Raw genomic sequence first — 55,328 nt, 5'->3', positions numbered from 1 at the left:
CGGCATTATCTGCCTGTCGTCCTCTCCAGTAGGGGCGGGATTTTTTTTGTGGGCAAGAAGGACGGCTCTCTCCGCCCTTGCAATGGTTATCGTTGGTTGAACCAAATCACTGTTAAAAGCAAGTATCCACTGCCACTGTTGTCCTCCACCTTTGAACCGGTCCATGGTGCCACCATTTTCTCTAAACTAGATCTCAGAAAGGCCTATCACCTACTCCGTATTCGTCAGGGGGATGAGTGGAAGACAGTGTTCAAGACACTCATCGGTCACTTCAAATATCTAGTCATGCCTTTCGGTTTATCGAACGCCCCAGCATTTTTTCAAGCTCTCAACGATGTTCTGAGAGATTTTCTGAATGTTTTCGTTTTTGTGTACTTGGTTGACATTCTCATTTATTCTAAGAACCTTGCAGAACACAGGCAACATGTCTGGCTTGTTCTCCACCGCTTACTGGAAGATAAACTGTTAAAGCGGAGAAATGTGAGTTCCATAAAGCCTCTGTCTCCTTCCTGGGGTTCGTTCTAGAAGGCGGACAGGTAAGGCCCACGGAGGAGCAGATCAGGCGGCTTTGGACTGGCCCATTCCCGAGACGCGAAGGCAACTTCAGAGGTTTCTTGGTTTTGCTAACTTCTATGGCAGATTTATCCACAATTGCAGTCAAACAGCCTTACTGTTAACATCCCTAACGTCATCCAAGATCAACTTCAGTTGGCCCCCAGAAGCAGATGCATTTAAGAAACTCAAGAGTCTTTTTTCCAGAGCGCCTGTGTTAATCCAACCAGATCCCTAGGAAGCAATTTATTGTGGAGGTTGATGCTTCTGATTCTGGGGTGGGTGTGGTGCTGTCTCAGATTTCTGCTTCAAACAACAAGACTCACCCATGTGCCTTTTTCTCCCATAGACTGTCCCCCCAGAGCGAAGCTATGGGGGCAACCGTGAATTGCTGAATTGCTGGCCATAAAGCTGGACTTGGAGGAGTGGCGGCATTGATTGGAGGGGGCGGAACATCCAGTATTAGTTTGGACTGATCACAAGAATTTATCCTACCTCCAATCTGCTAAGAGGCTCAATCCCCGTCATTCCCGCTGGTCACTTTTTTCTCTAGATTCAACCTAGCCATTTCTTTTCGTCCTGGTTCTCGCAACATCAAAGCCGATGCTTTGTCCCGCGTCCACTCTCCAGACGACACTGATAAGGTTCCTGCCTCTATTCTTCCCCCCAGTTGTACTGTACCTGTTCGTTTTGGCCCCCAGTTACGTGGGAGATTGAGAATTTAATTAAACAAGCCTGACAGTCTGAACCTATTCCAGAGTCATGTCCGTCTAACAAAACAGACATGACTTTGACAACCAATCAGAGCCTGGTTTATTCATTGGATTCACACTTCCAAATTTTCTGCACACCCGGGTATAAGCCACACTATTGCCCTTATTAACGGCAGGTTCTGTTGGCCATCCATACACAAGGATGTCAATGAATACATTTTAGCCTGCTCTATCTGTTCAAGGAACAAGCCATCCCATCGACCTCCTTTGGGCTTCCTGTAACCTCTACTTATTCCCAGCCATCCCTGGTCCCACATCTTCATTGATTTCATCACTGGCTTACCTCCTTCCAAAGGTATGACAACCATACTTACCATCATTGATCTTTTTTTCTATTTTTTAAAGGTTTTGTTGGCTCTAGGGGCCTTTATTTGAAAGTAGCTGGACAGGAAATTGGGTAATCAGAGAGGGGGAAGACATGCGGTAAATGTCGCCAGGCTGGGAATCAAACCTGCGACCACCGCCACGAGGACTAAGGCAATATGTGGGTTGTACTTTGCCCCTGCGCCACCACAGCACCCACCATCATTGATCTTTTCTCGAAAGCCTGCCACTTAGTTCCTCTCAGGAGGTTAACCAATGCATTTCAGACTGCCCAGTTGCTTGTGAAACATGTTTTCTGTTTACATGGCATCTCGCAGGAGATCCTGTCTGACCGTGGACCCCAATTCATCTCCCAGGTCTGGAGGGGTTTCTGTTCTGCACTTGATGCTAAAGTCTCTCTATCTTCAGACTAATGGTCAAACAGAGCGCTTGAACCAAGAATTAAAGTCGACCCTCCGCTGCTTCACATCTACTAACCCGTCTGACTGGAGTCAATTCTTACTGTGGGTAGAGTATGCTCCTAACAGTCACCTATCCGCCACCACAGGTTTTTCCCTGTTCGAAGTATCCATAGGTTACCAACCACCACTGCTCTCCTTGGAGGAAAAGGACATTTCGTTGACCTCCGTGCAACATCACATCTGTCATTGCCAAAGGGTTTGGAGAAGTACGGTCCAAGTCCTTAACCACACAGCAGAACAAAACAAGCGCCAAGTAGATCGCAAAAGGATCCCAGCCCCCATCTACACTCCAGGTCAGAAAGTATGGTTATCCTCATGTGACATTCCACTAAAATCCATGTCAAATAAACTGTCTCCCAGGTTTATCGGCCCATTCGAAATCACATCTGTAATCAGGCGGTCTGCAGTTCGTCTTCGCCTCCCCTCCACCATGCGCATCCATCCCACCTTCCACATTTCACAGATTAAGCCCGTACAGACCAGCAATCTGTGCCCTTCTGCCGAGCCCCCTCCTCCTGCCCGAGACGTAGATGGCGATCCGGTCTATTCTGTCCGCCGGATCATGGACTCCCGCTGGCAAGGACGTGGGTGGCAGTACCTCGTCGACTGGGAGGGCTATGGTCCGGAGGATCGTTCCTGGGTTCCCGGCTCATTTATTTTGGACCCGTCCCTTATTAATGATTACCGTGGTTCTCTCCCTTCTAGTTCGTTTCGGCCGCCAGGTGGTGACCATTAAGGATGGTGGGGGGGTACTGTCGGGTTCCGGGATTTTGGGTTTTTTCGTTCTGGGTCCTTTTTCGGCTATTCACCATCCATCCACCAGATAGCGCCAGAGACTGCTTTCCCTGGTGGGGCGTGCCGATCTCCAGCACACCTGTTGGGCATCTCCTCATCATCTTTGGAGCTCAAGAGGAGCTGCCTGCCAGTTTTTTGATGCCTGAGTGTTCGCCAGCAATGGTAGTCAGAGCCCTCCAGCATAAGCTCTTAGTTGTTCTCTTGAGAAACTTCCCGAGTAATTCCTCTCGTTGTTACCCTCCTCTAGGTGCCATCTTCGAGACGTCGAGTTCCTTTGTGAAAGGGTTTTTTTCCCCCTGGTTTTCTGGAACCCATTCCCCTCGTGATGCCATGGAAAGTATCCACTGGTTGCCCGAGTCCCTGTACCTTCCCCTGGAGACGCTGTATGACAGTCTGAATACTCCTCTGCCTCCAGCCCGCTAGAACTTAATTGCCCTGGCGGGCTTCCACCGCAGCCTCGTCAGCGCTTTTCAGATCAGTTTACCCAAACCGGATCTTCAGGAAGCCCGAACCCATTGAGAAACTCCTTTTCACTAAACTGCCTCGACACAACAGTCAAACCCTCCCGGACCTTCACCATCACATCTGCAAGTAAGATCAGTCCATTTATCATTCTCTCACTCCCTTTTTCGACGCCCTCGAACTCACCTTCTCTCTGTTGCCTTCATAGTGTACCACTTTCCCCGAGAGCCGTTTCGCCTAGAGCTGATACAAATCTGCTTATTTCCAGAATATTCAATAAACCCTCTTTCACCGATTATCTGTTTTCCTGTGGTGTTCTGCATGTGAAAAGAGAACTAGAACCCAACATGACAGTCTGTCGATTGCCATGGCAACGGCTCTGCATTTGACGTTAACCTGACAGACTGAGAAAAGAAAAGAATACAACAGGTTAAGCTGTTCTGTTTTTCTACTTTTTTTCTTCTCTGGACGGATTGCATCATTTGTTCATAGAATGTGGCAATATTCAAAGCAATCATCAAATGGATAAAGCAATTCTGTTAAATGTACAAAGTTGGTACATTTTTAAACCATGGTTCCTACAGCGGCAGTTAAAATGTAATTATTGGCCACTGCAAAAGAGAAATTTGCCTAGTCCTCTCTTGTATCTTGGCAAACAGACAGAAACTAAACAGTTCATAGCTTTAGATCCAGATAGAATTTACATTTCACATATCCAAACATCAGCACTTTTGTCAGCTTTAATTTTAGCTATAATTTACAGAAATTGTATTATTTTCTACTCTCCAATTGCTCCAACCAATCCCAAAAAGTCCCACTGAAAATCTTGACAAGAACAGAAATGTGACTTTGAAACTGGTCACTGACATTAGTATGTTATCTGTTTTTCAGTAAAGAAACATGGACAGCTGCAGCGTCCCGGGTGAGACAGAAAAAGATATGTAAAATGAATTAAAACCTGTCTTACTGTATAATTTCACAGTAAATAAATATGTTTGCTATATTAAAAAAATATAATACGTCATCTGCTCTGTGGAATCAGAACCACATAATTGAAAAATGCAAAGTTTGCACTGACAAGGATTCATTTGGCTTACACAGCCAAATGTGTAAGAGAAGATGTGTATTCTGCTTTTTTAATATCTTTGTGATTGCTATGGAATCTAATGTTGCTGATGTTTTTGAGCACTTGATAGCAGTCAATATATAATATTATTTTGATAATTCTTCACAAAAATATTACTAAATTTTGTAACTGCATATTTGCTCAATGTAGGCAAGCATTGAGCAAATATTCAGACCTCCTCATAGACATAGACAGCCTTTATTGTCAGTCAATTGTATTTTTAAAATGTTCATATTAAGCGACATTTCGTTGCAAGGCTCTAATAATAATAGGATATCCTAATTTATTGAATAAGACTGTATGGGATTCACATTTCTTCCAGTCACATATCTATGGGTGGATCAGTGTCCCGTCTAACTCTTCCCCATCATCTGTAGCAACTTGCAACACAAAGTTAAGTTACAGCCTTTCTTATTTAGCAATCCATGGTTCTTTATTTCCCTTTCCTCTGCATGTTGCTCTACATGCTGAGCACTCCTGGTCTCTGTGACCCAGCAGGCTCACTGCATCCTTCCTAATGGGACACACACTCCACACACACACACACACACCATGTGCTCCATTCTCTGATAGGCGGGTTTATGACTCCAGGCTGCCTGTGCGGAGCTACCATTGATATTCTCTGGAGCGCAGAGTTCTCTTTTCTGTTAGAGCAGCAACACGTCTGCTTCTCCTCTCTGCCAAAAGACTTGGAGAAAGGTTGACAGACTTAACTTTAAGTGTGTTGTGCTTCTTGTAGTGGACAATGTTCTTCATATCCCTACGTCCCTCAACTAATTGGAGTCGTACAGATGAGACATTTGGAACCAGTTCTGGTCAGCTTCTGAATCCAGGAGTGAGTCTTGAGGTGAAACTGCTCTGCTTAAGGAAGTGAAGGTGTATCAGGCCAAGATGAGGGTTTGTAACAGGGGGATGATGATGCTTCTGACCACGGCGGGGGCTTTCTGTGCGTTCAGCCTCATGACCATCGCAGTGGGAACGGACTACTGGCTCTACTCCCGCGGGATGTGCCGCTCCAAAAACCTGAACGACAATGAGACCGTCCACAAAAACGAGGAGGTTCTGACCCACTCGGGACTTTGGAGGACCTGTTGCACCGAGGGTAAGATTCAAAGTCACATTTTCATGTAGAAATCTGATTAAATTATCAATTGGCAATGCAAGGTAAACTATAAAAGCATGGCAAAATTGTCTCTATGCACAGCAAATTTGCTAGTTAAACTTGCAGTGTCGGCACATAATGGAGTACAGTGCTGAGACTTGAGTGTTGCTTTCACCATAAGGGGGGGGGGGGTACTTCATAACCCCCCACCCCCACGCCCCCTCCCGACAATACACAAAATATATTGTCTCGTTACTGACCTTATACTGACCTCAACAGTATGGAAAGCAAAGCTTCCTTCTGCTGCAGTGACGGCTGCTCTGTCTGACTTTGTCACAAAGAAATCTGTGACTTTAGCCGAAGAGCTTTCGCCTCTGGCTGCTTTCACGTGCTTTGATGAATTCACGTGCACTTGCAGGTCGTTGGCACCTTTATTTGCCAGACACATTAGTGCCTGCCTTACACGTCAAACACTCCGCCTCATAGGGATCACGACCTTGACGAAAGCACGGGAATCTTTTCTTTAATTCCTCCGTAAACATACACTTTCGTTTAGGCATTTTTGCCGTAGAATCGGCGAACACACATGTTCTATCGCCTGTCACACTTAAGGTTTAACTAGTCTAGCGGCCGGTGTACAAGTCAACTCAGCTATCTTTACTTTTCCCACACACACTCACACACATAATGCAACGTGATTGGATTTGGGGAGAAGGCGTGAATAATTTGCCATACAAAGAAACCTGGAATGGAGTAGTGGAACGGAGTGGCAATGTAATCACAATGCACTGTAAGCTATGTAATGTGTTTTGAGGCAGTTGACCAAAATCCCGGACCATTTTTAAATTCCCCCCCGGACATTTTTTTAGGTCTGAAAAGTAGGATGTTACATTATATGAAGTGTTTGCATGTAGATATTAAAATGCATCATTTTCATACACTAATACCAGCAAAGAAATATGACTATTAAGTAATATGCAGTCAGTCATATAATTCAATATAATGAATAAGGCTAGATGATATGACTTACAAGATTTTCTTTCATACCAGATTTGATTTTAATCGAAATGTTAAAAATGACAGAAACTACTTTTCAAAAAGTGCCTTTATTTCAATCATCTCTTCTTTGAATTGTATAAGGAGCATTATGGCCAGGCTACAAGAATTTTTAATGCAGTCATTGTAACAGCAGAATAAAGATGCAATTTTGTAACAATGTCTTAAAATTACAAGAAGTCGTTTTAATGAGAAATAAAGATTCAGATTGATCTGAGTAACCAGCTCAGTTCATGTGGTTCTGACCCATTTGTCAGTAATCAAGAGGATGTACATTGCCACTTCAATTGACCAAGTAAGTATCAAGGTAAAATTATAAAACAGAGCAAATATAGAAAATGCGGCCGAGGGTGTCTTGATGCCAAGTGCACATATGGACACCCTTATGCTGAACATGGTGTTTGTTATGGACAATCCGTGATGAGCGCAGAAGTCCAACAACATAACACCACTTGAGTTCAGATTGGGGTAGACATTCCTCCCAACCATGCCCCTCCAGGTTCACTGTCATTGCCCGTTGAAGTCCCCCAGCAGTACAAGGGAGTCCCCAGGAGGGGCACTCTCCAGTACCCCCTCCCAGGACTCACAGAAGGGTGGGTAATCTGAACTGTAGTTCGCCCGTAAGCACAAATGGGCGAACGACGGGTCCTGACTGTCGTTTTTGCTTGCGGCCACAGCTCTGATAAGCCGCCTCGACGATGGATTCACGGAACATGGTCCGTGAATCCATTGTCTTCTGTCTATTGCATCCTCTCTCTCTCCCATCAGCTTGTCTAAAACTGTGTCATCAATACCAAGAGTTTCGTTTGTGCTTAATGTAAGGGGCATAAAGCCCCAGACAGCATAGCTCCTAGGATCACTGGGACACTCAAACCCCTCCACCAGCCCAGGCAGAAGTGTTCCCAAAATGCAAATACAATTTAATAAACTGCAATTAAAACTATTTTTTTTAGGTGGGCCAATTAAACTACTTCCCCTCTCCCAGATTAAATCCAACACAGAAGCTGTTAGAGGTGCTGATGTTTTTAGCAGCAAGAGGGGCCCGTAAGTCAAATTCCGTTCCAGGCCTCATACAGCCTTGGACCGGTCCTGAATGATGAGTTAAATCCGCTGCACTGCTCAGAGATGCTCAACAAACAGGAGATTTAATTAAATGCTGCTAATGTGGCTTTAGTAGCTCTAACATTCTGTGTCTGTTGAGTTTTTTTTTAAGGTTTTTGTTGGCTCTAGTGGCCTTTATTTGAAAGTAGTTTTTTTTTTTTGTTTTTTTTTTATATATATATATTTATTAGGTTTTCAGAATATAACATACATGAATCATACATGAGAGTATAAGTAAATATATATGCACATATACACGCAGACTTACATATCCATACATATACAGTATGTAACAAAATCCTGTATGAAAGCAGTATACTCTTATCAATCCAGTAACAAAAATAAAGATGTACAATAACCGAAGAAAGAAAAAAAAAAAAAAAAAACGCAAAAACTTTTAAATAAAAAAATAAAAATAAAGATAAATAAATATTATAACAGCAAATCAGGTTACACTGCATTGAGTACCATCTACAATTAAAGAATGGTAATACCTGTCTGTAAGGGCATAGGTGGCACATTAAGAAGCTGAGCGAGTGCTTGGGTCGACCCTGGATCGGGAAAGATGATCCAAAACTGGCTGCCAGATACTACAAAACCTATCAGAGAAACCCACAACATCATATCGTAGCCTCTCCAAATGAAGAATCTCAGTGAAGTCGCTCAACCACATTTTAAACTGAGGAACCTTGTCAGTTTTCCAGAGTCTCAATATTACTTTTTTGGCTATTACCATTCCATACACCACTGTCGTTTGCATAGAAACGCTGCAGGTCCTCAAAGAAGGAGAATGTCCAAATAATGCAATCTGGGGATCAGGAACCAATGTGCATCCATAAACCTTAGAAAACAAGTTGAAAATCTCACACCAATAATGAAAGAGCTTGGGACATGTCCAGAACAAATGAGAAAGGGAGCCATCCGCGGACTTACATTTATCACAATTTGAAGATGTCGAAGGAAATATTCTGTGCAGTTTAATTTTAGAATAGTGGAGTCTATGGAATACCTTGAACTGGATTAACTGGTGTTATTTGAAAGTAGTTTGACAGGAAACAGGGTAACAATAGAGTGGGAAGACATGCGGCAAATGTCGCCAGGCTGGGAGTCGAACCCGTGACCACAGCACCGCCCTCAATATGTGGGCCCCTGCGTCACCACACCACCCCATATTGACTTTTTTTGAATAACGGCCACAGGAACTGTTTGGTTTGTTCAAGCTTAAAAGGACAAATTTTTCAGATATTTGAGCAGCCGCGAGAACACTGGTTTACTCTGGTTTATTAAGTAGACAAAGCATTTGATACGGTTTGATGTGATGGAAAATAAGACAGAGTCCAGCAATTATAGAGCTCTAAATCTTTGCTTTATTCAGTTCTGTGGACATTGCAGTACAATTCACATCCTAACAGGCATTCCAAACAATAGGAGGGAGCGTCCTCCACTGATTCAAACCACCTGGCTTTTAAAGCATGGCCAGGACTAATTAAGGGGCAAGACAATTACATTTCCAGGTAGAAGAAAAAAAAAAATTTGTTCTAAACAATATTCCTAAACAAATATTTACAGAATTACAACTAACAATTTCACAACATAAACAAAGCAAGCTGGGCCCAAACTATATGCATCTCTCCACCTTCTCAAACAATGGACCTTCCCAGTGTGGTTGATTGAAAACACCAGGTCACTGCTCATGTGCACGCTTCCATGGCAACACATGACCTCAAAGAAAAGAGAGGATGATTAATACAAAATATTAAATAAAGGGGCGTGCTCCGGTGGCGTAGAGGGTAGCGCGCCCCACATTTGGAGGCCTTCAGTCCTCGACGCGGCCGTCGCGGGTTCGATTCCCGGACCCGACGACATTTGCCGCATGTCTTCCCCCCTCTTCTTCCCCCTTTCCTGTCAGCCTACTGTGGTATAAGGGACACTAGAGCTCACAAAAAGGATCCCCTGGTGGGGAAACCCCCCCCCCCAAAAAAAAAAAAAATTAAATAAAGCAAGAATATAGGAAGCACAAAAAACATCACCTGTTAGGGATGGGGAAATCCCTGAACCTGCATGATGAGGTTAGCGCTGATTCATTAACCACGAACGGCCAACCGGGACCATAGATATAAACTTTATCAGAGCAGAGAGAGCCGGGCGCTGGGCAGCGTGCTGGGATGTAAACGCCGTATATAATCCTTAGTTCACAAAGATAAATCATTCTCAATATGCACCTCTGAAAACACCACTACGAGTTATTCCTGTGGTTCACATACTGTTGCACAACCAGAGCAAACGCGGTGGGTTTTAAACGCCTACCTTGAATTCTCCAAAGAAACATAATTCCACACTGGGGGGTTGATGTAAATATCCATACAGGTCAGCCTGTATCCAGTTTCAGTGAAAGGAGCAGCACGCTGAGTCCGCGCTGAGGTTAACATAAGACATCCAGCTGCTGCATCGCGCCCCAACGGTGTTATTGTTCTGGCTTTAAATGCATCAATTATAAACCTATCTTCTATAAACATAACTTTTAGGAACAAATCTGTTCCGCCAGTGACATGCTCAGAGCAACAGAGATGCTGCAATCCGGCAAAAAAAGACGAAAAATTAAGGGATTTTTTTTTTTATTCTTATTTTTCTAAAAACAAAAACAAGCTACGCTTAGCCTGGGAGTGTAGGGGCAGTAAAGCTTGGCGGGCCACCAGGCTTATAATACACTGGGGGAAACCCTGCATAGATTCTTCAGAGGAAAGGTGGTACTAAAAGCCAAGGGCCTGACAGTCCACTCCATTACTCCAAATTTACTCAGGTCTGTCAGGAGCCAGGATGCAGATGAATCATTGGACTACCAACCAGGAACTGACTGAACTGTATATCAGTCATCTGGCCGTCATGCCTTTAGGAAAGGAAAAGCACATGGGAGATGGGCTTTGATAACGTCTTGTGCTGTGTTTTGTCAATTTTGGCAGAGTAGGGCATTTTTGTAGCTGCTGTATATTCTGGCTGCAAAGACAGAATGCTGAAGATCAGTGGTGCTCAGGCCATGGAGCATCTTGTTGTGTTTAACAAGGTAAATGTTGTAGAACTGATATTTTGTTATAGGCTGTACTATAACAAATACATATGCAGTATGTGGTTTCTTGTTGCAGTCATTTGAGGTTGTGATGATCTCGAGTCCAAGGACAGACAATGTCAGTCAGACCTTCTTGCATCTGGAACCAACTTGAGCAGGCCATGCTACACTGTGATGGATAAGAAGCTCATCCCCTGCAAAGTGACCACATTGTTGGCAGTCATTAAACTCTTTAAGCTTCACTTTGTTTTCTGTTTGTTACGATGGTGCTATGACAAACATCTGCAGACAACTGTGGATGGTGTTGATATGGATAGTACAAAAAGTCCAAAAGTGTTGGAGCAAAGAGCAAACTTCATATCTAGTGTATCTGTTGAACTTGAAAGATACTGAAAGTTTATCACTTCTGTTTTGCTCAACAATGTCTAGTCTAATACTGCATAGTATTAGGCTTGCAGTATTAGCCTTATATACTGTCACCTATGTGATAAATGTACAGCTGGCATATTTGTAGATTCTTACACAATGAATCTATAATTCATTGTAGGTTTCAGCATCTTAATTTTTTCATGCAAAAACAAACTAAGATGCTAAAAAAAATGTTTTTCAGGCAAAAAAAATATTTTCAGATTTTGTCAATGAGCTCCCTGTTTCTTTGTGTTTGTTTGTTTGTATATTTGAGAGATTGTGTTTATTTTCTGGTATCAGATGTTGAGGTAACATTTGAGGAACATTTTCACAATTTTTATGTTGATCAAATGCACCTGGTTTCAGTTGTTAGATCTTGTGACTTAAAATATTTTAATATCTTTTATGGTACAGATTCACTCCTCTATGTTGTGCCTGATGACTGTATTGATCAAGTTAAATTTATGTGAGATATTCTGTGGAACTATTAAACATGTGATTGTGAAACAGTTGCACTAATGGATTCAGACTTTACATTTAGTAGCATTAATTTTTCTAAGTTTAACACAATAGTAAAGTGTCCAATCTTTGATTTTAACACTAATTTAGTGTACTTTTAAATCTCTGTTGGTATTAACATTATTTTAATTCAATTTTATTGAACATAATTTTCCATCCAAGTGTACATCAAAACTTGACTCCTGTTTGTATGTGTAAGAGTTGTTACAGAAGAGGCGGAGCATAATTTGGAGATCTGATCACGCATGTGTTGATACCCCAGTGAAGTTAGCTTCAAGTTGGATATTGGCGGGCCACGGTGTAAGCCATGTTTAGCTCAATGTTGATCCAATTTATGAACGCTAATTTTGGCCTGCCGTTCTCTACCGCTCCCTCCTCAAGCGCTCCTAGATTCTCTTAGGGTTCTAGTAAGCCCTAAGTCAGGGCTTACTCTGGTCCTCCAGTCCTCGAGGGCCGCAGTCCTGCAGTTTTTAGATGTGCCACAGGTACAAAACACTGGAATGAAATGGCTTAATGACCTCCACCTTGTGTAGACCAGTTCTCCAGAGCCTTAATTATTCTATTCAGGTGGTGCAGCAGAGGAACATCTAAAAGTTGCAGGACTGCGGCCCTCGAGGACTGGAGTTTGAGACCCCTGCTCTAAGTGAACCTCCGAGCGCTTGAGGATGAAGCGGCGCCATCGCCGGAGTGGAGCCCTAAGTGAACCTCAGTGTGTAATGAAATATCTTACAATATTGTTCCAGCTAAACTCTTTCCATGAAAGGGAACAAGATGTTCACCACTGTTGCCCACATGGGTTAGGGTTAACAGTAACGGCAGCATAGAGAGCCAGAGTGTACCACTGTTGAAGCAAAATCATCTGGCGTGTGCCTCAGGGAAGCCGCTCCTATTTAAGGCCTTCGCTGATTGGTGTTGCTGAGCCCCAGCTGGATCCCATCAGCCTGCCACCCTGTAAATGTAGAGAAAACACTCCCCTGCAGAACCCAATATTAAGACCTTTTTTGTGTGGACCTTTATATCTCTTACACCTGAATTTTCTTTTTTCGGGACAATATAGGCGGTTTCTATTCTATTCTATTTCACTATGTTATATTTTATTATATATAGTAAAATTCTATCCTACTCTATTCTTTTCTTTTATATAGACCAACTCATTATGCTTCATATTTGTGTAGAAGTCTAAAAAGTGTATAAATTATTTTTATTCAACCTCCTTTCGTCCAATTCCCCTACATGAAATCAGTGGCACCAATTGAGTTCAAAGACCTCTAATTTCTAACAAAATCTCCAGTTGTAGAATTTATTGTCAGTGTGATTCCAGGTCTCTTTCCTTTAAGAAAGAGTGAGGAATATCCATCTTTTTACAGTGCAGAGATGTGGACCACTTCAGATAGTTTCTCCAAACCAGGAAACCTACTAGCTTGAATTTGGGGTTCCTGTCTTTACTTTTCCACTACAACCTCCCAATCCCAAAAAATTTGTGTGTGTGTAGAGACACACACATTTTCAGATATAACGGCCATCTTGCATAAAAATGTAGATCTTAGCAACTTAAGAATCAGTTCAATTAGCTCCCCCTATGATAAGAGTTTCTGTTGGCTCAGGCGCTGTGCATGAGAGTATGCATTACAAATGCAGACTTTTTTTTTGTTGTCTTTTCAGGGATATTTCGAGGTGTTTGTAAAGACATTGATCACTTTCCTGATGACGCAGACTATGAGCAGGATGCTGCAGAGTATTTACTAAGTAAGTTACAGATGAGTGTATCTAACAGTGAGCTCTGACAGGTCAAATGGATATGATACAAATGTTCTAAATACTCTCACATTTCTCACTTCAGGGGCAGTTCGAGCCTCCAGCCTCTTCCCAATACTCAGCGTTGGACTTCTTTTTCTTGGGGGTTTGTGTGTAGCTGCCAGTGAGTTCTACAAGTCACGCTACAATGTCATTCTCACAGCTGGTATTCTCTTTGTCTCTGCAGGTCAGACACTAACCCCAGTTTCATGGAAATACAGTTCCTTTTTGTCTAACTAAACTATTTAAAAAGTACAGAAAAAACGGCTAATGAGCTGCTACTGTTTTAGAACCTACCCCTGCTTTAAAGGGGCAGTATAATGTAAAATCAATGGTGCTATGTACTATTCCCTCATCAAAAACATACCTGGAGTGTTGCCTTGATTCCTCCATGTATGTTTGAAAAAGTCCTTTAGTCTCCATGGCAACCATTCAACTGTGCAAGCTGGGTGGACCTAGCACCCCACTCCTTGTTATATGATTGATTGTGTTTGCTTAGCTGAAAAACAGTGAGAAAACTATTACTGTTTAACTTCAAGTTTTAAATAAACTGGCTTTGGGTGCTCGAGTGACTTAATAAATCTGTGTGATTTATTAAGTGACACTCACTGAAATTGAGCAAGTTAATGAGAACTTATTTTTAAGTCAAGAAAACTAATTAAGTTTAGAGTTTGTATGTAACCATAAGTGTTTTTATTGCAGCAAATTTGAATGTGTTTTATTTTGCCAGTAATTTTGAATTCTGATTGAAACTGCATACTTTTAATTTTTGATTTAGTATTTTCTGCCTTGTGCTGTCGTAAACTGTTGGTTTGTTTTCCCTCAAATTAGAGAAACAGTATTTAGAGCAGCTTTTCCACCAGTTAGTACAGTAGCTTTTCACGGAGCAACTAAAAACATCCTGGGGCCAGAATTTGATGGTTTTGGTGATGGTTGGAGCAGTTTTCCTGAGGGGAGCATAAGCAGGAATTAAATGCAGGGACAGGTGATCGGACTGACCCAGGTGTGGAAGTGGTCCAGCCCTGTAGCCTAGCTTGATGTTGGAGTAGACTTTGTCCAGAGTGTTAGCCACACTTTACATGGTGGAATTTGGGGAGCGCTGTCTTTAAGTCTGCATGGTTGAAGTCCCCCGCTATGATGTGTACAGCATCTCGATAAGTGCTCTGCAGATGGCTAACGCTGCCATGCCAAAGTCCAATAGCTGTTTTAGTATTGGCATCCGGTGGTAGTTAAACAGCGGTTACCATGACTACGGTGAACTCTCTGGGGAGGTATTTTGGTCTGCATCAGTCACATACTCCAGGTCTGGGGAGCAATGGCTGATGACAGTCGCTGTGTTAGTACACCAGGTGTTGTTCACCCCCCTCTGCTTTTAATAGAGTCTTTCGTTCTGTCGTGGCGTTCTGCCATCGAGCAGAGTCCGCTATTTCTGGATGCAGCCAGGTCTCCGTGATCAGAAGAATACAGCTGTCCTTCACTGCGCTGTGAGATGCAGCCTGTAGTCTCAGTTCATCCATCTTGTTTGCAAGGTTAGAGAGAAACAGGCTGGGGAGCGGTGGTTTGTGTGGTTGCCTCCGTAGCCTAGCTAGTACGCTGGCCCTGCAGCCCCGCTTCTGCCTTCTCTCTCTATGCCGCCGACGCTTCCTCCCTACTGTGATGGTAATCCACGGCGCGCCGGCGCTCCTCGTTATCTCCCCCGGAATGTTGAAAGTCAGCTGTGTAACATCTTGTTCGTAGCCGGCACCGATCGTCAGGAGATCGTCCCGACTGTATATTTGGTTTGTCCGGCATGACGAGTACAGAACACAAATCAACACGTACACTAACAGCCAGACATAGCACCGACCGAGAGAGCAATACATGCGCCGCCATGACCAGCCCAATCCTGGTTACAGTGTAGTTGCTTAATTTGTTTAAGGCAATTGTTTTACAAGATTTTTCTAAGCATACTGTACTGTGTTCAGGTTAGTATGTTAAGTAAGCCAAATGGAAAACTAATAGTTATACTATTAGTATAACTATTTTATAGGGCAATCGGTTTCCAAAACATTTTTAAGTAAAGTCAACCTGTCAAGTTTTAGAGTTTTCTTCTGCCTCATAGAGCAGTCCTCTCCAATAACTCCCCCACTCAGCTCCTTCAGACTAGCCAGCAGCAAATCTGCAAAAACCTGTTGATAGAGAAGTCATGTCGTGATGACTTCCTGAAGACTGAGTTTCATAAAAACAGGAGTTTTTAAAGAGGCAATGACCCAATTTCAAGGTGTTAAATTAGCAAGTGAAATTTCTTTTAATTTGATATTTATAGATTTTTTTCTATAACAACTGAAGTTAACATATTGATTACACTGTGAAATTACACCATTTTATAGAATTATGAAAAACACATAATTCTGTCCCTTTGAACTTGTCCACATCTGTATTCCTGACCTGTCTGTTGTGTTGGTTGTTCTAATTGATGCGGTTTGGTCACCAATGTTCTCTAACAAACCTTTGAAGACTTCACATATTCTATTTGTGACTTCTTAAGACAATTGGTAGTACTGGTTTTTATTTAGGTGTACCAGTGTGAAGGAGCAGGATCAACCAAAATGTTTGCCACATTTTTCAGGATTTCATTGCCTGAATGTTAAACCCCTTGTTCTGCCTCTATCACCCTGAACAGGTCTCAGTAACATCATTGGCATCATTGTGTACATATCAGCCAACTCTGGGGACCCCAGTCAGAGCGACAACAAGAAGAGCTATTCCTATGGATGGTCGTTTTATTTTGGAGCTCTGTCTTTTGTGCTGGCCGAGATGGTGGGCGTCTTGGCAGTACACGTGTTTATAGAAAAGCACAGGCAGCTTCGCACCAAAGGCCGGCCCTCGCTCTTGAAGCCTCCAATCTCCCGAAACTCTTCATCATACCGCAACCGCCATTACTACAACCACAGCAGACGCTATAGCTACCGCAGCAATCACAGCATAGCAGACTCAACCTGCCACGGTTACCAAACATCACTAGTATGTGACCAAGAACCAAGCATCTCAGCTGAATCTAAAGTCACCATGGTGGCTGGTCTGCCTATGCCAATGACGATGGGCTCAGAGTTTATGCTATATGCCTTAGCTTCACCGCTAAAGAAGAGTAAGATTGACTTGGGGGTGGAGGACTTGACAACTTCAGCCCTTCACAACACAGACATGCTGCCGGGAAACTGTGTGTCCAATCGAAGAACCACTCCTGTCTGAGCAACACAGAGTTGATAATGGACAAAAGACAGACATCTCTGGACGTGAGTAGAGTGCAGACGTTTTTGTTGATCAAATATTTACTTCAGATGCAGACCGGATATTTTTTTCTGTAATTTATAACAGTAAAGCAGTCAACAAGAGCACAGTTTAATATCCATTCATTTTGCAGTAGCTTGTGCTGTTGCTAAGGTACAGTTGATACAGCTGACATCAGAAATGTACAGGCACTGTGTAGGAGAGCACAACCATGTTTCTTACTTTCTGACATTTAACTGGTCAAAAATACTCCTGGTTTTGGTTATTTAGGATTGCCAAATCATTTCTTTTTGCTTAATATTAGAATAATGAGATATTCTTGCTTTCCTTAAATTCAGAAGTTTTGCCATTAAGCTATTTAGAAAAGCCCAGACATAACTTTGTAAATTCTTTTAGGTTAATTCACAACATCTGAGTTAAATGAAGATACAACTCTGAATGTATTTCAAGGACAACACTCACACCCACTGCTTCTTTGTGTTGCACCATGGGAAAAAAATAAAAATCAGCAAAGATATCAGGAAGAAAGCACAAGTGTGGTTCTTCCTTGTGTACAGTGAAAGTACTTAATTCTTTTTTTTCAAACATTTACATGCAAGTGTTATGGATATATGATTCTGTGTTTTCCTCGTCTCTTTTATCTGCATACACACACACTGCTGCAAGCTATCATAAACATAACATATTAGAATGGAGATAGTCACACATAAACAAAAACTTAGGGTGCAGAATGATAAGATTAAACAAGAAGTTTGAGCTACACTTTTCGTCACTTGGAGTCATCCCTAAAGTGAGTTGAGTGGAGCCCAGCGCTGGACAGTGAATGTAACTCTGTATCTGTAACATTTGTATGACATGTAACATTTGATTATTTTCAGCATTAAAGCCTCTTTTATACTTAAACAAATTATTCTTATTATTCCTCAAGACAATTCTGGATTGGTAAACAGACCTGAGTGTTGCAAGGAAGGTATAAGGGTGCAGCAGAACACATGTATAAATACCACTGTAGTTTTCAGTCAGCATTCTGTTCAGGGAAGGGGCAATTTCTGTTGCAGGGAAGGAAAGCAAATCTGTCTGAGTGTATAATTGTCTATATCGACACAAGAACAAGACTAAAAACAGCTTGTAAAAATGCTAAAGCTGGTTAGAAAGTTTTATTGCCCAGAGTGAAACAAATCCTGCACAAACATGGGCTGAAAGGTCACTCAGAGAAGAAGAAACTATTGCCCCAAAAGCAACATACAAAGTGCATTTATTAATGGTATTCATTAATTTTTGGAGACATGTACTTCAGTCTGGTAAAACTTACATTAAAGAGGCAGTATTATGTAAAATAGTTTGTTTTTTAGTTTTACATCATGTTATAAAGTAATTCCCTCATAAAAAAACAAAACATACCTGGAGTGTTGCCTTGGTTCTTTGATGCATGATGCATATTTGAGAAATCCTTTAATTTCCATGGTAACCATTCGGAGTACAGAAACAAGTGGTGCAATCGAGCTCTACCTTTTCAAAGCCTGAAGGGAGTTGCAGTCTCCAAGCTAAACGTCCACCTCACACAGCAGCTCTTCCCTGCAATTTCCCCACTCAGCTCCTTCAGGCTAGTGGCAGCAGCAATAAGCAAACACCCAGTGGAACTGCACATCTGATGAGCTCACCACACGTATTACTTCTCAGCGAAATGCGGGTAAAAACGCTAAATGCTTGATGGTGAAATGTAGTTATAATGATGTTGAAGGCGAATTGTCGGAAAGAGCAGGAACTTTTTAAGGAGACAGAGCCCCGATTTCAAAGCGTTTGCGAAGTCAAATTTTGTTGGACTGGAGGTGCAACTGTGAAACTGTCTATAAGAAGGGACAGAGCAGACTGGACTTCTTGAAGAAGCCAAGAACCTTTAAGTTTTGCAGCAAGATGCTGCAGATCTTCTATAAGATTGTTGTTGAGAGAGTCATCTCTTCATCAATCAGCATCAGAGCCAGGGACCTAAAAAGGCTCAACAGCCTGATAAAGAAGGCTGGTTCTGCTCTGGTTCTGCTCTGGTTCTGCTCTGGTTCTGCTCTGGTTCTGCTCTGGGGACGACTGTGGAACCTCTGGAGATGACGACGCAAAGAAGGATTCTTCATAAAATCAAGAAAGGTATGGACAACTCTGACTATCCTCTTCATGAGACTGTCTTGAGAAAACAGAGTATCTTCAGTCAGAGGCTTCTTCAGATTCAGTGCAGTACAGACCGCTGCAGAAGATCTTTCCTCCCAACAGCCATCGCTATCTTAAATAGCTCTTTGAAGAGTCTAAATTAATGAGTTTCAACAACATTTAATTTCCCTTTGGGATTAATAAGGTATTTTTAAATTTGAATTTGATTTGAATTTTAAGTCATGTTTGATATATACAGCATTACCATTGCTAATTACCCCTGAACTGTTGCATTGCTGTGTCAGTGAGCTACTTTCTGTACTTACTGTGAGTACATTTTATCTACCAAACAAACCAGACTCAATATGATTTCATCTTTTGCATCAACACTCTGCATTACATGCAAAATGTTATTCTAAATGATAATGAGAGTATTCATGATGCCAACAAAGCTAAATGCAATCCAAGGATCCATACATTCAACAGGGACTTAACTGGGCCGTCTTCCTGTCCTCTTTTTTTTGTCATACATGTTCAAAATTGAAACCCCTTTAAATCCTCTAGAGCATAACCTTTCTGTCTCTCACTGTGTCTGCATGTGTATGGGTAAGTGAACTGTGACTTCCATACATGTAATCTAAAAGTCTGCCATTTTGACTGTGCAATTGAGTCCCTGTTTACATAATATAAAGCTTCTGAATAAACAGATTACAGCAAAAATATAGGTAAGGGTTCATGTGTACTATTATTGCTTTTGGGTTGCATCTCAGGAGTCTACACGTGAGAGAGCATATTCAAATACTTTCCCTTATATTATTGACAAGGAAACAAATACACTCACTGGCCACTTTATTAGGTACACCTATCCAACCACTCATTAGCACAAATGTCAAATCACATGGTTACAACTCAATGCATTTAGGCATGTAGACATGATCAAAACCATCTGCAGAGAGCTACAGAGAAAAAGCTCTGGATGATAATGACTATACACTCACCGGCCACTTTATCAGGTACACCTGTCCAACTGCTCATTGATGCAAATGTTGAATCAGCCAATCACATGGCAGTAACTCAATGCATTTAGACATAGCCAAGATGATGTATTGCAGTTCAACTTGAGCATCAGAATGGGAAAGAAAGATGATTAAACCCTCCTATTATGTTCGTTTCTGAGGTACCGCAATAAATGTTCATGGGTCAATTTGACCCGCGGAGTATTTAATCATGCAATAGTGTCAGAAACCAAAAAATTCCTCCAAAACATTTTTGTATCTGATTATTAACTCCAATATTAACCATTTTAATCAATATTTCTGCAATGATGTTTTTTTATTTCTCAGAAATTAAGGATCAATGATGACAACCTACTCATTTGCTCATTTGGACATAAAAAATGGAATTTACATTTTTATGTCCACTGAAAAAAACCTAGACACAAAAAACAATAATTTCCTTGGAAATGATCTATGGTAAATTTTTTTATATTACACTTTTTTTTTTTCAATGGCTGGTCTTTATAATTGAACTTCAGACACACATACTGTTCAGGGTCAAATTGACCCACTGATTAAAATCAAGGTAAATGAGTCATGCAGAGAGTATTTATGTTTTCCTCCACTTCTACTGAGTGTCACTCAGTGTGGGTGGAGTTTGTCCACAGGAACAGAAATGATTCCCCTCAAAAGTTGTATGAACATGGAGCGTGCTGTGGTGGCGCAGGGGGTTAGCACGCCCCACTTTTTGAGGCCTTAGTCCTCGACGCGGATGTCGCGAGTTCGACTCCTGGTCCCAACGACCTTTGCCGCATGTTTTCCTGTCTTCCCCCCTCTCCTCGCCCTCTTTCCTGTCTGCCTACTGTCGCAAAAAATACAAGCCACTAGTGCTGCAAAAACTCTTCAGAGAAAAAAAAAGTTGTATAAACACCTAGTTCCTAGTGAAGTAAAGAGAATAGTGAGAAAGTGGGCTTGTGAGTGTGTGGTGAAACACGGTTCATAGCTACAAGGAAACATATAGAATTGGACATTTTTTAAATCTTTTTTTGCACTTTAACTAGACCGCCGGGTCAAATTGACCCAAACAGTATCTATGTAAAAAGTAGACCCAGGGGGTGTTGCAAATGTGTAAAATGAATACATTTTCAATTTATATGTAGAGTGCATTGTTATGGCCCAAGGCCTTTCCTTTGGGTTGATATCCCTATTTTGGAGCTTCTGATTGGTTCTGATTGGAAGTGGAGGCAGCTGGCCAGTGTCTCCAGAATGACATCACATCCATCCAGCTTAAGATGCACCATGTTTTTCTCACCCCAGTTCATTCCTCTCTGTCTTTCTGCCACCCTCTTCCCTTTCTCCCTCTCCTCCTTACCCAGTTATGATTTTTGTTAAATAAATCCCACTTTAAGTTATCCCATGCGTTGCTTCCCTTTGATTTGTTATGGTACTAGAGCCAGACCATAACAGCACCTATTAAGACAAACAGAAAAAGTTTCATGCAGAAAAAATACTTCCAACTATTTTATTTTATTTTTTTAACTTTAAAACGGGTCAATTTGACCCGGAACATAACAGGAGGGTTAAGACTTTTGAACATGGTATGGTAGTTGGTGCCAGGGTTGCTGGTCTGAGTTTTTCAGAGACTGCTGATCTACTGGGATTTAGAGAATGGTCAGACTGGTTTGAGCTGATAGAACTGCAACAGTAACTCAAATAAACATCGTTACAACCGATGTATGCAAAAGAGCATCTCTAACCGCACAACACGTTGAACCTTGAGGCGGATGGGCTACAGTAGTGATGGTGAGATGAAGCCTCATGAGGCATTGTACCACTTGAGCCAATTGGTTCGAGAAAGGGTTCATTTCTTGAGGCTTCATGTGCACACGACACCACCTACTGGCCAGGTGTACAATCACAGCCCGCTGTATCTTAACACATGTGATGCATTGAATTTTTGTCTATTATGGGTCTTGGGAATAACTTCACAAAAGGTGTACATATGTGTACAATAAAATATTGTTTGAACAATAAAATATTGTTTGAATGTATTCTCTGTGTGTAATTATTCCCAAAATAGTAGTGTCATGTGATATGGCATGTTGTGTAATAATGTTTTTCTGTGACTCTAGAAAAATGGCATGAGCTTAATCAGGCAGAGGACAGTGAAAGTGCTTGTGGAACTAGGGAGGGGGTAGTGAATAGGCTAATGCTTGTGTAACTTGGATGATTTCATTCATTTTTTTTAAGAAACAACAATTTCTCCACAGTTTTAGGTTTCAAACGATTTCTCTTTTTTGACACTACTTCTCCAGCCTTTGAAAAGACACGCTCACATGGCACACATGATGCCGGGTGCATAAATAAATAAGTGCAAGTTTGTACAGATTGGGGTACAGTGACCGATGATTATAGTATAGTATATAGTATAGTAATGAAATACCTTGGCTGGGTGAAGCTCCAGTTTCCTCCCTATTCTCATGCAAGGCACGGTAGTGTCTTAGCATGGATGAGGTGTTATTATTGTACCCCAACTCCTTGGTGCACAATAAACACCTCACCTTTACAGAAAATAAGAAACAGTGAAAAATACAGTTCCTCATAAGCAAACCTAATGCATCTGCAAATGTTCAGTTCACCTTACCTCTCGCTGGCTCCATCCTACTCCTATCCTGTCCTCACGCTCCTAAATCTCCTATCTATCTCTCTCTCTCCTAAACTCTCCAAACACCAAACTAACTGTCTCAAACTAAATAACCACTATCCAAACTCTGCTATCCAAACTATCAAAACTCTATCCACTCTCTCAAATGACCGCAACTCGCCTACAACAACCCACATTTTGAATGGAGCCTGTGGGGTTTATAAAGCTGTCAAACCGCGCGACAAAATCTGAGCCATTTCCCGAAGCAGTCACGTGGTACAGCCGGGCAGCGAGGCTTCGGACGTCATCGTTTTCGGCTCCTCCCCTAAATGAAGCAAGCCTCGATACGCGCTTTACGGAAACGCCCCCTCCATTACTCGACACACGCCTCGAAGCCTCGGCTCATCACGTAACATCACTAGGCTACAGCAGCAGAAGACTGCACCTGGTGCAAGTCCTGTCAGCTAAGAACAGGAAACTGAGGCAACAATTTGCACAGGCTCACCAAAATTAGATAATGTAAGATTGGAAAGATGCTGCCTGGTCTGATGACTCTCGATTTCTGCTGCAACATTCGGATGGTAAGGTCAGAATTTGGCGCCAACGTCATGAAGTCATGGATCCATCCTGCCTTGTATCAACGGTTCAGGCTGGTGTGGAGGATATTTTCCTAGCACACTTTGGGCCCATTAGTCCAATTGAACATTGTGTCAATGCCACAGCCTACCTGAGTATTGTTGCTGACCATGTCCATCCCTTTATGGCTGCAGTGTACCCGTTTTCTGATGGCTACTTCAGTAGGATAGAAGCAGCCATGTCATAAAACGCAAATTATCTCAGACTGGTTTCTTGAACACGACAATGAGTTCACTGTATTCAAATGGCCTCCACAGTCACCAGATCTCAATCCAATAGAACCCCTCTGAATGTGGTGGAATGGGAGATTCACATCATGGCTGTGCAGTCAACAAATCTGCAATAACTGAGTGATGCTATCATATTAATATGAGCCAGACTCTGAGGAATGTTTCCAATGCTTTGTTGAATCTATGCCACAAAGGATTAAGGCAGTTCTGAAGGCAAAAGGGAGTCCGACCCAGTACTAGCAAGGTGTACCTAATAAAGTGGACTGGTGAGTGAGTGTATATGAGCAAAGGAACAAGAAGTTCATTTTCTTTTGTGTGAGCATGCATGAATAAATTATGTTACAGCATAGTTACAGCACACAAAGAGGAACATCTTCAGAGGACATGGTGTACATTTTAGAATCAGGAGACAATGAAATGGCAATGAAATGAGATGCACTGCTAAGACAACAGGAGCAGTAGCTCTGGACTGTCTACACATTGAGTTTGTGTTGCTTTGTGTCAGCGGGAGAAAAACAATACTGAGCCCAAACGTCATTCGAAATCATTTAGAATGTCAGTTTCACAGAGTCATGACAACAGGAGGGCTTGAGTTCTCAAAATCTGTGATATTGCAGGATAATCAGAAAAACTGGACTGCTAACATTTTCCTATATTAGTACAATTATATGTATATATAAAGAATAGCAGAACTGAGATATTGTCTTATCTTGGTTAGTACAAATTTTTAATGGGGGGTTGTTCAATTTTGCACTTTCCTATCCCCCCAAAATATGGAATTCCTAGTTCCCCTCTTTTTTTTTTTTCGACCATTATTTCCCATACGTGCTCCTTTTGCTGTCTTCATATACAAAAATATCCAAACGTCCTGGTAGATTATTCTGTTGTATTTTATTTCATTCGGTCTGATTTTCTTGAGAATGTGTAGGATGTTGTAAAGCTTGCTTTCTTCTTAATTTTCTGGTTTCCTTTTTTTGCTTAGTCGCTCCCAAGGTGTTTTGAGAATTCAAAGAGTTTCCACTTTTTTTGAGGACTTTTTCTCCATTTGAGCTTTATTAATAAACAATAGAAAACAACATATTTATTTGGTTAAATAGAAAATGTGTGACATCATTCACAGAACTAAATTCTGACTTCCGCCACAACAAAATACCGCATACATCCGGTTCCGTCCAGCGCCATTTTGATGAAACAGCGAGGAGACGAGCACCACGGACCAACGAGATGGATTTATGGATTTAAACCGATAAAACATCTGAATTACTTGCATTTTTGTTGGGAATATTACCGTGGAAGTTAACCATTTTATCCCTAATCGTGTAACTGACGGATTTAGAAGATTATCTGGCTGCCGACTGGGGTGTTACCGTTAGCTGTTAGCTTTTGTTAGGCCGTTGGTGTTTCATAATGTGTTGAGTAGCATGTTAGTTAGCATTTATACGCATCTAACGACATCAGAGAGACATTTTAGGGTCTGGTAGTGTCTAAAAATCTTGCGGACTCCTTCGGAGGATTTCTCAGAATTTTTGGGACTTTTTTTTTTTTTTTTACAGGGCCCGGTAGTCTTTAAAAAAAGGAACTGCACCAGAACGACACTAAATAAGACTGTTGCTCTGGAAAGTCAAGGCCCGCTGCTAGCTGCCTGAGCGGCTTGTGGCGCTGTGGGTTTCCACCAAGGACAATTCACCAAGGACTTGGCCTCATTTATATCCGGATAGTAAAATTTACTGTGCTGCATGAGCTCTCTTGGATTTGGTGGCATTACAATGTGTTTTCATGAACTTTGGTCTCGTACGTCGTACATTTTTCTGTGGCACTTACTTGATACGGACTCTGTCGTCCTCTGCGAGCTGAGCCTTAATACATTTTAGCCCTTTCTCTTGTCAAGAGTGTTTCAACAAACTGGAAGAAGGTTTACCAATTAAAGTCTAAACATTTAGCCTCATGTGTTCAGTGTTGACGCTGTTTTTTATATAACAGTTCTGTTTTTTCTCCTTATCTTGTGCTTGATTGAGGTTATAAGTAGACCTGTAAAAATGTCGTGTGTTCACTATAAATTTTCTTCCAAACTGGACTACAACACAGTCACGTTCGATGGACTGCATATTACACTTAGCGAGCTTAAGAAGCAGATTATGGCTCGGGAGCGCCTCAAGGCCACAGACTGCGACCTGCAAATCACCAATGCGCAGACGCGAGAAGGTATTCTATTTGCTGACACATTGCACAATAACTGAAAAAAATGATTATGTAAGATAACGTAAGACGGAAGAAAACTCATCTGTGTTTTATGCTTTAATGTAGTATTGAATAAAAGGCGTTAAGTTGCTTACGGGTTTTCGATGTGTATTTGGCAGTTGATGTTATTATTCTCTGTGCTGTTGTTAAAAGTGGCTTAATATTGGAGAACTAATTTATCTTAATGTTGATGAGGCAGGAGTGGAGAAAGTAGTTGTAAATGCTCTTTATGTTTTGTTTTGTTCCATATCTTCAGTTATTTCAGTTAAGAGCCTTTTGAGGGCCACCTGACTTAATCAGACATTTGGCCAAACTGCTTCCCGCACTTGGATATTATTTCAGTCATAAAGCCCTCCCAGTCTAACAATGTTAACATTTCTTTTAAAGTAAGTGCCAAATGTCAACATTAACTGTCTCAATAACCACTATTCTTATTAGATGCCATTTGTATTTGTTACACAGATAAAAAACATATTAAAACTTAAAATCAATTTGCTGCTTCACCAAAGTGAACCAGTATCTTGTATCAACACGTTATCATTTTTCAGTGTCTACATTCTAGTTGGTTAGCTGTTAAGGGTTCACTGATTGGGTTTTTCTGGCCAGTCAAGGATCTTTTAATTTTGACTGACTATAGATTTTTAGATAGAATTCTTTTTCTGTCTAAAAATTTGCAAAATACAGCAACGTCCCCCTAAGTTTTACTTATGTTATCTACTCCACATTGAAAATTATTCTGTCATTAGTTGTCCAGCTGCCTATTAAGTGCCCCCAAGGTAGATACGAGTTGATGCATGCACAGCACAAAAAATACCAGCAGCTATGGTTCCTTTTTGGGGTTTTTTAACAAGGAAAGAAGTTTTGTATGTAACAACGGCAACTACTCAGGAGCAAAATGACCAGACAGATACAGAGATCTATATTTTCCAACCCCAGTTCTGCACATATAGTTGATGAATATCTTTCTGTCCACAGGATTTAGAGTTTTAATGGTGGCTTTGTGTTTTTTTTTAGAATACACAGATGATGAGGCCCACATCCCAAAACACTCGTCTGTCATCGTCCGCCGCACTCCGATTGGTGGAGTAAAACCTGCTGGCAGGACGTTCATTGTGTGCGTATTTTTGTATTCACTAATAAACGTTTTAGCTTTGAGGAAGATGTTTACTGTAGGCTTCTGATTCATAGCTAACTTTGCTGATGTTTGTTGTGCTTTTGCAGAGATCGTTCTGACACAGCTGTGGTTGGATCTTCTAGACCCGTATGTAAAACAAACCCAGAACAACACTTTGTCCTCCTCCTCACATCTCTCTCTCCCACTCTATCTGGCTTTAGTCACTTCTCTTGAGAACATTATGTCAACAGAAATCCAGTTGAATATTCTGTTCACTTGTTTACTATATATTAATTTTGTTGTTCTTCAGATTATTACCTTGTTATTTAACGTGTTTCTTGGCAAGGGGCTTGTTGAAGTCACCACAGCTGAAATCATTTGTTACTCTGAAAACAATTCCTCAGTTCTATTTTGGAAATAGCAATTTAATGTAAAGGCTGACTAAAGGCGATGGCGTTAAGAACCAAATCAGCCATTTTGTTTATATGCATTGAAATGACTGTTGAATTGTTGCCACATTATAGTTTTCTCAAAAGATTGAATCTTTCCTGTGTTTCACAATGAAGTGGATTTGTAGCTTGCTTTATGACCAATGTTTTAAGGTATTTGTAAGAAAAATTGTGGTATTTTTGTATTGATAATTTATTGTCATTGTTGATTTCTGTGAACTTATTTTATCTGGTTAAGAACCTAAGGAATTAAAGTGTGCCTGAGATCTATTGTTATTAATTTTGATTCCACTTTAAGGACTGAAGTTGTGTAAGTTGAGTAGATCTGTTAGGTTTTTTTTTTGTTCAGGAAGTTTTTTGTGCATAAACATAAATCTGTTCAAATGGTTTCCCATAACTTATCTGTCACTTTTGTCTTGTACAATTTCATCACAAATATATTCATTCCGCCTTGCTTTAAGCACATACCCCCTTTAGACCTTCGAATCCTCAGTTTTACACAGCTGAGCTTTGAGCTTCCAAGATATATTCTTTAAACAGCTAATTTTGAGCTGATTTTCTTGACTTTAAGAAAATCTGGACTTGAGCTTATTTTTACAAGGTGATCCTGATGACGCTCCTTTTGCTAAGATGCTGTAATCTGTTCTCGAACCTGTGATGTTGTGGGACGAATGCCCTGAGAGATTCTGGAGGCCTTCCATGGTTACTGCAGAGAGAGGTGGAAAGGTGTCGTGTGTCCTGTAAGCTGCAGAACCTGTCAATAAAGTTCTTCAGTGGTTCTTTGTCAAAACCACTTGCACCAGATCCCTGTGTATTCGCTCCAAGGCATCCTACAGTTTTTTTAAAAATATTTTTTTATTCTTTTGCTTGTGCCCCCTACTACTCATGTGCCATTTGTTTATGATCAGCTTTTTTAAAAGCAGGACAAACAAACTCAAACTTTTGTCTGTATTTCAGATTTACTTTTAACTCTGAAATAGATTGTTATGATGCTGTCCGTTCTGTACTAGATGAAGCCTGTTTTTAGGGAAAGCTTAAAAGATGCAGTTTTCCGTGATTAGTCTTATTAAAATAAGTTTACATTTTAGTCTCAAAAGCTCATATTTTAAATTAACACCAATTCTTCAATTGTTGAATTGGTTGGGAGGATTAGCCAGATGAAGAAACTCTGTAGACTGGGCCTGGTGTATACATGTGCAGCTTCATGGATATGCCTTTATTCTTTGCATTAAAAAGAGTTTATGTAGCAGAAATGATTCAGCCTCATGATTCATGTGGCATCATAGTAAGAGTAAACCTGATTACGTTTACCAAACCTAATTATGTTGATTGCTTTCTCCTGATAGAAACCCATAAATGATACATATCTGGCTGATTATCACAAGTTTAAAGGAATGCACTTATAAAAAAATTCGGTAAAATTAGCTTTTTCTTCCTTGGTGTTTTTTACTGTAAACCTTCTGATACTTCTAAAGGGAATAGAAGTGCCTGCGCTAGGGACAGATACCAAAAAACACAGATAAACATTTTTGTCAATATGAACTATTTTGGACAGATGTTTGAATCAAATTTTGGAGAAATGTTGAACAATGCCCCTGCACATTATTAATAATCAACGTCCTGATTTGAGCATTTGATTTGCTGCCTAAGTGTTATGACAATATTCTGATGATGTTGTGAAGACTTGTGTGGACTGGACACAGATGTGGTGAATTGTCTGTGCTCTCATCTTCCAATGTGTGTCGGCTAGATAAGTTAACATTTTTAATCTGTATACTATTGATTTTCCTGCAGACGGACTCTTCTCCTTCTTTGACTCTCGCTCAGCTAGCTAAGGTACATTCTCCTTTTTTAATGTTTTTCAAAGATGTTTGTGGTCAGAGTTAAGGAGATGATACAATATTTGCTTTTTGGTTCAATGTTCACATCTTTTCATTATGCACTTTAGACACCAAACCTGGTTGATGCAAATGCTTCAGAGGAGGACAAGATTAAAGCCATGATGACTCAATCAAACCATGATTATGATCCAATAAAGTCAGTAAATGGATGTTTTTCTTTACTAATCAGGCTGTTCTGCTTGTAAATGTTCTATATAAATGTTTTGTGTAGAGATTCACTTAAGTCAATTTCTCTTAGTTACTCCAAGAAAGCCATTGGACCCCCACCGGCTCATTATACCTGCTTTCGGTGTAACAAGACTGGCCACTACATCCGGCATTGCCCTTTGCTAATGGTGGTAAACATTTTAGTTGTGATAATCAGTAGTATTAACTCATTAGCACATGTCTGATTGCTAAGAGTTGCAGTCTTATCATGCTTGTAATGACAGTAGATTATTTATTTTTTTCTTTTGTTAGGTACAAGATAAAAGTGTGGAAGGTCCCAAACCAGTAAGGATCAGTAAGGGGATACCGCAGAGCTTCATGGTGAAAGCTGACCCAGGCGCTAAGGGAGCAATGTTGACCAGCACTGGAGAATATGCTATACCTGCAATAGATGCGTATGTAATTCAGTCATTTTTCTTTGTCCAAGTATTTTGTCCTGTCTCACAACACAAGGCTTTTTAAAATAACAAAAATTCAATCTCGATTGACAGGGAGGCCTATGCTCAAGGAAAAAAGGAACGACCTCCGTTTGTACCCCACGACCAGTCATCATCTGAGGATGATTCAGACCCGATCCCCGATGAACTCCTGTGTCCGATCTGCAATGACCTGATGACTGATGCTGTAGTTATACCCTGCTGCGGAAACAGTTACTGCGACGACTGTGAGTTGATGAGTAGTCAGCAATACAGCTTATACAAGTGACACTAATCATGTAAAATAACCAGTCATTACTCAGTTTAGAGATCCCTTTTTTTTTCTCACCATTAAGTTGTGTGTTTAGTCAGGGTTGAAATGCCTTTACTCTTCACCCCGTCTCTTGTTTAAGTGAATCTGTTTAACCGTAAGGAATCATTCCGGTTTTTATAAAATAAAAACTTGACTGTTTTGAATGAGGTGAAGTGTTAGTGGCGCTTCATTTACAACATGTTCACTTCATTTATTTTTAAATGAACTTTAACCTTTTCCAGACTAACTACATAAGGGCTTTTACTAGTGTTGGTCTTAATCTGCCATGGTGCATTGTAGAAAGGAATCCAGTGTGGGGAAAACCTGTAGAAAGAGATGAGCTCTGAAGTGTCTTACTTTGAGCATCATAAAGAGAAGTTATCATTAGCAACCTGTCCATGCATCCTTAAAAAGTCTTAAAGTTTTGAATGCCTGTACCACGTATTTACTCCTTACAATGTTTTTTTAAGTTCATCAAAAATGTAAGGTAGCCTTAAATACATTAATCACAGGTCTTAAATTTTGTCATGACAGGACTGTTTTATCTTCTATATTTTATGTTTCTTTTTCTTGTGAGACTTTTAACAGTCAAAAGTTGTAGTCTCACTGACATCGTCATTGAAATACCTTTGCTGGCTGGCTTTTTTTTTTTTTTTTTGCATCTGCCATAAGTAAGTGCATATGTAACGCCATGTGCACTTACTGCCAAGAGCCACAAGCACCACAGAAATGTTTTTTTTAGGTTTTTTTTTTTTTTTAGTCTATGCTTGATTTTAATAAAACAGGATTCCCGATCATCCCCTATGTTCATAGTTTTTTGGTCTTAAAATACATTCAAGGTGGCATTGAAAAGTCTTAAGAATTGTACATTTTGCTGAAAACATTGAGATACCCTGTTTACCCTGGTGACCTGCTTATTTCCAGGTATCAGAACTGCTTTGCTAGACTCAGAGGAGCACATCTGTTACAGCTGCAAACAGTCGGATGTTTCGCCAGATAATCTCATTGCCAACAAGTTTCTTCGACAGGTGATTTACTTGCGTGACTTTACTAATGCAGTTTTTGGGTGAGCTTTACTTTTCGAAGTGATTTTTAACATCCTGTTTATTGTAGGCTGTGAACAACTTTAAGAATGAGACTGGCTACACCAAACATGGCCGGAAGCAGGTCCAACATGCAGCTCCTCTTCCTCCTCGTCCTCAGCTGATCAGACCTTTGCCGTCTAGACAGCAAGATCCCCTCCTGGCCAATGCTGCTCATCCTGCTCCAGCAGTATCTCCTAAAGTGGAAGTCCCGCCCCCTGCACCTCGTCCTCTTGCTACTGCTCCTCTGGTCTCTGCTTCTCCTCCTGTTTCCACTGCTGCTCCTGCTCCTCCTGTTTCTACCACTATTGCTGCTCCACTCATTTCCACCACCTCTGATGCTCCATGTGGTCCTGGTGGCTCATCAGCGCCTGTGACTCCAAGTCCTTCTCCTCCTCCTCCTCCTACTGCTGCTCCTGGTGCTGTTGACCATGAGGAGGCGTCACCAGTTGCTGCTCCTGTTGTTGACCTCCATTTACCTGCGGTTTCAAACAGCCAGGGTGAACCACCCCCTCCAGGGTAAGTGTAACTAAGGATGTTTGGTTTTCAGCTTGTGTCCTCAAGAAGCAAAACTTCCTTTCAATTATTTTGTTTTTCTTTAGGGAGTCTGATCCAGAAGCTCCAGTAAAACGAGCTTCTTCGGGAACACCTGAAAGACCTTCACAGGTGGGCATATGTGAAGAAGGTTGAATCTACAATACATATTGTTCATTTTCTGAGCTACTCATCAATTTACTCGGTGCTTGTAGTAAACACAATAACACAGCTTAAGGTTCTGAATAAAAGTTTGTAGGTAAAGATTTATTGCAGGGTTATTGTACTCTGATCTGCAGCAGTCATGCTTTGATATGCTGATGCACATTTTTTTGTAGGAACTACAAAAAAAAAAAAACTACTATAATCTTTCGATATTGGACTTGTAATTAACATCAATTTGTCCTTCAGAAGTTTTATGAAACATCCACAAACTGGAGACTTGTTGCAGATTACTCCTTTCAAACACTAAAACTCTAGCAATAAATGACCAAAATCTAAGCAAATGAGTGAAATAAACTACACGGTGACTATATGCTCACTATAGAACATAGTTTCATTTTTAAAGAGCTTTTAACACTTTATTTTCTTGCTTAATATAAAGAGCACATTGTTAGTGGAAATGGTTTCTTTTAGGCTTTTCTGCTGTAAAAATTAGGGATGCACAAATAAATTGGCCGATGTTTATTGTGAAGCAGATTTTATCCATCGATCTTACCTACTTCAGCAAAGGTCTAAAAATCAGCCACTGTCCTCTCTTGGTCTGCTGTGAGAGAGGTTTGACTGACAAACCTGCATGTTTGCAGACATGATCTGGTCATGTCTGCAAACATGCCTTGAAATGTTTTTCTTATTGTGCAGCCCTACTTCAAATGTACATTTAGGATAAAGCATTTAGATTTACATGTAAGTCGAAACTCAACTGAAAATAACAATCTGTAAGCTGTGAAATGTCTTAAATGTTTTCCACAGAGCTACAGTTTACCTGTTATTGGCCACCTACCCCTTTCAAGACCAAGCCATCCATCAGGTTAGAAGTATTTTATTTATTACCATCTTTTTAAATATTTTAAGAAGATTTTTTTTATCTAAACCAAATCTATGCTCTCTTAGGTCACCAACCACGATCCAACCAGTCTCACCGAGGAGGAAACAGACACTGGTAAGACCTCTTCACCAGTCCGCTCTAGTCTCTTCCATTTGTATAGGAAGATTCCCTCATCCTTTTTTTGTTTTTTCAGGTACAGAAGCAGAGGAGAGCATCCCTCCTCTCATGTACAGAGCGCTCCTGCTCTTGCCCCCGCACCGCAAGTCTACCCAGCTGCCCTATACCAACCGGCACCGCAGACCTACATTCCCCAGTACAGCGCAGGGCCAGGTCTCATTCCCCCTCCTGCTATTAGTTTCCAGCCTCAGCCTGTTTATGCCCCTGGACCACCTGGCCTTAACCCCCCCTGGGTCGCTCCTGGTGCCCAGCCCCCTCTCATGCCATTGCCTCCATCCCTACCTCAACCCCCTCTCTCGAAAGAAGACTTCTACAGACAAAGGCACCATCGACAGGACAAGTACGTGTTTGGTTTTTGCTTGGCTGCTTAGTAATTGTTGTTTAAACTCCAGAGCTTAGTAGAAGATCGACATGAATGAAAGCAGTAGAAGCTAAAATGGGATGATGACTGTTTCTGTTCCTGCCATTAACAGAGTTACGTCTAAGTTGGATGAGTTCACTAAAGATTTCCATGAAGAACTCATGAAATACAGAAATGCATCAAAGAGACGAAGACGGTCATATTCCAGGTAAACTTTGTGGAAAAAACAGCTACACTGACTCAGAAATACCTTTACCATTTCAGAAAGGTAAAGGTAAGGGTAATTTTATTTATAGCACATTTTCAGCAACAAGGCAATACAAAGTGTATTACAGGAATTAAAAGGAAATACAGACAAAATAACAAACCAAAAGAAAGAGCAAAAGAAGAAAATGCTGACAATTTTGATCCGAAGTAAATAAACTAGCAAGGATAAGTGAAAATTCTGAGTAAGTTCTGGGGTAACTATGTGCATATCCTGAGTTTTCCATCTCAGAAAGTTGTGTATCAGCTATCTGGATTCAACTTACTACTGCAACATACTCCGTCAACCCTCCCCGCTCGGCAGCAGGATTGTTTGAACAAACCCTGAGTTTGTTCTATGTTTTAGCTGAAACCTGGCACAAGGAAAGCATTAGAAATGAAGTGTTCTTTTCTGTGGGAGCCTGTACATGTTGGAGAGTAAATACTCTGCAGAAATCCCTGTCAGATGAGGGTGATCACGCTGCAGTTTGATGTTTTATCATTCCCGGACTAATATATTTTCCAGCATTACTGTTTTTCGCCACAGTCAAAACTTCTGCCCGGACATCACTTATATGACACAACGAGGACATTCTTTGTGCTGCACTTTGTTTTAATGCCAACCAGATCTTGTTAGAAAACTTACTGTAGCACATAAACTGTTAATGTACAGCAGAGGCACCTATGTGGTGAATATGAATCTTACTCACATCAACATGATGAGGTTCTACCAAACACCAGGGTTTAAACCCTGGCTGGTGCTCTTTATTAAAGCTATTCTGTTTCTCTGTTATGTTATTGGTATCAGGCATGAAAAGTTTATTTTTAGGTAAATTTTATTTTATGATGGAGCTTTTTAAATCTGAGCCCTCCCACTGTTGAGCTGTACATCATTGTGTCTAAAAGCAGCTGCTATTTGAATCATGTTATCTGTGTTCCACTGATGAGGGCTTTTCTATATTCTCGCTCACGCTTAGTTCATGGGTAACTTGACTCAGAGTGGAGTTACCTAGTTGATATCTCCTGTTCTGAAACCAAAAACCCTGATTATCATAGAGCTGGGTAGGTTTGTTCAGAGTAACTACTTTTTACTCGGAGCCAGAAGGAACAGTTGTCCAAAGAGACAGGAATCAAAGTTTGAAAAAGAGAAAAAAATCCCAACAAAGGTACAGAGCAACTCCAATGTGCTGCCAGTGTAGAGCGGTGCAATTCTAGAAGGAAAAAACACATGCAAACATTTCCCACAGGGAGAACAGAACATTCAGTCCGTTGCAGCATCATGTTTTCAGGGTTGATGTTTATTAAAGCCATTATAGTTAAGTGATCTGTGCTGATTAGCTAATCAGCGGTGGTAGCTAATTTAAATCCCTGCTCTACTGAAGATGTGTCAGTTGGTGTATAGGTTTTTTTGGTTTTGAATGGAACCGAAACACACAGAGATCTACATTACATTTAAATCTTAAAGTAGTTGGACTCAAATAATTGAACTACTTGCATCGCCTCACAATTTTTAAGTTAAAACTTTTTCCTGACCTTTATTTAGTTGTCATAGTGCTGACAATTAGTAGTAAAGTATGGTGTCCCTTTTTCTTTTAGTTATCAGGCGTATATTTAAGCTTAAGAATATTATATTGACAAACTAAAACCAATGGTAGTCAACGTTGCTGAGCAGCTTTTTGCTCCCTAACTGGGACATGGGGAAAGGATCTTGCGCTCGTGACGCCACGCTGCAGTGGGGTTATATGTTTGTTCTGACTTGTTGAATAATTTGCTCTCTTTCAGATCCCGGTCCTACAGCCGTTCTCCATTCAGCCGCTCTCCATTCAGCCGCTCCCCATATTCCCGCTCCAGATCTAGATCCAGGTCTTACTCTTTTTCTCCCAGTCGGTCCCGTTCTCGCTCCCATGGCCGATCCTACCCCCGCTCCCCTTACTCCAGACGGAATGGACGGAGTTATGGACGTTCAAGGACAAGGTCTCGCTCTCGCTCAAGGTCTTATGGCTACCGGCGCTCTGGCTCACCTCGTTCTCCTCTTTATCGAGCTGGAGGCTGGGATGGAGCGGAAGGCCCCAGAGTCTACAGGTCTCGAACACGGTCACGCTCCCCTGGTGGCTATCGGAGCCACAGCCCTGGCGGGAGAAAGCCCCCTCCTCGGGAGTTACTAGCATATGAGCTAAAGGGACACAGTCCTGCAAGTCACGACCGCTGGGACAGAGAACGGTACAGACAGTGGGAGAAGGAGTATGCAGACTGGTACAACAAATACTACAAAGACTTTGACAACCAACACCCCCCTCTGCATCATCGAGGTCATGGCAGCAGAGACAGAGAGCGGGAAAAAATATCTGTGTCATCCAGGGACTATTCTCCCCAGGGAAGAGGAAGACGAGGCAAAGAGGAGAGGTGTGGGTTACCTCACAACCCCCCATCATCTTCTTCATCAGGAGCAAAGTCCAGCACTAAAGTCCTGAAGTCAAAGAAAATCAAAAAGAGGAGGCCTGGAGAGGAAGCAGAGCAGCATCATCCTGTAGACAGAGGTGACGCTACGCCTGTTAGAGATGAGCCAATGGATGAAATATCCAACTCTAAGACTCCTCCTATCTCCTCAAGGCCCCTCCTTACAGGTGGTGTCGTGATGCCTAAAGGTACATCTTCCAAAGGCCCAATTGCTTCGGCTAAACCAGCTGTCAAGTCCGCATCGAAGACCCAGACTGACAAAACAAAGAAGGACAAGGGTCCAAAAGTGAAAGCTAAAGTTAAAGTGCAGGTTGTCAAGGCAAAGAGTGAGAAGATCAAGAAAAAGCCTGGAGAAGGAGTGGCGACCACAAAGAAGGACACTTTGATCTCCTCATCAGCTGTCAAACTGGGTAAGACCGCCAAGACCAAGTCGGATGATGCTTCCGTTTCAGCTGCACCTAAGAAAGAGAAGTCTAAAAGCTTTGCAGTGAAACCTGTTGTGAAGACCCCTCCCACGGCCTCCCAGAATCAGCCTCTACCTCATCACTCCCTCCTAGAAAACCCCCGGTCCGGCCATGATTCACAGACCAGGAGAGATCCTAAGAGTGCCACTCTCCTCCTCCCTGGGCACAGACCTCCACTGCTCTTGCGGCCTCCGTCCCCAGTAGAGAGTCGGAGGAGGATGGGGGACGACTGTCGCTCTTTACTTGGACCCCCCGACAAGCTGAGGAGAATAGATGGAGGCGGTCCAGTTCCCCACGCACACTTGCATGCAAACCCCTTTCACAGAGTCCCACCCTCCTCTGACAGGCCCAGTTTAATTCCTTTGTCAGGGACCAGAGAACTGGGTCGAACAGATGCAGACCGAGGACCTCTGCTGGACAGTCCGGTGAGTTGCTCTCAACAGCTTCAGAGCAGAGCTTTGTGTTTGTTTCTGAACGTCTAGGTGCTTCTCTGTTCTGTCATATCTGAATCTAATGAAAGGATTGCTGAGGGACAATCCTTTCATTCCCAGTGCTTTGTAGAAGCACTGGGAATGAAACACTCACTTGATTCTGGTGCATTGGACAGGGAATGGATCTAAATGGAAGTCAGAAAGTATGTTAGGTTTCATAATCCTGTCTATAGTTAAATATGAACACTGGAAATATGTATTGCAACATTTACATTTAGCTTTGAAAATACCTAATAGTAGTAGTTTTTATGTTGTTTAGGTGAAATACTTTGGACTAAAACGATTTCCGTAATCATGATGAATCAGTTCTTGAGCTTGTCCTGTTAGAAGGATTTTTTTAGCTGCAGATGCATTCTTTGCTACAGACACGGCAACTTCACTATCAGTTCAACCTTCCTGTTGTGCTGTCTATGGCAGTTGCTGGGGCAATTCTCACACAGACACATATTAACGAATATGCATCTATTATCTATAAAGCAATGGAAAAATTGATTTAGCTTTTGTTGTTTTCTCTGCAATGGCTTCTACATAGAAGAGGTTGGTTTTTAGAGATACATTCATCCAATATTGATATATGTATTGGTTCCAATATTGAAAATGTTTTTAGATTGGGAATCAGTGACAATGTGCCCAATACATAAGGGCAAATCTGTTCTGTGTAATGTCTGTTTTGTGCTCTGAGCAACATCATGCTTTAATATTTATTTTACATTGGCTGTTCTACTTTGAATTATACTGACTAAACAAAATAAAGTTGTGTTTTTATATGTTTGAGCAAGCCTGTGAAGCTATTGGTGTATTTAAGTGTACTTGTGGAGGGTTTTCACATAAATTCAGTATTTATGACATTTATGTCTGTTTTTTTAAATGTATTTTTTTAAGAGCTTTCAAGTCCGATTTTCTGTATCTGATTGGTATCGGCTGATACTAAACCTACGAGATGAGTGTTGGAAATGGAAAAGGTGGATTAATAGTTTTTATTTACATGTTCCAGAAGAAATATTTTCTACATATTTGGTGAAACTGTCAGCTCTTTGTGACAGAGTGGTATGAGCAGGGGTGAAAGTAGCGCCTACTAGCGCGTACGGTCGGGTAGTGCGGACCATAAAAGATTTAGTGTGGGTATGCAGTACCAGCTAGAGAGGGGAGCGGCTGTCTGCTGTAAAGAATCATTTCTAGAACAATCTAAAACAGGATTTAATCAGTTAATAAATTGCTTTTTTCTCATTTCACATTGTTCCTGAACTGTTCGTGTTATGCTAGCAGGGGTGCTCAATACGTGGATCGCGGATGGTTTTGAGTCGATCTCAGCAGTAGGTGACAAACTAAACGTCGCCAGGACGCTGAGACCTCTGACTCGCTTATCAAAACGTTTGTAACTTTATTAAAGAATTTTTTAAAAATCAACAAAACATATTCAAAAATAATCATCTCAGTGATTATTGTTTCAACTAGGTGTTGCGCAACTCTGCGTGTTTCAGTTCCAGTACCAAGATAATAAAAAAAGGCGACTCAAAGACCAACTGGCTCTCTGACTAGCAGAGTAGGAGTTTAAATGATCTAATCAACCACCGCTGTGTTCAGGGGAACACTTATTAATAACCACAAAATAACTATCAAGGCTGAAAACCTAATATCGTAAGGGACCGAACGTTATGCTTTTAACGGAATCGCTGCTTGGCTTGCGGAGCGCAGGCGGTTGCCACGGCAACGGTGTGTTTAGACGACAAAGGGAGAGAGAGAGAGAGAGTAAAAAGGTAGGAGTGGTTTAGAGTTGATCACCTGTTCGGGTTGTTTTACCTTTGTTTACCTTTGCTGTGGCTCATTACAGCCACTGCAGTTTCTGAACGTTCAATAAACGACAGACTTGACCTAATTATCTCGTTCATTTGAGAGTATGTCATTCATAACCAGTGATGGCATAGTTACTTTGAAAAAGTAACTTTAATCGGACTACTGATTACTCCTTGAAAAAGTAACTTAGTTAGATTACTGACTACTTGTTTTGGAAAGTAACTAAGTTACATTAAAAGTAACTTTTTAGTTACTTTCAGCAGCTGCTAACAACAACGCTCAGCCTCCTGTGAAAATCACATTGATCTTTGCCAATACTTAATTGTCAGCTATTTTATAATGGTAACATCAACAATGTGTCTCCACTGATAAGGTTGAACTGAAGAGGAGATTGTGCAAAAAAAATAAAAAACGTGATTCATTTGTGTGGTCCACTGTTGTCTGGAAAACTAATAAGGATTTTAAACCCCCTCGGCCCCCCTCCCCCCAGCCTCCAGGTTCTGTGTTACGGCCCTGCGTTTGATGTCAAAGTGCACAGAGCTCCTCCTGCAACTCCACAGCTCAGATTCCCTAAATCAAACATGCTATTTATTTTTGTCTCTTATTTAGTGGAAATATTGATGTCGATGATACTTTCTTCACTGTTGAAAATGAGTAGCTGACATTCACAAAAGACATTGAAATAAAATCCAGTCCCACATCTGGTTTGAGGTGATTCTTTGGAAGCTGTTGGAGGAAAAATATCCCAACTTCAGAAGAAGTTGCTTTATCTTAACAGAGCTCTGTGGTTCCTATCAGTATGAGAGTCAGGGAAGATGAAGTGGAAGCTGCAGGATCTTCACAACAAACAGGCTTCAGAACTACTACTAGGCCTACGGATCATCCCTCTGTCTGGACACAGGATCAATATAACCAGTTTAAAGGCAAAACTGAATGGTTATATGCCAGATATGGAAAACTGGGATGCACTCCATGCCACAATGTTCAGAATTTAGGTCTAATGGCATCTCACGGTGTCAACACTGCAGCCAGTGGGCTGAGGGAAATACAGCTTCATTTTGTAGCAATTCAAGAGTAACCAAGCTTTCATCATTTCACAAAAAAAATTCATCAACACAGAAACACAACACAAAGAAAAAAAATATATAATAGACTTTTGTCTCAGCAACCCCAAGAATTTAAAACTACTTTCACCCCTGGGCATGCGACAGATAAGCTGTGAAAAAAACAAGCTCTTCCTCCTCCTAGTTCTACCCCATAACTAATCAGAGCCAGGGGGAGGGACCTAGTGCTGTCAATCACCTCTTCATGTGGCGCTGCTGCTCACCCTTGTTCCCTCTTATTCCCTTTCTCTTTGTTACACTGCAGCTAGCATAGCCTATAGTGAATGCCACGGCTAGTTAGCATGGCCACCAACAATGTCTTACTGTTAAAGTTGTTTTTCCACCATTAACACATTTAGCGGCAAGTACACGAGTTGATTGACAGCGCTCAGACTCTCCTCCTGGCTCGGCTTGGTTGTTTCTGACCAGGAGCGGTGTGTAGCTTCAGATAGCAATAGTAGCTCAGGGGGGAGCAGGAGGAGATCATCTTTTCTTGGATTGTATCTCAGTAAACTGTCATGACATGATGACAGTTAAACAAATATGTAAAGAAACATATTTTTACCCGTAATCAAACAGTAGGTTTTAATATTGCATCTAAGAACAAACAAAATAGTATTTTTAGTCTTCCATAAAAGACTTGATTCAGCTCTCCAGCTGATGTCTCGCCTCTATTATTTTGAGTTGAAACCATGACTTTTGTTTTGTTTTTTTCTTGCTGTCAGGAATAACTTAGTTGCTTTTGTCAACAGAAGCCAGTGAGGAAGATCAAGCTGAACAGAGATCTGGGGAGAAGAGGCAGCAGTGAGGCAGCACCTTCAGACAGATCCCAGTCCGGTTCTGAGAAATCCTCCTCTGGCTCGGATCGATCCGCTGCTCTTCACGGCTTGGAAGGAGACAGACACAGAAGTACATCAGAGGGAGCCAGTAGGAAGGAGACATCAGCATCTGTGGATAAAGGAGCTTCCAGAGAGCGACCCAGCAGCGCCGGAGACAGACAACGAGTCTCAGACAGGGAGCGGGACAGGCTACCTGCTTCAGACAGAGACAAAGAGTCAGGCTCCAACAGGAACAGGGACAGACCGAGAGCATCTGAGGACAGAGATGAGGAGGGAGAGAAGGAGGTGAAGACAGAGAGAAAAGCCCCCAGCAGTGGAAGTGGAGCTGCTCGCTCTGTCTCTGTGGATAAAATGACAATCGGAGAGAAATCTGCCTTTTGCAAAAAAGTGGCAGATCAGGAGAAACCAAGTGGTTCCTGTAAGGAGAGGATGGAAGGTGCAGAGAGAGCTGCTAAACCTGACAGGTTGCTATACATCTCACTTTGCTGCTTGTCACACACTTGTCTGTTCCCATGCCTGATAGAAAACATAACTTATCGGTTCCTCCTGTGAGTACACTTGTTGGTGGATGTAATTATATTCTCTTTCTTCCCAGGAGCCAGTCCAAAGACAGAACAGAGAGGAGTGGCCTCTCTGGAGACAAACCAGCTGTTACTCAAAGAGAAGGTAATTGGGAGCTCTATGAAGTCACGGTGTAAGAGATAACTTACAGTGTGAGTAAATTTTATGAATAAAGTGTTCATAAAATATTTTTTCTGCTGTCTGACAGTGATCAAAGAAGACCAGGAGACAGCTGTGAAAAGCAAACCCAGGATCAGTCGGAAGACTCTGCCGAGCCATGTGTCTTCCTCCTCCAGGTCAGTCTGTTCTACTTCTGTTTCCACTAAATGCTTTGGTCGTTTGAACTAAATGTGCTGTAAACCCAGAAATTTCTGGGTTCTGAACTAGTTGTCAGAACGCTGGTTTGTAATCTATTAATAAAATTTGACTGACCTATCTGACTGTTTTGTTGACATTCCCTTTAGAGCAGCTCCATTTAATGGATGCATAACGTAACTCCAGCCTCTACTGTAGAGTCTATTCTATGCACCTTATATATGAAAAAGTTTTAGAATAGGCCATTCATTGAAGGTGCGCCTTGTAGTGCGGAAAATACAGCATGTATGCGCCTAACTATGATGATAGTCTGTTTATGCAGGAGGTTTTTCTTCAGGTCTCCCAAGCACCAGGGTTTCTCATGGTGGGAGGGGACTTTAACTCCTGGTTAGATACTGTGCTTGACAGATCTGCACACAGACCCTGTCTCCTCTCTAAATCAGCTAAAATAACAATCTCATTTATGGAAGATTTAAGTTTAACAGATGCCTGGAGGCGGATGCATTCACAGGATAGAGATTATTCATTTTATTTGCATCCACACAATGGATGTAAATAGATAATTTTTTGATCTCCAGTCAGATATTTCATTGAGTGTTGGATAGTGAATACCTTTCAAGATTACTTAGTGATCACTCTCCATTAGTGATGTTTGTGTCTGTCCCTGACAAAGTGGAAGAAAAGTACAGATGAAAGGTCAATTTTACACTTTTAAAACAACCTGAATTCTTTACTTTCATTAGGGAACAAATTAATTTCTTCATTTTAACAAATAGTTCATCTGCTCCAAATATTTTTACTTTTTGGGACACATTAAAAGCAATTCTGAGGGGCCAAATTATATGATATACTAAAGGAATAAAGAAGAAATAAAAGGTTTATATTTCTAACTTTGCAAAAACATACAAAATGCCCCAACTAAGGACAAGTACAGAGACCTGGTGAATCTGAACCTAAAACACAACACCATGCATACATATCAAGCTGAGAGAGCAATAACTAGATCCTAATTAGGTTCATAATTGATTTTATGAACTCAGAGAAAAGGCACAAAGTATTGGCATAGCAACTTAAAGGTGAGGAAAATAAACGATCAATTAACGCTATTGAAAAACCCCAAAGAAGTTAGAATGTATATCCCAGAGAAATGAGGCCTTTAAAAAGTAATATTCAGATCTTTGTTCGTCACAATCTCAGGAGGATTTAGATGAAATCAAGTCCTTTTTATCCTCCATTGATTTGCCTTGTTTATCAGGGGACGTACAACCAGAAAAACAATAAAATAGAACTAAAGCAGCTTAATGCATCCTGGCTTTGTGGCCTGTTAAATGCATCAACTATAAACCCTTCAAGGAATAAGTTTGCTCTGAAATGCTCAGGACAACAGACACTTGCAGTCTGGCTTAATATTTTCTTTAAAAAATTCAGTGTTTTCTATTACTATCATTTTTTTAAATGATTATTATTTTTCTAAAATCAAAAGTAAGCAACGCTTTGCCTGGATGGGAGGTGAGGAAAGCCTGGCAGGCCACCAGGCTTTTAATACACTAGAGGAAACTCTGCATAGTTATGAAATGAATGAAAACATGGTTTTCTAAAAGAAAAATAATTTGCAACATGCATTTGTATTTAGCCCCTCAATCATGGGTGTCTTTTGGCACCTATGCTAATATTTTCTACCAATATTGTCTCAAATTTAGCTTCATTTATCTTCTAATCAGCTCTTTACAATTTCCCATCTTGATTTTTTTATTTATTTATATTTATCTAAAAGTGTTTATAACATGTGCCCAACATTCTTTCCTGTTTGGTTTTCAGGATGCTGTTTTCTACATTTCTCCAACAAACCTCTGAGGCCTTCATAGAGCAGATCTAATGAAATGACACTATTCTAGTTTGGTGACTAACCCTATACTTGGGAGCAAGTAATTAATTTAGTTAAGAATGACAATAAAAAAATGATTCTTTTTTTTTTTCCAGCTTTTCCACAAGCTAAACCACTGGCCCACTAACACACTGGCCAAGTGGGCCGGGAAACATATACAGGCCACAAGCTTCATATCAGGCTGCAGCGCAGACATGAAGCGTTTAGATGTAAACACACACATAGTTATTGGTTCATATCATTCTTACGGCATGCTCATTGCACACCTCTGAAAGCATGACTGTAGGTTATATATGTGGTTCGTATTGAGCACAAGCACTGTGGCTTTTAAACTTGATACAGTGTTCTCCAAAGAAATATGATTCTTCACAAAGTCCATATAAATGTGATACCAGTGAAGCTTTTCTGCTAGAACAGCTTCCAAATCATCCAGTTTGAGAGAGAGAAGGTAAAGTGCAGAGCCTCCAGATCGGTGTAGCTGCGTCTTCATGCCGTGTTCAATAAATGATCTATAAAACTGTATTTCAGGAACAACTGCTCCACAGCAAACACCAGTCTGGGGTTACTGTGTATAAGAAACATACTTAATAAAAACAAGCAACACTTGGCCTGGCAGGGGGTCAAGAACTTATTTAGGGTTCATACATTTTAAGTCAAGGTTTTAAAATGAATGCAATTGGTTGTTTCTATAAGAAGAAGGTAGAAATTGTGGGAAGTCAATCATTTCAATTCAGACTTGTCATATATGTTTGCTCTTAAAAACGTGTTAAATCTTTTGAAATATTCCAAGTCCTACATTCCGTTTAACATTTCCTTAAATGTTTTCCAAAAGGTCAGCTCCAGAGCGAAAGCTCGAATCAAACAGAGAGCAGAAGAAGAGTGTAACTTCTAAAGCTGCTGAGCTTCCTCCAGCCAGCCCTGTGAGGGGCCGCCATCACAGCCCAGCCCCCAGCCCGGCGCAGGAGCTGCCGCTCATCCAGCCACCGCCGCGTTCCAAGTGGGAGAGAGACGACGACGACGACGACGGACAGGAAGACCATCCCAGCCCACCGACCAAGGACCCCTCACCACTGGCAGAGAAAGGCCGAGGCAGAGAGGGACACCATGACGCAGCCAAGTGTGTTAGAGCTGAAGCCCAGGAGCCTGTGAAGGAGGAGAAGAAGGGAGCAGTCAGGGAGGAGAAGAAAGGGAAGACACAGAAGGACGAGGGGAAGTCGGGCAGGACTACACAGAAAGATTCAGACAAGACACACAGAGCAAAATTTGCGAGGGAGGAGAGCAGAGGAACCAAAGAGGAGAGAAAATCTTCAGCTAAGGAGGAGGAGAAAAAAGGTGGAGGAAGGGAGGAGGGGAGAGGAGGAGTAGGAGGGAAGGAGGACAGAGCTGCTGGAGGAGGACGGGAGGACAGCCGCAACCCGGAGCCCAGGAGACAGCGTCTCTGCTCAGACCTGACCCGCGAAACGGACGAGGCGTCCTTTGTCCCAGACTACAGTGAGGGGGAGGGCTCGGAGCCAGAGAGGGGGCGGAGCGGCAGCCCCACCCCGTCCCCCACCCGGCCCTCCCAGAGCCCGTCACTTAGCAACCACAGCGACTCGGCCACCACCGCCGACAAGAAGAAGAAGAAACACAAGAAGCACAAAAAACACAAGAAGCACAAAAAGCACAGCAGCCAGGACAAAGACAAGGAGCCCAAGCAACACAAGAGCAAACAGAAGAAGAAGAAACACAAAAAGAGCAAAGACAGGGAGGTGGAGGAGAAACAGGAGGAGGAAGCTCCATGCTAACACCTTTTCTACACTCATCCCAGTAATGTTTGTAATGGAAAAACATTCAGTTCCCCTGTAAGTTAATGGTGTGGAGAAGTGTTTCAGCAAGAACTGACACTTCCTACTGGATCGCTCCAAACACAAGCGTTGTCTGTAGTTGCCCCTGACAACACTGCATCAGGATGGCTGTTGGTGTGTCTGCTATTTTTATGAACCAGTCAGTGAGCAGAAGGAACATGTTGACCACGGCAGTGGGTGCAAATGAGAGGAATAATAGCCACTGTACTCAGGGATGAGACTGCTGCTCCGCCGGCTTCGGTTGGTCTGTACAGAGATTTGCTTTGCATCAGTTCTCCGTTCTTTTTGCTTTTTAAGCAAACTGTCATTGCTTTATTTGCATTTATTTCCAGAAGACTCTGCTAGGAGTTTTGCATGTTTTAGCACAGTTATTTGAAAATTATAATTCTCACCTTAAATGTTTTTTTTTCCGTTTATATGGGAGTTTATGTTTTATCAAAGAATGAATCTACATGAAACACCTTTTCCATCCAATTTAATCAAAAGAAAAGAAGTTGCCACAAGGAAATGTAAATAAAAAAAAAATCCTGTGGAAGTAAAACATTATTTAGCATAAACTTACAAGATTTCTGGTATTAATGTGAAAGCTGACTGTTGTGTATTTAGACCACACTGGACTGTGTAAATCAAGGATGTTTATTTAATGATGAATAAGTTTTTTGTTTCTAAGGTACAGTTGCTGCAGCAGAGAATGTTTATGTGGGTGAACTGGTGTGAAAATGAGGATAACTGTTCTTTCAAATAACATGTTTCAGTTTTAATAAAACAGTTTTGAAATCAAATTCTTTTTAATCTACTGCATTAAACATAAGACAATAGTTACAGTCTGGATTATTTAACCAGCTCATCTTCCTCCTACTTGGACATGTCAGAGCAAGAAATGCCCAAATATGGACACTGTTAACAGTCAACACAAAAAACTGATAGGAACACAAAATTGTAAAAAATATTCAACTGGAGGAATTGTTTCCTAGGCTGCACAGTGGTGCAGTGGGTAGAGCTGTTGCCTTGCAGCAAGAAGGTCCTGGGTTCGATTCCCGGCCCGGGGTCTTTCTGCATGGAGTTTGCATGTTCTCCCTGTGCATGGTGGGTTCTCTCCGGGTTCTCCAGCTTCCTCCCACAGTCCAAAAACATGACTGTCAGGTTAACTGGTCTCTCTAAATTCTCCCTAGGTGTGAGTGTGTGTGTGTGTGAATGGTTGTGTGTCCTGTGTGTTTCTGTGTTGCCCTGCGACAGACTGGCGACCTGTCCAGGGTGACCCCGTGACCCCGCCTCTCGCCTGGATCGTAGCTGGAGAGGAACCAGCAACCCTCCTGACCCCATTAGGGTGAACAGAAAATACCTGAGTGAAGTTGGCCCCCCCATCTTCTTCAAATCAGACAAAATTGGTGTCAAACGTTTGTGCCGGTTTGTGCAGCAAAAATTTTTGTTTGTGCCGCTATCATTTTACAGATATAAAGAAATGATTCTAGAGGTCATCAAAGGTCAACCAGCCCCCCCACCTTCTTCAAAATCAGACGAAATGGGTGTCAATTAACTCGACTACGTTTAAGATTTTTGTTTGTGCAGCTATGGATGGAATTGTTTCCTAATTAGATTTGGCTTATTGTCATATAAAAAAAATAACCTCAAACGATACACATTTCAAAAAGATGTTTGTCATTCTTGATTAAAACCTTTTGAAGAAAGTATTTGAAGTGCACAAATAACAAAACCCTAAGCTTAAAGTAACTTGAAATGAAAATTTCTTGTCCTGATTCCACTTCAATGTCCATCTATTGGCCCACATCACTGCTCTTCTGATGTTTGTATTAACCTGTTTATTTTTTAATCCTGGATATTTGTTGGGTCAATCTATAAAATCAAAGATCTTTTATCTTCCTTACATACAAACCAGAAGAGACTGAAAAGGCATTTAAAGATAATTATATAAACTTATACTCTCAACTTGAGCCAGCAGATGACAAAGCGATTAAGATATTTTTAAATTCACTAGATCTTCCAAACATTGGGCAATCACAAGATGCTATATCATGTGCACAGATTACAGAACTTCAAAATGCAGTTAAAGAAATGATGGATTTCCTAAATAATGGTATAAGGTCTTTAAATAAAAGAAACATATGAGCTGCTCTTGACATCAATTAACCAAACACTTAAAAATGGAACATTGTCTCCATCATGGAAAGAGGCTGTGATTACAGTTATACCTAAAGAAGGTAAAAATAGAGAATATTGTGAAAACTATAATAGGTCAATATTAAACTGATCCAATAGATGTCAAAGTTTTGTATCAGATTTGATAGATTGAGACCAATTTGGCTTTAAAGAATGACAAAGTCAAGACAATATAAGAAGAATCCTTCATGTTATGAAAAAGGTACAAAACAAAGAGTGAACAATTTTTTTAAGAAAGGTTTGGGAGTTTAAATCAAATCTTTCCAAACAAAACTGCAAAAATATGAACGTTTTCTCCACCACCAATCAGTACAATCCGTCAAAACATTATATCAAGATCCAACAGAAAGAATAAAAATAATAGTCTTTCAAATTGGTTTAGACTTGGAAGGTCAATTAGACAAGAATGCTGCCCTTCACCAACTTTAGTCACAATATTCACTGAACTTTGGTCCAAGAAATTAGGCAAACTGAGGAAATGAGGGGCTCAGAATCAAGGACACTGAGCACTGCCAAAAAATGTACTAAATGTTTTTACATTGAATAACATTTGTTTAGAAATACATTCTAAAAATGTTTAAAATAAATTGCTCCATTTGTAAAACAGTCTTCTTTTCTAGATGTGCTGATGCAGCGGCACCTGCACATTTAGTTGTCATCATCAAACGAGTGAGATTAATGGAAGTAAGGCCATAAAATAAACATATTACAGCCAAAAACACTTTTTAGAGTGCAAGGAGACTGTAGACATGGCTGTCCAATTACTGGCCTGATGACCTTTGCCCCATGTCTTCTCTGTTGTTACCCACTTTCCTGTCTAACTATTCTCAACTAAAGGCATGAGCAAAAACAATCCTTTTAATAAAGAGATTATTAGTTTACTTCTTTATTTGATGTAAGACAGACTTAAATTTATTGAATAATCTCAGTAAATTGAGTTGGATAAACTTAATTGCATTGTTTGTTACCAACTAAAGCAATTCAAGTCATCAGTCAGTCAATTAAATTTTATTTGTATAGCACATCTCAGCAGCAAGGTATTTCAAGGTGCATAACAAACACAAAAACGCAAATTCATGCAACATAGAATCATCAATCAAAACATTACATTAAGTCAAGTCTCATCAATAAATTAGTGATTAATTACGTTTCAAACAACTCTAAACAGGTGGGATTTAGTAGTCACTTGAAGAAAGTCAGTGTTTCAGCTGTCAGTGGTGCAACGCAGTGGCGCTGCACTAAAGAGGACGCAAAAACGGTGTGGGGAATTTTTTTAGTCAGCATTTTATGTACTTAACAGCTGTTGTGTATGAGATGATCAATAACAGAGGATCAGCACTGATTAGGCGCCCCTCCCCTCCTGTCAGCCGCTCTCTGGTACCTTGAGAACACAAGCTTTCTCACACCACTTAAAGACACACTAATCTCAGTGTGTGTAAACTTCAGAACTTGGAGAAAGTAGACAAATTCTCTGATTGTCACATCTAGCAACAAAAACTTATTTTGGTAATCCTGAGTTCAAATGGGAAACATTTAGTCGGACTAAACTTTAGTCACTAAAGTGACAGTGTATGAATTATAGCTGTAAGAATATATAAGATCATTTTTATCTCAATAAACGGAATTAAATTGTGCCTCTGTGACTAGTTAATGAAAATCTGGATTAAGTTTAAAATTGGTTCTTTGCAAAGTGACCTGTTAAGTTTTCATACAACACCAGTTAATCTTGATTTTTTTAAAATATTTTTCATGGATGAATGATTAATAGATTTAAACAATTCTTCAGAAACACTTACTGGAGGACTGTTGATTCAGACCACTTTAAACAATTCAAGGAATTTCTGCAAAATGTAAGGAAATTAAGGATTAATTTTTACTTTTGTATACTTCTAAAAATGCAAACAAAGACGTCTTAGATTGATTTAAAACAACATGCCATCTGGTTGGCATGTCACTTCACATATGAGGTTCACATATCTCAACATGATATGTGAAGGTTGAAATATGTGAATCTCAACCTTCACATATCTTGTTGAGATTCAGAGTCCGATGAGGCTCATCATGTTTTAAACAATATTTCCCACAGCTTGGAAAGATGTAGTGACATCAAATGAACCCTTGGTGGCGTGCTAAGTCTTACATTAGGCAGCAGGAGAACAGAGACATTCCTAATAAAAATCAGCTTTTATTTGCCTTCAAACATGGCTCCACATGTCACCACCTCCCTCTCCCTCTGAGCAGACAGGAATGAGCCTCATCATGCTTGCGTGTGGGCGTGGGTGTGTGTGTGTATGTGTGTGAAGACCCCACGTGAAGGATGGCGTGACTCTTGATCACAGTGAACAGGCGGAGAGCTGAATCGGGTTCACTGGAGGGCTGGATGGAGGGAGACAGGACTTGGAGGACCAGATGTATTTTACCGCAAATTGTAGGAGCAGACAGCAGAGCAGCTCAGACCATGCATTGTGTATGAGTGTTGTGTGTTTATATACTTAAGGTCACCATTAATGGACTCGGAAATCAGTGAGACCATTAGAGCAGATTAACATATCACTTTAACCCCTTCTCTAGATTAAGATTAAACTGTCATTATTCCCTTCCTCTCTATGTTTGCATCTGTTATCCACTCGCCTGTTTTTATTCTCTGTCTTTTTCTGTCTTACATCATTTCCTATTATCAAGGCCAAAGGTTGCTAAGCAACTTCACTTCTCTGGTGTTTGTCAGAAAAGATGTTTCTCTGCTGACCATCTAACTGCCATGTAATGTGTGAGCAGACATGTTGGATCAGAGCTGTGTTTGCATATATTTATCCAGACAGGAGAATGGAAAGCTTCTCTCTGATAGGTTTGCATGATTCCTCAACTTTATAAAAAGGATGAGTCAGGATAATGTGACTCATTCAACCACAATAAACCAGAATATAGAAACTCAAGCAGCTTATTGAAGAGAATTCAAAAGTCACACAGAACGTTGGTTGTGACAGCTTTAAGTTTTACATTATGCAGCAAACGTACCAGACACTATATCTATTAGATAAACATAAATTTAAAAAGATACTTTCAAATACAGACTAGATTTTTCAAAGCAACTATGAGGGTAAAAGCCCTTTGTTTTATCTGAATGTAGCCTTGTGTCCTTTCCTCTTTTCATTTTCTTTTGTTAGAAACTGTGGAGTATTCACTTTTAACCAAGAAAAGGAATTGGGACAAACTTGGAATCCAGAGACTCTAGTTTATTAATTTATTAGTAACTATTTAGTTTATATTTTAGAAACTGCAGAGTACTCACAATTTAGATCAATATTAGATTATTTTGTAGAGAGACTCCTATTATTGCAACTCAGAAAAGGAATTACAAAGAAATTAGAATCCAGAAAGAATTTTTCCAGACCATGAACACTTAGTTTTTATTACTTACAAACTGTGAAGTACTTATTACATTTAGAAATTTAGAGCACACTTAGAAAGTCCAGAGGATACTTACTTATACTCATTTAACAACCCAGAACAGGGATTAGAACTTGGAACCCAGAAAAACTACTTTAGTAACTACTTTTTAGACTCCTATTCTTCCAACCCAGTAAAGGAATTAGACCAGATGATACTTTCTTATACTTATCTACCAACCCTGATTGTTATTTTGTTTGTATTTCTTTTTAATTCATGTAAAGCACTTTGTAATGCCTTGTTGCTGAAAATGTGCTATAAATAAAAATTACCTTTATTTGAGAGTAGTTAGACAGGAAGGTGGGGAATGAAAAAGAGGAGAAAGTTCATCAAGCCTGGAATCCAGCCTGCGTCGGCCGCGTCGAGGACTAAGGTCTCCTAGATCTGCACCACCGCAGCATCTGGTTGGTCCAGGTTCTGTCCATGATGAAGCTTGAGTCATGACATCAGATGTACGATATGAATACAGCATTAAACTTAATTGTTTCAAGAAAAGTCAAAGTAAAAAGTTCCTTTAAGATAAAGACTTCTAACTTTTAAGTTAATTGAACACAAAAAAGTAAGTTGTCATAAATAAAGCAAAAGAATTAAGTGAGATTCATATAAATAAGTCCATAAAATGAACTGCAGCCTGAATGCACTTTTTAGAGTGCTCTTTTCCTATATTGTTAAGAACATAAAACATCTTTAGCATCAAGGACTCACTCAAATAGAACTATACTAAAAGATCTCTGAAAGCAACGCGAATCTATGTAAAAATTCCACAGGTCTTTGTTTCTCTTCAGCTTTTTTAATTATTAAAAAACAAGTTATTGCCATGAAAGGAGAAATATTGATCAATGAATCTTCTCAGTTCTGGCCAGTTAAACCAAATTTCTCCTAAAGCGCATCAATGACTAAACAGCAGAACCCGATTGATCATCACTTGTCTCTGTTAAAGGGAGTAAGAGATTATGTTAAATCAACACAATGTTAACATTATAACATGAGATGATGTTATTCCCTCAACATGGAATTGCACATCTGATGAGCTTATACTTCTCACTTCTGTGCTCCTCTAAGAACAGTAGTAAATGGCATGTGGAGGAGCATTGTTGCTGAAGGCAGTGTCAGAAAGAACAGAAGCTTCTTTAAAAAAACTGTTCTAGATTGGAGGTGTCTTGTTATTTATTTTGAAGAGTTAATACACATTTGCATATCTAGTGGTGTTTTCAATGTGTAACATGCTGCATTTGGTGAGAATTTGAAAATGTGTTAACAATCATAGTGGTGTTCAAGAGTTTCCAGGAGAACTGGAAACTGTTTTCTCGGTTAGCTGGTTTAGCTTGAGGCTCCCAGCTGTGTGAGCCTCGATGACGCCATCTTGGAGGTTACCGGGAGGTTACTATGGTTACCGGGGTTAAATAACAGTAGTTTACCCCACTATGGTTCCTGGGTAATTTCTGAACAATCCAAAGCATAAAATTGTTCTTCAGAAATATCCTTGACCTCAGCCCTATTAAAACCTTATTAACAACGATTAAATGTTGGACCTGTCCTAGAAAATCTAACAGATAAATGGCCTCTAGAGCTACAGACAAATAGACTGGCTAAATATGCGCATATTTATTCAGATGACTATTGCATTCAAACTTCTGAATGCCACTGCAGTGAACCTGGGTTGTTTTCTAAACTGACCAAGGTTTGAATTAGTTTGGTATTTTATATTGAATTAATTTTTGGCCTCAGTTTTTTCTCAGCAAGAACAACACTACTACTACTACTACTACTACTACTACTACTACTACTACTACTACTACTACTAATAATAATAATAATAATAATAATAATAATAATAATAATAATAATAATAATTAGACTCTCCTCAAACATTTCATCAGTGAGGGAAAAAAACAGCAATCTAAGGAGGTTTACAGTGTCTGTAATAAATGTTCACCCGGTTTTGGCCTTTAGAAATCAATTATGATCAACACATTTTTTTTTTAACAAAAACAAAGATATTTAATGTCAAAGTGAAAAATTATTTTAAAATAAAAATACTTCAGTAAAAATATTCAACATCCATCCATGCATTTTCTGTTCACCCTGGTCCCTAATGGGGTCAGGACATTACAATTAGGAAAACTCTGATTTACAGGAAAGCATTCAAGCAAAGCATGATGTTGTAAGACTGCAGTACTAATCCATTCTATGTAACAGCAACACTACAGCAGAGATTGTCAAAAAATGAATGCCTGTCACACACTCACAAAAGAAATTTGTGACCTCATAAACAATCGTACAGAGACCATTGATAAAGATTATAGTCATCTTGAGAAAGAAAGAAAGTAAGAGAATCATTAAACAAAGATGAATATGAATCTATCTTTGGTCAAGCTGAAACCGTAAGCTCATCAAAGTCATCAGAGTTCAAGCAGCCATTCCAGCTCATCTAGTTCTAATAACAGCAAGGCAGATGCACAAGTAGAGCTCGCTGCTAAAGCGGAGCAATCAAAGACCACAAAAGAAATTCAAGCACAACATGCACATCTCCAAAAATTAGAAAATGAATGGAAACTTAAAGAGTCAAAAATGCTCCCAGAAATGAAGCAAAAAAAGTGGAAATGCAACAACAGCTGGATCAAGAAAGAGCAAAACTGCAGCAGTTAAAAAGGAAATAGCTGTAGCAGCAGTTTGTGAGAGTATATGATGAATTTGAATGCTGTGAAAACAATATTGAAGAAATTGAAGATATTAATTACAGAAGTAACCCTGTCTTCTCTGGAGATAAAGTCTTCTTGAATCCAGATGCTGCATCTTTCCAGCCTTACCATTCACTTCCTGAGCTGACAATACATCCAGAGCCTTCCAGTCTGGCTCAAGCAATCGCCAGCTCATTACGTATGAGCCGCTGACCAGTCCCTGAACCGACTGTCTTCAGTGGAGATCCTTAAAGTTTACTGATTGGAAAATGTCATTAATAACTCTTATTAACAGAAAACCTCTCCCAGCAAGATGTTTTATCTCAGAAACTATTTTGCTGGAGAAGCATGCAAAGCTGTTGAAGGTTTTTTATTATTGTGACTCAGAAAGTTCAAACATTGGAGCATGGAAAGTCTTACAAGACAGATATGGAAATGCTTTTAATATACACAAAGCTTTTCGTGACAAGCTTGCAAGGTGGTCAAAGATGAATGCAAATGACTGACTTGTACTACTGACTTCTTCCAAAGCAGCAAAGAAGCAATTCCACATGTCAAAGGATTAACTATCCTCGATGACAGGGAAGAAAACCACAAGTTGCTCAAAATATTACCAGGATGGATCGTACATAAATGGAGTCAAATTGCTGTGGATGAACTTGATGAATCAGGTGATTATCCAGATTTTGAATGCTTCAAAGTTTTTGACCAAAGAGGCAAACATAGCCTGTAATATCATCGCTTCACCCCTGTTGGGAAATTTCAAATCTGCAGATTACAAAACTGCAAAGAGATCCAAAACTTTTAACACAGACACACAACAGAAAGGTTTCTATCAGGAGACACCAGATACAAACAGCTATACACCAAAATCACTCTTCTGCATTTGTAAAAGCAAAACTTATGGCATCACCAGGTATCCCACTTTTGCCTCAAAGTTGAAGACAAAAGGACTTTGATAGATGAAAATCAGCTCTGCTTTGGGTGCCTGAGAAGAGGTCATGTGACCAAGGATTGTAAGAGATGAAATAAGTACAATATATGCAGATGTCATCGCCCAACCTGCTTGACTCCATTTTCACAGGAGAACATGCAAGCCAAGAAACGCACAGAGTCGTGTCCCATACATCAACATAGCATGCTTCTGCCAGTACCTGTGTCTTCAGTACAAGAGCCACACAGAGAAATACTAACATACAACACTAGACATAATATTTGTGTTAGAAGATGTTATTGACAGACTGAATGTGAATTTCCATTCAACAAAACTGAAACTCGGCTCTATGACTGTTAATGAGACAATAATTTCAAGCAAAAGTGTTCATGGTCTACAAGTTTTAGGACTTAACTCTGAGAGTCACGTTCAACAGTGGATAATGTCCACTGAGACTTTATCCCAGTGGACAAGTCTTATGTCCAAACGAAAGGAACTGCATTAATGTGGCCTCATTTCAAAAACTTGGCAGGTACGTTACCACCCAATCACGACTGACTAGGGCTTCTAATTAGATACCACTGTCCAGCAGCACTAGTTCCACTTGAAGTTACAATAGATGGCAGAAACCAACTGTTTGTACAGAGATCAGATGGAGTATAACAGGCTTATCAAACCCCCACCTAGACAGAATCAGATTTTATGGAGAGAAACTGCAAAGATAAATATGTGTCTCAAGATGATGTCAATTTCATACAGTTCCTTAGCAACAACATAACACAGAAGAATGACGGGCATTAT

At 40.6% G+C, this 55,328-nt stretch overlaps 2 protein-coding genes and 1 long non-coding RNA gene across 5 annotated transcripts; 2 read left to right on the top strand and 1 right to left on the bottom strand.

The window, feature by feature from the left end:
• Positions 1-3,709: 3,709 nt before the first annotated feature.
• On the top strand, positions 3,710-17,687 carry cacng3a (calcium channel, voltage-dependent, gamma subunit 3a). The gene is made up of 7 exons (XM_044114753.1): positions 3,710-3,796; positions 4,259-4,289; positions 5,233-5,595; positions 13,406-13,489; positions 13,584-13,724; positions 16,200-16,812; positions 17,204-17,687. Exons 3-6 carry the CDS (start codon positions 5,385-5,387, stop codon positions 16,766-16,768), a joined length of 1,005 nt encoding a protein of 334 aa, XP_043970688.1. The 5' UTR covers positions 3,710-3,796; positions 4,259-4,289; positions 5,233-5,384; the 3' UTR covers positions 16,769-16,812; positions 17,204-17,687.
• Positions 10,690-13,591, bottom strand: LOC122829862. The gene is made up of 2 exons (XR_006370440.1): positions 12,583-13,591; positions 10,690-11,010 (listed from the first exon to the last, which is right to left on the bottom strand). It is a non-coding gene; the product is annotated as an uncharacterized LOC122829862 (long non-coding RNA).
• Positions 17,688-24,609: 6,922 nt separating the features above from the next.
• LOC122829858 (E3 ubiquitin-protein ligase RBBP6-like) lies at positions 24,610-46,069 on the top strand. 3 transcript variants are annotated; one of them, XM_044114749.1, is made up of 20 exons: positions 24,610-25,653; positions 26,704-26,803; positions 26,911-26,950; positions 29,047-29,088; positions 29,201-29,289; positions 29,392-29,488; positions 29,613-29,755; positions 29,852-30,024; positions 31,014-31,117; positions 31,203-31,690; positions 31,774-31,837; positions 32,678-32,735; positions 32,819-32,867; positions 32,947-33,270; positions 33,404-33,499; positions 35,317-36,880; positions 40,596-41,146; positions 41,278-41,348; positions 41,452-41,539; positions 44,276-46,069. In XM_044114749.1, exons 1-20 carry the CDS (start codon positions 25,488-25,490, stop codon positions 45,225-45,227), a joined length of 5,259 nt encoding a protein of 1,752 aa, XP_043970684.1. In that variant the 5' UTR covers positions 24,610-25,487; the 3' UTR covers positions 45,228-46,069. The 3 variants fall into 3 exon arrangements, with proteins under 3 accessions (XP_043970684.1, XP_043970683.1, XP_043970685.1); XM_044114748.1 differs by having other exon boundaries at positions 29,392-29,491; XM_044114750.1 differs by lacking the exons at positions 29,047-29,088; positions 29,201-29,289; positions 29,392-29,488; ... (12 more) ...; positions 41,452-41,539; positions 44,276-46,069 and having other exon boundaries at positions 26,911-27,520.
• The last annotated feature ends 9,259 nt before the right edge of the window (positions 46,070-55,328 follow it).

This window comes from Gambusia affinis, linkage group LG04, assembly GCF_019740435.1.
Source record: "Gambusia affinis linkage group LG04, SWU_Gaff_1.0, whole genome shotgun sequence".
NCBI lineage: Eukaryota > Metazoa > Chordata > Actinopteri > Cyprinodontiformes > Poeciliidae > Gambusia > Gambusia affinis.
Note: the sequence above shows the minus strand (reverse complement) of the source record. Positions and strands in the feature narration are given on the sequence as shown.

Coding starts and splice junctions, on each gene's coding strand:
- cacng3a (XM_044114753.1), top strand. CDS start 5,385: ATGAGGGTTTGTAACAGGGGGATGATGATGCTTCTGACCACGGCGGGG. Junction 5,596..13,405: donor GAGGACCTGTTGCACCGAGG/GTAAGATTCAAA, acceptor TTGTCTTTTCAG/GGATATTTCGAGGTGTTTGT. Junction 13,725..16,199: donor TATTCTCTTTGTCTCTGCAG/GTCAGACACTAA, acceptor CACCCTGAACAG/GTCTCAGTAACATCATTGGC.
- LOC122829858 (XM_044114748.1), top strand. CDS start 25,488: ATGTCGTGTGTTCACTATAAATTTTCTTCCAAACTGGACTACAACACA. Junction 26,951..29,046: donor TGGTTGGATCTTCTAGACCC/GTATGTAAAACA, acceptor ATTTTCCTGCAG/ACGGACTCTTCTCCTTCTTT. Junction 29,089..29,200: donor CTCTCGCTCAGCTAGCTAAG/GTACATTCTCCT, acceptor TATGCACTTTAG/ACACCAAACCTGGTTGATGC.